Source organism: Seriola lalandi, unplaced genomic scaffold (genome assembly GCF_002814215.2).
Source record: "Seriola lalandi dorsalis isolate HSWRI2012SDOR001 ecotype SW California unplaced genomic scaffold, Sedor1 jcf7180002054395, whole genome shotgun sequence".
In the NCBI taxonomy this organism is placed as follows: domain Eukaryota; kingdom Metazoa; phylum Chordata; class Actinopteri; order Carangiformes; family Carangidae; genus Seriola; species Seriola lalandi.
This window is the reverse complement of record NW_019524948.1, coordinates 74,915-136,344: the sequence shown is the minus strand read 5'-3', so window position 1 is coordinate 136,344 and position 61,430 is coordinate 74,915. Positions and strand designations below refer to the sequence as shown.

General features: G+C 40.2%; 1 protein-coding gene across 1 annotated transcript; it reads right to left on the bottom strand.

Annotated features, from left to right (window-relative positions):
* Positions 1 to 826: 826 nt before the first annotated feature.
* Positions 827 to 53,974, bottom strand: bmp6 (bone morphogenetic protein 6). The gene is made up of 7 exons (XM_023409523.2): positions 53,027 to 53,974; positions 19,431 to 19,623; positions 14,663 to 14,811; positions 14,179 to 14,376; positions 3,370 to 3,446; positions 2,218 to 2,328; positions 827 to 1,524 (listed from the first exon to the last, which is right to left on the bottom strand). Exons 1-7 carry the CDS (start codon positions 53,433 to 53,435, stop codon positions 1,375 to 1,377), a joined length of 1,287 nt encoding a protein of 428 aa, XP_023265291.2. The 5' UTR covers positions 53,436 to 53,974; the 3' UTR covers positions 827 to 1,374.
* Positions 53,975 to 61,430: the final 7,456 nt, after the last annotated feature.

Here is a 61,430-nt window from a genome sequence, read left to right as displayed (position 1 = left end):
TATATATATATATATATATATATAAAGCTCACAGTAACATGTCAATTGGCAGGAACGTTGCCACTGGACAGAAATCTCAACATAACTTTACCCTCTGGATTGAAAAAGTAAAGGGCTAATTTCAGTAAGCTGGCACAGAAACTGTTCTAACACCTGTTTTTTACTTGCTAAATGTTTTTCCACAATCTCTTGAGCTGTCCGGGGTGGAAGTGTTTGTTAACTTTGTGCAACATGGAAATGGCCATGCGGTGTGTCAGAGGGATAAGGCTGTATTCTTCATTTCTTTGGAGAAAAACATCAATTTAGCCAGATTATGCATCATGTTGAACCAGTCTTGTGAAAAGTAGCTCAGCGTGAGCCTGGCAAATATTGACATGGAGGGAATATTTGGAGAGGTGTGCTGCTAAAATTGCATGTGGTCACTTTGGTTCAGTCCATATTATATTTTAGGAACGCAAATATAGCTTGAGAAGAAAATACATCAGGAAATCTGAAACTTCTGACTCTGATGCATAATTCAGTATTAGATTGTTTGGGTTAACATTTGCACCTAAAAGGAAACTGGGTTTGTATTTTCCTATTTACTCAAGCCATTTATACAGGTTTTGTCATCTGACCAGGTGAAGGCACTGGCTACTTCTGGTTTTCAGTGCTGTGATATCATAGCCAACTACCTGGGGTCATGCATTGTAGAGAAGATGTTCATTAGGAATTATGTGAGCCTCTTCTGAGAACTGATCCACTGTGTTTTATATATATACATATATGTGTGTGTGTGTGTGTGTGTGTGTGTGTGTAGGATTAGGGAAAGAAAGCAGCGCTTGGATTGGTTCAACAACAGTTCAGTTTTGGCCTTGCCCTCTTGGTGAGGGAGAAGGTGCAGTAGCCTCTTAGGCATTCATACACAGAATTCCATAAACACATGTACAGACTTAAACACTCCCTCCCCTCCCCTCCCCTCCCCTCCCCTCCCCAACACACACACACACACACACATAGTCACTCATTCACTTGCAGACCCATGAAAGAAAAACTCCACTTTAATGCCAGTAGAGAAGGTGATAGACAATTTGGTGACTCAACATTGCAGTAGGGTGAAGTTGCCTCTAGATGATACCCATATGGTTTCATTTTTGCAATGGTCCCCACTTAGGGTGATGCCTTTATGGCAGATGGTTATCAGATTGATATTTTTAGATGTCTAAGATTATTGGAATAGAACATGTAAATAATCTTTCAGGGTGGACATTCTTTGCAGGCTGAGAACTGCAAACTGGTGTCTACTTGAGGTCAACCTCACCCAGGAGTCACTGCTCCACTTGCAGCCCTTTGCCAACCCATTTATCAGTCAAGCATTACTAGTACTTGATGTTGTCAGTGGCAGCCACAGGCCCGCACCACCATGTTCTTGTACTTCTTAAGTATGACGTTGGAGTTGTCATCGAAGTAGAGCACTGAGATGGCGTGGAGTTTGGTGGGGGCGCAGCATGGTTTCGGTACATTCTCAGGGTTCATCAGGTGCACCTGAAAAACACAAGAAATACTTAAAACCACTTAAGGCATCAGTCTGCATTTATCATATAGCACTGATTCCCAGTAAACCACACAGTCCACATTCACAATGAACTAAATATGCATTATTGCATAAACACAGTAGTCTATTTGTGGACTGGCTATAAAATATTAGAGCACTAGAGTGGAAAGTAGTAATTAAAAAGATAAGAGGTACACTATAAGGTGTCTGCAGCAATTCAGTATCTCACCTTCATTGAGCTGAGGAATTCATAGGAGACAGATTTTTAAAAAAGAATGGTCAAAGTCCAAGCAGCAGAATCTTGACTTTTACTCCAAAGAATTGGTCATGCTCCAAAACCACTGCATTCCTTATAATGCAACAAGCCCAATTTAAGATAACTCTAATGACATCATCAGGATCATTTTCTCAGTCTTTACACAATCCATACAGAGCAATAAAAGACATACAACTTTTTTTTCAAAGTGAAGTAGTACTCTTCATGCTAAGCAGCTGAAAACAGTATATATTCATTGATCTTGAATCCCTTAAAAAGTCCAGACAGACTCTAACACACAACCAAACAAAATAAACGTACTAACAAAGGATACTGGCAGCGAGGTGAGACTTAAACCCACAATAACTTCTCCTGTACTGTGTAAAGAATGTAGTTAGCATGGTAAATTCTTGTAGGTTGGTCTTACCAGTGTCTGTACAATGGCATGGTTGGTGGCATTCATGTGGGCATTAAGGGGAAAGGAACACTCTCCATCACAGTAGTTGGCTGCGTAGCCTTCAGGAGCAATTATCCAGTCCTTAGAGAAACACAGTTAACATAAAAAGCACAGTCACAGTTTATCAAATCGATCAAATCAAGTAAATAAGACACCCTAATACATCAATATCTAGTCTATTAGAGAGGTCTATTCTTTGTTTTGAAATAATAGAATGGTGTCTGGTTTTATAATTCCACCATATTTGAATGCTTATCTTTGTAAACAACTGGATGAGTGGTGTATATTAATGCCAATTCATTTTGTAATATAGCCATTGTAGATAGTTATACCTTGAAAATTGGAAGCAGCAGTGTCCTACAGGAGTCCACTTGACTCCTGTAGAATATGTTTCAAATTCTCTGCATGTTTTAAATCTTTCTGACTTGTTTTCAACTAGTGTACCTTCCTGTCCGTCAATAATGTGTCTCCGTCTTTCTCTTCTTACTTATCTGCCTGCTCCCTTCCCATGTGCCCATGAGTGTTTTTTGAGAGAGAGAGAGAGTGAGAATGAGAGAGATAGTTTGTATGCTGTCTCTGTCTAGATGTCAGTGCTGTGTTAACATTTCACTGTTTGTTTTCTCTTGTTCTCTTCTATTTCTTCCTCTGTTTCACACAAATACACACAAGACTTATGTCTGCTGCCTCAAAGCTACTTTAAGTGACTTTCTCTTCTTTTTCCACCCTTGCTTGTTAGTACCACTTCCACATCAAACAGTGGTGTTTATAATGTGTGTATAAATGATGTAGTGGCACTGTCATCAAACTGAAAAAACAGACTAAAAGTAACATTCCAATAGATGTGGGTGTGCAAACTTTGTACATAGTAGACATGTATGTATAGAAAATAACTTGATGATATAAGAAATACACAGTCATCACTGTCATATGCAGATTTACATCCAGTGTCATGTATCTATGGATCATCAACATACCAAATTCCATTAGACAAACTCAAATGTTTTTCTTAGGTTGTAATGTTGTTTGAGTAAACATGATTAGGATATCACAGTGTGAGGATCACTGGTTCAACACGTGTATTAGGACTAGTTTTGCTCTATGGAGTAAGGAAATGTTTGATACCTGCCAGCCCAGCTCTCGGAAGCTGACATAGAGCTCATGTCTTCTGCATGCTGTTTTCTGATCACTGTTGTTGTAATCTGCAAAAGAAAAACTGAAATCATTAGGAAATTCTATCTCTAAGATGCGCACAGACCTCTTGTCAACCAGCATGGCTCAATGTAGCCCTCAATGTATGAATGTGTATCTCTACATGACTGAAGGGACATCAATTAAAACACACACAAATGATGTTTAAAAAATTCCCAATTAAATCCTGTGGTAGTAACGCATTGCACTCAGAATTTTATTTATATATCCCTGTTTCACAAATTAAAAAATACACTTAATACTTTTATTAAATTCCTTCAAAGTTCCAGTTCCAGTTGGTTGTTTGTTGGTACTGAACTAAGTGCAAAGTTAATTATAAAACTGGTAATCAAACATTTTGGTACAAAAACCTAATGGAGATTGCCTATTTTTTGTTGCTTTATCTGTCATTTGTCATTAGGATTATAACATGAGTTTTTAATTCCATGTTTAGCCTAGTAGAGTTATCGCTCAAGTTATTTAGGCTACAAAAACTTTATACATTGCAAGAAAAAAATTGAATTACCGAATTGCAGTTGTGTGCCTCCACCACTCTGACAGATTTCAAGTTACATCCCTGTTTATCCAGAATCATTTAAAATATAAACCATTGGTGTGAAATTTTGTCATAATTTCTATGTGAATTCTTGAGTTATGGCTAAAAAACGTGTTTTGTGAGGTCACTGTGACTTTGGCCTTTGACCAAAATATAATCGGTTTGTCTTTGAGTCCAATTGAATGCTTGTGCCAAATTTGAAAGGATTCCCTTGAGGAGTTTGCGAGATATTGTGTTCACAAGGACAAAATCATGTTTAGTGAGGTCACTGTGACCTTGGCCTTTGAACTTTAACGACCAAAATTGAACCAGTTCGTTCTTGAGTCCAAGTGAATAATTGTGTGAAATTTGAAGAAATTCCAATCAATCTGTGACCAACCAACCCACCCAACGAATCAGAATACGGCTACAAACAAACTAACCAATCACAATAAAGCTAGAAATCAACAAATTAGAATACAGCTACAAACCAATTAATAACAATCAGAATACAGCTAGAAATCAACAAATTAGAATACAGCTACAAACCAATTAATAACAATCAGAATACAGCTACAAACATACTAACCAATGGGAATAAAGCTACTAAAAGAACTAAGCAATGAGAATATGGCTACAAATTGACCAATCAGAATACAGCAACAAACCAACCAATCAGAATAGAGCTACAAACCAACCAATCAGAATAGAACTACAAATCGACCCTTCAGAATACTGCTATAAATCAACCAATCAGAATACGGTTACAAATGAACCAATCAGAATACAGCTACAAATCGACCAATTACAGTACGGCTACAAAACAGTCAATCAGAATATAGCTACAAACCAACCACTCACAATCCAGCTACAAATCAACCAACCAGAATAAATACAATAAATGAATAGAAATAGAAAGAAACTGTTTGCATTCAATACATAAACAAACAAATAAACAAAAGAACACGCAGGCTTATGTCCATGCAAGCAAATCGAATATTGTATTTTTTCCAGAAGAGTGTGTGTGTGAGTGTGTGACTGTTAGACAGACTAACTCACCAACAGCAGCCTGGTTTGTCAGTTGGAGCTGGTCACACACACACACACACACACACACACACACACACACACAGACACACATACACAAACACACACACACACACACACACACAAACACACAAAAATGCCCTGATATTTATTTGTTTAAGGGCCAAAGCCACTTACCCATTCATTAAAATGGGAGAGTTGTAATTAAAGTTCACCAGCACTAGTTGCATTAAGATTTCAAAACAAATTTAATTTTGAACAGAAACACCAATCGCATTGTTTTAGCTGGATTCATCTGAAATATAAAAAGAGGTATAGACAGCAAAAGCATATTGGTCTTGTCACGTGGAGTCATCTCAGCTTGAAATAAATGAGAAGCGAGGGAGAAAGAAATGGCTCATGGCACTGACACTGCCTGAGTTTGGGTGTCAGTTTCTACCACCTGTGCTAAAAATATGCAGGTGTTCTACAATAATAAGGCACTTTAGGTTTAAGAGCACCTACCTTCTAAACATGTTCTAAAATAATACAAGAAATGTCTACACTTACATGTTATATAGCACTCATACAGATTACTGTACAACATGGTATAATGCCAGGTGTTGTCTCCTAATTGAATGAATCAGATACAGATAAAATGTGATCAATTTTTTTCCTAAACAAGAGCATGTGTTTCTTTTTACTGCAGCAACATCTAAACATGTAAAGATGTGTTAATATGATAAGATGGATTAATTCCGATAGTCAGTGACCATTTATTAAACTTGAACTGATGTTTATAGAGAGAGAAAATGACACATTACAGTACTGCAGAATGATAGGGCTTTCATAAGTTAATCTATAGAGTTTTATGAGTCTGTACTGGAATATGAACTGTTGGGGTTTTAATAACTTTGGGTTAAGCATCAGCGTGCCGGCAAACATTGTTTCCATATGTAACATAACGTGTCCCTTACTATACACACATTCTCACAGACACCCCCTACTTGCTCATCTAGGTCTTGCTACAGGCAGGGTTATTAAGTCTGATCGTCTCATTTGAATTCTTTCTCCAGATTCCAGTCTGTACAAGCACCTTTTTTGGTATGAACAAGAGTGATTGGGACAGAATCATTCCTATAAAAAATCTCTTTAAATAATTTGCTTGTTGTAATCAAGTAGTCTGCTTACAGTGTTCATTTTGGGTCTTCTCCTACAAAACAAACATATAGTAAAAGATTTTTTAACTGTAGTAGTCTACTACTGCAAGTTGTCATATGCTTAGGCTGTCTTCTAAATTATTTGTACAAGGTGTTTGGACTGACATAGCCTGTAACATCCGGTAATTACCTGTTCTCCCAACTCAAGTTCACTGTGTGTGTGTCTGTATGTGTCTATGTGCTTGCTGTGCACACTTACACCATGTGATATCTTGGGATTTAAACAGTGTGTAATTATTGTCCCCGCTCTCTCACAGCAGCAGGTGTGCAAGGTGAGTGAGGTATAGTGCTTTCACCCTGACCATTCAGGCTAGTCACAAGGTATAGCACAAGGTATAGCATTTGGCAACATATTCCCCTTCTCACAGACAGACATCTATACACAACTCATTTTCCTTGACCTCTTGGCCTTCAAAGCCATCAGCATTTACAATTTGTGGGACTCTAAGAGCAACAAAGCTGATATTTACTATGGGCTTTCACTGAGTGTAAAGGCCCACATTTGTGTTGCCCATGAACCACATCTACCCTTCCTGCCTGTAAAAATGTAGTGCCACACAGTTACCAGTAAACTCCAGCTCCGTTGAGGCCTCCATTAATTTCTTTTTGCTTTCCTTGACAGAGAGTGAGGGTGGGAGGGAACTTTAAATACCGAGACTACATATAAGGGTTCTAAATGTATAGTACTATTATGCTAATTAGTTTTTGTTTTCAATATATTTTTTGTCGATTGATGTTTTTTATTCTAAGTCATTGTTTCGTCTGACTATGTACACAAAGGAAACTCTCCTAGCTTTAAAGTTGACCAAATATGGAGTTAAACATCCCATACCGGCTGAGCTGAAGAAGCCATACCGTGGATGCAGAGCCCAGGCCATGGAGACCTGGTTAAACAACAACACTCCCTACCGTTGTGTGGATTTACCTGGCTTCACTGCAGTACGAGGGGACAGAGATGCCGGAGCAAGAGGAAAGAATAAAGGTGGAGGACTGGTTCTGCTTGTGAACAATAGATGGTGCAACCCTGTTCACATCACAGTGAAGGAGAAGATCTGCTGGGGGATTTTAACCATGTCACTCTCACCTCTCATGTGATTGGCTTCACTCAGTATGTTGATTGTCCCATAAGGGAAAATAAGACACTAGATCTGTTGTATGCAAATGTCAAGGAGGCCTACACTGCTTCAGCTCTACCACCACTTGGAAAATCGGATAATCTGTATTTTCTTGAGCCTTCCTACAAGCCCTGTGTACTGAAGAGGGCTGCAACCACCCGCTCATTCGGGAACTGGACCCCGGAGACCAGAGAGTGTCTAAAAGACTGTTTTGAGAGCACAGATCGGAATGTCCTGTTGGAGTCACAGGAAAATGATAAAAGCAAGGACTCTGACCTTGATAGAATGGTTGAATGTACCAATGAGTACATTAACTTCTGTATGGACACTGTAATACCAGCAACAACTGTACACTGCTTTCCAAACAACAAACCCTGGATCACCAGTAACATCAAGACCCTCCTCAACCAGAAAAAGGAGGCCTTCAGGGATGGAGACAGGGAGAAGCTCAGGTCTGTGCAACATGAGCTGAAGAGGAGATTAAAGCAGGCGAAGGAGGACTACAAAAAGAAAGTAAGGAAGCTGCAACACCAGAGAGGTGTTGAAGGGGATGAGGACCATCACTGGCTATAAGGACAAGAACAGCCAGGCAACATCAGGTAATGTGGACAAGGCCAATGTGTTCAACCTGTTCTACAACAGGTTTGACACAGCCTCACCTGTTCTCTCTCCCACTGCTTCAGGTGCAGCTTCTCCTATGGCATCTCCTCCACAACCTGACACTACAGCTGCAACTCCCTCCACACTGGAGTCAAGTCTCCTGTCCTTTACAGTGGAGGCGGCGAGGCTACGTCCATGAAAGGCAACAGGCCTGGATGGTGTGTATCCGAGGCTGTTAAAGGACTGTGCAGCCCAGCTAACTGAGCCTCTCCAGAGGATCTTTGACTTAAGCCTTCAAATAGGGAGGGTTCCGGTCCTGTGGAAAACATCATGTCTTGTTTCTGGTACCTAAAGTAGGATGACCGGCTGAGATAAATGACTACAGACCGCTGGACCTCACATCACACATCATGAGGACCCTGGAGCGGCTGCTTCTCCACCTTCTGAGGCCACAGGTTTAACGTGCACTAGACCCCTACAGTTTGCCCACAAAGAACATATTGGATTGGATGATGCCGTCCTTTACATGCTCCACCGGGCCCATTCTTACTTGGATCAACCAGGTAGTTACATGAGGATTATATTCTTTGATTTCTCAAGTGCATTTAACACCATCCAACCCCCCATTCTTAAAGACAAGCTGGAAGGGATGGGGGTGGATCCTTGCTTCATGTCCTGGATTGTGGATTAACTGACAAGACAACCACAGTACGTCAGGCTGGGTAAGTGTTTCTCAGGGACAGTGATGAGCAGCACTGGGGCTCCACGGGGGACTGTTCTGGCTCCGTTCCCGTTCACCATGTATACAGCGGACCCAACTCTTAGTCCTGCCACATCCAGAAATACTCGGATGACACAGATATTGTAGCGCGTATCAGGAACGGGCAGGAATCTGACAAAAGCCTTCAGTGAATTGAGCGACAACTGCCTCCTTCTGTTCAGTATAACGCTACAGCTAGGGGGGAGCTAGCTTACAAAAGCATAAAGACAGGCAACAGGATGATATAACTAGCCCTGCTCTATTCCAAACTCACCTAGCACCTCTAATGCTCACTAACGTATATCTAATTTGTTTTTGAAAACAACACATTATGGTTTTAAGATAAGCTAACCAGCTGGTAGCTGTAGCTTCATTCTTAAATAGACATGAGAGTGGTATCAATCTTCTTAACTCACTCTTAGCAAGGTTACTAGCAAGCATCTTTCCTAAAATAACAATTCCTTTAAACATTAGCAACCAAACCATGACCTTGAGTTTCACCCATTTCTTCCACTACTGTCAAGACCAGATATTTGAATAGTAAATGGAAAGAAAGCAGGTCAATGAGTTCATTTACGACATGGTAATGTGAATGGAGCCAGTGGCACTGAGCAGTGAGTTCTACTTGGCCATAAGGGGATATTACCTAACAATGTTTAACCTCAAAGTGTTTCTCTGTGTGTAGACATCCATTCGACCATCCATCCATCCATTATCTTTACCCCTTATCCTTATAGGGTCGTGGGGGGGCTGGAGCCAATCCCAGCTGACATTGGGCAAGGGCAGGGTACACCCCTGGACAGGTCGCCAGTCTATCACAGGGCTGACATATAGAGAAACACAACCACTCAAACCCACATTCACACTTATGGGCACTTTAGACTCGCCAATTAACCTAATTCACATGTTTTTGGACTGTGGGAGGAAGCTGGAGTACCCGGAGAGAACCCATGCAGGCACAGGAAGAACATGCAAACTCAAACCTTCTCACTGTGAGGCGACAGTGCTAACCATCACATCACTGTACCACCCCCTAGGGGTTTCACAGAATAGTCGACTAGTCGACTATTCGAATATTAAAACCACTAGTCAACACTGTGCAATGCTGTAGACTAATCGTTCATCTGTGATTTTAGCACGGTGCAGTAATAAAGCAGTGGCATCTACAGCAGATATGCAGCTGGGGGCGCTGTGGGTATTTGCTGTTGTAGTTGTAGTTGTTGACAAGTCACACGTGATACTGTTGGGCGCTAAAGCAGCAGAAATGCAGCGAAAACAAGTGGCAAAGAGAAACATGACTGTACGCCCTGATGCTCGACAGTCAACAGTGTGGAAATATTTTACCAAAGCAGATAAACCCGTCAGCTGCAATATATGTAAGGCTACTCTAAAGTACCACCAAAGTGCCAGCGCTATGCATAACCATTTGAAGCTACACCCGCTCATGGTTACCGCTAACAGCAGCAACAACGAGGAGATGCGCCAACAGAGTGAACAAAGCAAGCAGACGACAATCAGAGAATTTTCCAAGCGTCCGATCACCGACCACAGAAAAAGGGAAATAACAGGTCTGTTGGTAAATTTCATTGTGCTGCGCTGCAAGAGAGCAGTCGGTCATGCAGTCAAACGGTATCTCCAGGTCAGACAAGCTGCTGGGGATTTAGTCCAATCAGATCACGGCTCATTTTTAAACAGCCTCTCAGAGCCAATCCAGGGCTCTGGTATTTCACCTACCCCCAGGTTGGTCCCGCCTACACCCTTTACTGGTTGTATGAGACGTTTTTGACGATAATTGATCATTGTTATTGGGTGAAAAAAATATGATAGATCTCCCGCGATTACTTTTTGGGAGTAGTCAATGACTACTAAAATACAGCACTCGTGAATGCCCTACCACCCCCATTCGACCATGTAATACTAAAATGCTGCACTAAAACCAATTCACATTGAATTTATTGAGGTGGGACATTGGCTGCCAGTTAAGAGCCTGCCTATAACAGCAGGTGAAACACTACCCATTACTGCACTGTAGCTCTCTAACTATACTAAACTGCATGAGTCTTGGCCTGGTATTAACTCTTCACTACACTACTTGTCATTAAACACCTTAAACACTTTCACGAGCCTCTCTGTTTGGGGGAAGTTTATAAATTATATCTACAATGTCATTGTGAAAATACAAGAATCAAATGGTTGTCAGTCATTACAGCCTGGGTGTTCCATGTAGGAAATGTGTATCTGTGTGTGTGATATTTGACATTAAGAAGTAATTTCAATCCCTGCAGGCCACAATCTCTCAAACCAGTCCATTGTAAGTCTATGGTTTGCTCTGATAATTTCTCAAATCTCCGAACCAAATTTTTAGAGCAAAGAAAGAAGAAAAGATTGCAGTAGAAATGACATGAACTCGCTTAGAGGTTTTGGTGGTGACAGAAAACTTGGGTTCCATGTGCCCAATGTTTAGAAAAGCAATTAGCTTCTTCTGGGTCGTCAACCCAGATGAATACATGAACATCACAGTTATCTCTGACGTTTCCCCTCCCACCATCCACTACTTCTGAAGTTTATCTTTCTTCCTGTCTTTCATCACAGCGGTTATTAAACCCTGCGAGTGAGCTCCACTATGTCTAATTACTTCAGCAGTAAACAAAAGGAGGTTGGGTGGGGTTACGAGTGAGGAGAATGAGGAGGAGAAGAGAGACAGATGAAAAAACACAGCTGGCCGAGTGCTGTGTTATTATTATTCTTTAAGCGATACTGTTAGCGTGGTCAGTCTTTGAGCTGTGCAGCTAATGACTGGCTAGGCCTAATTACAGGCTGCCTGTGCTGTGCTGTGCTGGGATGTGGTATTCCTTCCCTGGACGGTTGTTAACTTCCCCCACAGTCAAAGCCCAACCGGACTCCAATTACCTCCCAAGCCTTCTTCGCCCACAAAACCCTAAATTACCTTCAAAGGTGTTGTACTGCTCTTTTGGCAAGGTATGAAGCTGCATTTTGACAAAAAATAGCTTTGATTATGTCCTAGAGTGTGAAGATGAGGACAAAATGGCACCAAAGTGATAAAAAAAAGATGCAGTAAATGTAGTAGTGTAATGCAGTGGAATGTGGATGGTAGGAAGGTAACACGTTGCTGCCTTCCAGGCCTTAGATCTCATGTTTTTTCTGAGAAAGAATCAGGGTGAATTATCAGTGAAATACTCTTCAGATTATTTTAATTGTTGTGGCCTGAAGTGATATACTGTAGCTCCATGCTAAACAGAAACTGGGGGATTTTGTCACAGTTTGTTTCACCCCATGAATGCTCCACAAGACAGATGCTCTCCCCATCCATCCTGTCCACCTCCCTGTCTCTGGAGTAAGTGATGCAGTATTGATACCATATGCCCTCCTGATTCCTCATGGATCCTCCTATCCCATCCAATCCCAGCAGTCCACTGCTGGCTGTGGACACTCGGCTGTCGCAAGGGGGGGGCCTCCCCACTTCCTGTGTAGGATCTAAATATTTACACTCTCCAGCGTCCCGAGTAGCGAGGTGGAAAGGTCTTCATGTTTTGGGTTATATAAAGGCCAGTCCTCCAGGACACATATTTAACAGATTGCCCTCATTAAAACAGATTTTTTAATTGCGATTCACAGTTTTCTCATCTTTCTGAAACACACTGGGACACAAAAGCTGACTACAGTCAACCTACCTTGTGAATTTGCTCGTAAAAGCAGTTGAATAGCAGACTCTAATGTAGCGTTAAACTATTTTCTAAGCTATTAATTATGAATTTATTTACATTTGGCATAAATATTGCCTCATATACTGGAAGAGAGCTGAGATGACCGTTACAGGAATGCTAACCCACATTCTGAGCACATTGTATGCACTGTGCACGTTAGCCCTCTGATTCACAAGTGTACCCCAGTATCACTTAATCTTAAAAACAAAACATCTTCATTTAACTTAACGTAACAAATGATATGTCTTTGTTCTCTGTTATGTCAGCCAAAGATTTTATCTAACACAATTACTGAGAAAAATCCCTGCAGGAATTCAATTTACAATCTCTTGTGTTAACAAGACCACAGTGTAATCTACTGAGACAGACATTGAAAATGTTCTGAACAATCAGAAAATAGAGTCAACAAATCTCAGCAAAGGATTTTCAGAGAGTAGCAATAAAGACAAAACCAACTCATCCTACAAATATGTCTGTGTGCCATACAGATGGTAGAGTCATTATACACAGTAGCAGAAGAAGCAAAGTAAATAATTTCCCAGGTAGCCAGCCAAGCTGGGCCATTTGTGGCTGTGTGTCAGTGTACTAAGATGTGCTTAGGTATCAGAGGACAAAAAGAGAGACACCTATGACCCAGATTTCGCTAGGTTTTTGGGGGTGTAGACTTTAGCCTCTTTGGTCTCACCAACAGCTTCAGTTAGCAGCAATGTGGCTAATGTTGAGCGAGTCTCGTCCTACTTGAAATGACTCTAGCACTTCATTTTTCACAAGTCTGACATAAGTCCAGAAAACAAGTGTGCCGAACTAAAGCTGCTCTTGGGCCAAACAATTTTGGCTGCCTGAGGGTTAACAGATCACAACACACACAACCTTATGGGATGTTTAAAAACAGCAATACTATGAAGACTATAGTATGATTTAAACTTGAAACTGAACTCACTCACTGACCTATCTTTCTATTTGTGGAATCAAGTTAACCAAGATTTTAGGCACACATTTCTGAAATAAACCCATGGTAGACTTATACAAGTATTTTCTGAGCAAATCAGTTTAAGTTAATATAAGTTATAAGCTATAGTATTTGTTATGATCCTACAAACTGGTATCTGTATCTCTTCAATACCAGCACAGGAAGTAGTTTTTGTAGAGACATGGAAAGCTCACCTTTTTATAAACTACAACAGTAATTTTTCATTAAACCTAACTTAGTGTTTTATTTGCCTTACCTTAGCCACACTTTATTTGCCACAGGCACAAGCACACGCACAAGCCTTTCCCTGACCTCAACCATACAGCCGTTGCCAAACAAAGATAATATAGAAAGCAAGAATTTTTTAAATGAACACCACCAATCTGACTCATATATTCAAGCTTTCTAGTCTTTCTTTACAGTCTTTTTAGCTTTAATTTGAAGCCAACCCCAATTAAACTCTCAATCTCTTCCATAAGTAAAACATTTTATATGTTGTCATGAAAAAAACTATGTTCCTTGCTCAAGATACAGGTTTTGGGATACACAACACTACACTTAATCATTTTGGACAAACAACAGTAAAAACTTATTTTGGACATCATCCCTGTGCTAAGATTTGTGTCTGATGGGGGTCGATTAGAGAGATCCAGCTGAAACCAGGTCCAATTCATAGTCTCAAAGATGACCACTTCAACCAGGCTTCAAACAAATGCTACCCATCCACTCAGTTTTGTGTCTGATTGTGTTCATGGTTGCACTGTGTGATCAGGGTGGTTAAAGTTGACTGACCTGCTACGCCCAGCCCCATGGAGCCGTCCTGTGGTTGTGTGGATCGGTTGCGATTCTGCTGGCGACGTTTGCCACCAGTGGAGCGGGCAGTGCGGATGTATACTTCACTGATTCTGAAGAATGCGACCATAAAAGGTTGCTTCTCCAGTGCACCGTCATGTCCTACTAGGCCTGCCTCCTTGACACTGATGCTCTGTCCTGTTTGAGAGGGTACAGCACCTTAAAACTACACAAAAATGTATATATATATATATATATGTGTATATATATATATATACTGTATATAAAAGTGTATAGCCATTAGCAGCAATACAGAGGTTCTAACCCTTTTGTCCTCAAAAGAAGGAAGCACCTCAATGATAAACCAAAATAAACCCAAGAGCAGCAATGAGCACACCAATTTTGGTAAAATTCTGTCGGACAGATTTTCAGATACACTTTCTTGGCATTTGTGGCGCCATACATATGTTATTATTTCCATTACCGCTGCTGGTCTCCATGCTGACTTGCAGACCCAAGTTGTGCACCGGACTCATCAACCACAGGTTGCTAGTGGCGGTGATGTCAAACTCCAGCCAGCCCTCCTCAGCTGCCCACAGTCTGCGAGACTCCAACAGGAACAGGTCTGCCTCTCTGGGAGAACATGGTATACAAAATAAAATTGCTTGGATTAAAAATAATAAATGAAATGTGTTTTTAGTGATTCAAATTTTTCTCAGAAGAACTAATCTGACTGATGAAATAATATCATTATAAATATCAAACTGAGTAGGACTTGTTAGCCAAAGAAATTTTGTGGACTAGATCTTGTAATGTAAGACAGAAATTTAATTAAAAATATGCAAATATATCAAGCCTAGCACCATAGGGCTAACTGGAAAAGATGCACTCTAACCACTCCAAGCTAACTAATTTATCTAGTTAGCTGAGGCAACCCAGAGAGCAAAGTAATATGTCAATGCCAAATTTTAGCATTTTAGATTAGAACATTTTCAAAAGATACATGGAGACAGAGTCAATGAAACAGAGAGAGAGGTATGTTAAATAAATTACAATAATTTGTGTAAATGAAATAAGGTTGTAAACAGGAAGGAAAAGACCCACATAACACAGCACATAACATGGCAGAAGATGCAGTATAACCACAAAGTTGCCTACTTTATGTGGATAGGTTAAGTGACCTTTAATTCCAACAAAGCCATTACAGTAGTCAAAACACAGCCTCATGTCAGTCAGACCCTCCTCCATAGCCTACATCAAAGCCAATCAACCAGGTGTTCAGAGAATGCCCCTGCAGCAGCAGCAGCAGCAGCCTGTCTTCATTGGTCACTAATTAGAGTGTTTCTGATGGCTTCCATATGAGCCTCAACACCATGTATTTACACACACACACACACACACACACTCACACACACACACACACACACACACACAGCTCAGCTGACAAAGGATGGAAGGGGTCCACAGGAGAGCTGCCAGGGCGAAGGCTACGGAGAGCTTCTTATTGACTGACTTAAATGAACTGGATTAACAAGGTCTTTTTGCAATAATAAATCTCCTGTCTAAGTCTTGTGGTTACTGTGTGTGGTAGCAACTTTTTAAGTATTGAAAAGGCATATTTGTAAGATTGTTACACTGATATGTACAGTAAGTCAGACATCTGGACAGACAGGCTCCAGAAGTTTGCCATACAAGAAAGAGATTCTAAGTTTTTACTTACATCAGGCTTAACACATTTTGTATTTTCTCACATTTCTTGGCTGCATAGGGTGTCAGGCTTATTAAGTGCTCTACCATTTCGACTTAGAGTCAACAAAGAGCAAGGTTTTCACTGGGAGGAGGGGCATGAGTAAATTAACAGGCTCCCCACTGAGTGGGCAATTACCAAAGAGACAGACGTGCAAAATGCTGAAAATGGGAAAAACAACAACAAAGACTTTATAGTATTTCCTCGTATAAACTGCCAAACCTCAGTGGAAGTGTTACTTTCACCTGTCAGGTTTACCTGCCGGGTTCAACCATATAAATCGGGGTATGTTAAGTTTGAGTTCTATGATACATCTTCTGGTGCAACCTGGACACATCGTCAGTGATGATCCTGGGGTCATGGGGTGAATGGGTCTTATCATCAGAAACCCTCACCTGGGTGACCCAGCCAGGGGTGATCAAGCTTGGCTTGTGTCCAGGTAGCGCACTACGCCATGCATTGTCCCTCTTAATCCAGAGCCAACGGAAAGCCCTTTCAGCAGCTTCCAAGCTGTTCTTGATGGCTCTACGTTTTTGAAGTCTGCAGACCCCCAAGAGTCCCAGGATCCAGTGTAGGGATTGCCCTGTGAAGCCCCTGCAGCCCACTTCGACTTGCTAACAGCGGGCCTTGCACCCATTCCTCTGACACTGAGCTACCAGAGATGCATATCTGGATCTCCTCTTCTCCTGTGCCTCCTCCATCCAATCTCCCAGGGGTAAGAAAACTCTAGCAACACCACCTGCTTGGTTGCTTCAGACATCAAAACCATGTCTGGCCGGAGTGCAGTGGCTTGGATGGTGTCCAGGAATTTCAATTGTTTCCCAAGATCATAGGAGCTGCCAGTCTCTTGCTGTTGAGAGCAGCCCACCCTGGGTCTTTGGTTGGGGCCAAGGTTTCTCCCCAGCACGCACAAAAACGATGGAGCACTTTGCTGGGAGTTGCCACTTGCTGGAGCTTATGCCAGTGCAGCTGGTGTTCGCTACTGCCATCAGAGAGCTTGGCCATGGCACCAACAATTCCTCCCCTCTCCCAAGGCTTTAGGGCAGCAGCTCAGTATGTGCTCTAATGATCCCCTCTCCTGGCAGAGTTTGCAAGTGGGTGAGTCCACCAGGCCCCAAGTGAACAGGTTCAAGGGGCTTGGGAGGACGTTGTACACTGACTGGACCAAGAATTAAATTGGTGTGGTCCGCCTTCTGCCCAAGTGATTTTTTGGCCAGTTGTATGCTCCCACTTGGTCCAGGCCCCCTGCTTGCCCATGCCCACCATTCTGCTGAGGCGAACTTCCTCCACCTCTGCACATACCCCCTCCTGGATTAGCTTTCGCCTCTCCTTTCCTCTGGCTTTACCGTAGCAAGGTGTAGAATTTCTCCCAATCCTGACCTGCCCAGTTGCCACCGTGCCCACCAGGGTGTTGTGCCCCAGCCCTGCCTTAGCTGGACTGCCTCCTGGGCGCGCCACCTACTTCCTGGTCTGACCTCAACACCTGCTGAAGAGACCTTAGTCACAGCTGACTCTCGATAGAGCAGGACTTCTCTGGCTCTGGATACCATGAACTCCTCTGCCAGACTGCTGAAAGGAAGCTGCAGCTTGGTGTTGTGCTCGTAAAGGATGATGCTGCTAAGGCTCCGCGACAGGCCCAGCCACCTGAGTAGTCTTGTCTTGGCTTGTAGGCTGTCTTCCTCTCAAATCTCTCCACGGTGGTGATTGGAACTTCGTAGATCAGCAGTGGCCAGAGGAGTCAGGGCAGGATGCCATGTGGATATATCCAGGCCTTGAATTTTCTGGGAAGCCCTGACCTATCCATGGTGGAAAGCCATTTATCGCGGTCCTCACTGCTAGCCTAGCGTGCTGCTGTGTCCTTCAGGTCGCTAGTGAAAACAAAAGCAAAAGCTCTTGACTGGCTTTTCTGTCACCGATTGAATTTTGGTGCCTCCCAGAGAGAAGAGGAAATGAAGCGAGTAAGTAGCTCTTGATAGACACTTAGACAGATGGAATAATATACTTTGCTAACATCTGAGGTTCTCCAAGAGTGGATCAGCTTTAGCCTCGGACAGCAGTCTGAGAACATTTGGTTGTAGAGACCCCACCTAAAGGTGTTTTTGTTTCTTGATGCACAAAATAATATTATTAATCCAGTGCAATAGCTCTATATATATCAACAGCTTTACAGTAGAGAGTTGCATTGGTGTATATCCATTGATAAACAAAATGTACTGGACTATATAAGCTGTTAGCTGAAAATGTACTGTATGTCAGAAATTCTCTTCATATTAGTGTTGCTCACTGGTCAAGCTTGATAAAACACAAAAGATTTTGAAGCTGTGCTATTTCTGTAAGATGTGGTTTTGCTTGATTTTATATTATAAACATGGCAAGAGCAGTGTCAGAGTCTGTGTAACACACAGGGAGAATGATAGAGAGATAGAGAGTAACACAGGATGATGCAATTTTAAAAAAAAAAATCATAATCCTAACCTTTTTGTTTGCAGAAAAAGCCAACTGAGCATTATATAGCATATTTTTTGTTGCCTCGTAGATTCCCAGTACAACCACAGTGTAACCCCTCAGCAAATCTACTGGACCCACTCAAAGTTGAATTAATGCATGCATGTTGTATGGCCCAGCATTGTTAAAAGCCACAAAAATTCTCAAGATTTCACTGTTTCCAGTGATACCAAATGTGTCTGGCTGAAATACAGGGAAAATGTGTATGTACAAAGTGATAAACATGAAAACCAAAGCTGCATACATTTGGGATGATAAAATTTTTATTGTATGTATCTGTACTGTACTGCATGGGAACCAGCCAACATTTTGTTTAAAAGGATAAAAACTGAAAAAGTTTTCTTAAACTATTATCTAGCACATACACTGATTTGGCGAATCGAGTATGAAACATTTAAATCAGTTTACGTTTACAATTACGTGAAAAATGACTAGGAGATGAGGAAAAATTTATATAAACTTAGCATTTCTTTTCTTTTTCCCTACTTTCCCTGCAAAATGTATTTGAAAATGTGTACTTTATGTTATTTGAAAGTATCCGGTTATGTGTTACTGAAAGATTTCTTTCTATATTTTATAGTGGAGTCTTGAGGGATGTAGGACTGTACAATATTTGACATGACAGATAATATAAACTAACTGCATAAAAGAATCTGGAAAATTTCCATTCCACTTGATGATAAAAATCATGGTATATTAGGTTTGATGATTTAACTCAATGCAAGTAATGTAAGTATTGATTAGCTTCAATTAAGTAGTGGAACGAGCAGGTACAGTACATTATATATATATATATATATATATATATATATATATACATAACAAATGTAACCAAAAATAATAATTAAGTAAAAAGATTTATGGGGAAATCAGGATTTAGCAGAGGTCAATGAGGGAAGTGAGAGTCCTACCCTGCATTTCTCAGTTGTTTAAAAGCTTATCACTGTGTGTGTGTGTGTGTGTGTGTGTGTGTGTGTGTGTGTGTGTGTGTGTGTGTTACCTGTCAGAGTGCTCCTTGACCACTTGGTAGACTTTGAGTAGGAAAGTTTCATTGTGGAAGGTGTGGCTCACACACTCCTTGTAGAGACGAAACTCAGCTGCAGTGACGGCCTCGCCCTTGGGGATCTGTGAGAGGTTGAACTTAAACTCCTTGTGGTGACGCTGCTGTGGAAAGAGCTTGCTGTCGTACTCCACTGTGGCATGGAAACACACACAAACAAATAGTGTCACAACATTATCCACAAAAAGAAAGAGACAGGGAAAGATAATACAGAGAGACAAGTGAAAAAATTGTTATTTACTGCCTTCATCAAGTGGAATGCTTTAAATTAATTAAATTTAACTTACCTTTTTTGAGCTTTATAATACTTTTTTGTCTCACATTCATAATGTATTTTCTAATGAAACCACACATTTATGACCAGGGTTTCAGTGTAAATATACAGTAGTGATTGATGAGTAGATGACCTTTTCACAGAAACTGCATTGAGGTCAACCATAGAAGCTTCTAAAGGGTAATTTGACATGGGGTTGTGTGAGGTACTCATGAATAGTCGGTACATTACCCACAGTAGATTCTGTTCAGTGCGCTCCCAGTTAGGAAAGCCGACTGGCAGCACCCAGTAGAGTGGCAGAGCTATGTAACAGGAGGCTGTCCATGAACCATCTTGGAGTCTTTCTCCTTCCTACCTGCAGGCCTGAAGCCCCCATAGCCACATGTGTTTGTTTAGAAAGTTGCAGGTGAATTAACCAATCACATTTTGATTTATCGTGAGTGAGACCAAACATCATTACCGTAGGCCTTTCTGAAGACTGAAGGCCAGAGGTACAGTGGCAAGACAAAGTAAGTAAACCCTTTGGAATTACCTCCATTTATGTATAAATTTGTCCTTAAATATGGTCAGATCATCCATGTTACAATTATGAACAAGCACAATCTATTTTAAATAATAACATACAAATCATAATTTTTGTGCATATGCTGATGTTAACTGATTGTGAGGCCTCACAAAAAAAGAGATAGACTTATGATCAAGAATTGTTGAAAGAGTTTAGATCTTCATCAGTCATTAGTCAGACCATCTGTCTATAAATGGAGATAGTTCTTTGGCTGCTCTCCCTAGAAGTGGAGGTCCAGCTAAGATGACTCCAAAAGCTCAACACAAATGATTAGTAATGTTAACAAAGAAGTTCATAGTAAGAGCTAAAGACTTAAAGGAATCGTTGGAGCTGGTTCACATCCCTGTTCTTGAATCTACCACACACACATCATGGTGCAGGTTCGATGGCGCATGGTGTCCTGCCATGGACACCGCAGAGGAAGCCGTAGCTCTCCAAAAAAAACATTGTTGCACCCCAAAAGTTTGTCAAAGAGCACGTTTACACTCCACAGTGCTACTGGGAAAAAGTTTTATGGACTGATAAAACTAAGGCTGAATTGTTTGGGAATGTGTGTGGTGTAAAGGGTACTGCATACTACATCCCAACATCATCATCCAAAACGTGGAGTAGGGTGGAGGGAGCATCATGAATTGGGGCTGATTTGCTTCCTCTGGGCATGGACAGATCCACATCATCGAGGGGAAAATGAATTCTCAAGTTTATCCAGGGGAGGAATATGAAACCAATATTTTTACTTTATTTTAACAGATATTACAGCCCAAACCTGAGGTAACAAGAATTTAATTTTGTACCTGAGCCAGGCTTGTTAAAACCTTCTGGTAATTTTATGATGTGGGGACCAACCCAAAACGGAAAATTTCCGAGGTGCATAAATGCTGAACCTAATTAACAAACTGAGCTCAGAAGGCAGGGAGGGAGGAAATGACATTCTGGCTTCAATACACTTTTAAGTGAAGGATCTCAGTTCTCAGACAGTTCTGTCTCTCCGTTCTTCAAACACTTTCCAATGAAGCAAAGGAAACCTATAGAGAATGAGACATCAGCATCACTGGTGACTTCTATCAGATGTGACAGTGACTGTTTCATCATCTTTCTCCACAAGCTGCCCACACACACACAAGCATAGACAGATGTCTCAGTAACTGTGTGTGATATCGGGTCTGGTCTTGTGTTGAAGGGTAGATCAGCCATCAGCTGTGAGACCTTATATTGGTTAGTGCCTTTCCAAATCATGTCCACTGAATTGAATTTACCACACTGCAATTAAATAATAGAAACATGTCAAAGATGATCAACACTTGAGGCAGACACATGAGCTACATTTCAATACCAAAGGATCTGAATATTTAAGTCAATTAGTCTGTTTTTCCTTTTTAATAAATTTGCAAAAATTCTGTTTTCCCTTTTTTATTATGGGGTATTGAGTGTAGATTGGTGATTTCTTTTTGATTTTTGCATATGGCTGCAACATAACAAAATGTGAAAAAAAAATTGAAGGGGTCTTAACACTTTCTGACTGCAGTGTATGTTGAATATACAAATTATCCCCCCTTTGCTTTATAGATAAATGTCAATTAAGCTTAAATTACAAGTTTGTTGCATATTCGTAGTAGTGCTTTAAAAAATGTGAAACTACTGTACATATAGTGTATGGGGTAGCATACACACGTAACACTGTTCATGTTCAATTCAATTAATTGTATAGTGTTAATATTTATTGACTGCCAACAAAAGTTTACAACACATTTTCTGCCAGGTGTACTGATATTTAGCGAAGTAGGAGATATTTCTCGAAATTCCCAAAAGCTCTGACTCAACCAAGGCTGACATTGAAAGTTTTTCTTCCTCACTAGGCTGCTCATTAGGCTACTGTCTGTATAATATTATATAAATGCATCCAGTGCATTCTCTGACTTCTTTACAGCCATTTTTAAAACTTTGTGTCGTCTTGGACTGTCACTCACACATACATGATCTGGGAGTTGTCCAGTATACCCACAGTCTTCCAGTAACCAGCTCGTATGAAGCAGCAAGTTTGTTAACAGCTTGGCCCTAGAATTCAACTGGAAAAGTCTTATACTTTGCATTGCCTGAAAAATCTTGCAAAACTTAATAAAGTGGAATGAAAAAGATTCTGGCTAAAGGGAAAAACTAGAGTCTGGCTAAAGGGAAAAACTAGACAGAAACACATAAAACGTGAAAAATAATAATTTCATTAAGTTAACAAAGCATAACGCAAGTGTCTTTGCGACCTGCATAACATCCAATAAACTAATCACAGTGCCTTCTCCAATTCCCTTTAAAAGCTAATTGGGCTTACACCTTGGCGTATTGCTATTATAACACTGCAGTGCTTCAGTCAGTTGATTATATATTATGACTCAACAGTGAGTGCAGTCCTGGCACAGGCACGCAGAACTGCGCCGAACCATTCACTTAATAATCAGTTTGTTCAAGTTCAAATCAATCATTTTTTTCTAATATCAGAGAAGGGAGTCATTTTGAGCAATGAAGACAAACAATTAAAACTATGAAATATGAAGACAGCTATTCATATTCATATACGTATCATATCTAAGGATTTGGATTTTAATGATTCAGGGAGGAATTCATTCAAAGTGATTCTACAGGTGGGAAATAAGTGATTGTGATGTGGTGCAAACAGTGCGCAATGGAAACTGTGGGAAAAGGGTGTGTGTTATATGTGTGTGAATACTGCAGGTTTAATTTATTGCTCTGTTTTATTACCACAATCCCACATCGTTTTTCACCATTTCATGAGGAAATACACAAAAACATGATAAAACAGAATGGCTCTCAGTAGAGCACATAATCCCTGCCAAGGCCAAACAGTCCTACACATCTGACACATTTTAACTTCATCAAAATTGTACATTGTATCTCCTGCGATTTGGATATTACTACCATCATCTCATCAATTCCAGTAGCTGCTGCAGTATTTAAGACCGGTTCATCTCTCCAGTCTTCTACAGATCACTCATGATACAGCCAAATTCCTTGGTTTTTGGCCATGCTCCATGAACCCTGTCTTTACCCGTGCCTCAGGTTTATTCCAGCTGCCTGCTACATCCAGCTTTGTTCTGCTTGTCTTGCAAGTTTGAATTGCTGTCTGCCTGATCTCCTCAGCCATCTCCTGTCTGCCTCACCTGTCCTGTCTCATCATCTCCATACTCCACCACTCCAACCACCCAGTCCTTGCCATTCTTTCCTGCTAGGGCTATCTCCAGTCTGCCAGGCCTGCCCATTTTTGGGGTCCAAAATTGAACTGACAAACAGATACGGGTAAAATCAGAACCTCCGTGGTGGAGGTAATCACAAAGTCAATTTTCATTTAAACAGTCCACTATTTACACTTTCATTCTCAATCCCTTGAACACATACACAAACACACAGAGGCAGCCAAAGTTAACCAGAAAACCTGACAATAGTGGGGAAATTCTCTGATGAGCTACTATGAGTGAAGCAGACAGATACAAGACTCAGAAAGAGAAAGAAAAGGAAGGCAGTGACTAAGGAGAGGGGAGTAAATGTTTGTCCTTGTGAAAGAATAAATTCTGTTGCTTTGGACTCTGACCATCTCCAGTGACTTCTTTTTGTAATCTTTTTTGACTCCAGTAAAAGTGCATTTTTTGTTGAAAGTTAAGTGTTGGTAAAGAGGTCTAGACTTAGACTCTGGCCCGGACCTGGACTTTTTCCTCCAACAGTATGCAATATTTGCCAGGATTTTGCTCTTTGTTTTCACCTGTTTCCTGTGTAGACACTCTGTTAGAGTGTTCTGGTTGCTGAATCTTGAAAATGAAATGCCCCATAGTTTGCTGGTCAGAGAAACGTGAACATACCACAGTTGTGGCTGTTGCTTGCCATCGACCGTGGTTGTCTTGTCCATAGTTCGATGTTTCAATTTTGCGGTTATTGCAAGAGCGTTAGAGAACAGTAGTGAAAGATTAAGAATAAAGCGTAAGAAATGAAAAAAATTGATTGAGCAATGATTCTGTGATATAAAGTTTTAAATTCGATAAATTTGATAGAACGGGAAAACACGAAAAAAGCATAATCTGTATGTCAATTTAATTTTTTTATGTCAATTAAAATGACACCAGAGAAGAAGATAACAGGGGGAGAAGAGGATGAGATGACAAAACCCGATGAAGAAAGAAAAAGTCAGTTGTCACAGAAGATAGAGAGACCACATTTCTGGGATGCAATGAGAGGAGGAGAGATGGAGGCAGTTAGTGACAGAAATAAAGTGACATGGACGATTTGCGTTTGGATCTGTGATAGCAAGCCACCTACGCACCCATGATCCTGCTCAAAACCCACTGCTACAATTATTATAATAAGTATCTTTATTAGGGGTATCCCCCTATTGTAATTGTTGTTTTTGTTTTTGTCGTTATTATGGGTCCCAGTAGCAAACATGGTCCCAGCAGCAAATGCTGAACAACACAGCACAGGAAGTAACAACATAAATATGGATTTCATATTACATCCTTCAAAACTTGGAATTAATCATAATACAAGTGACATGCCAACAGCTCGTCTGTTTGTTAGAGAGAATGTTCCTTTGTCTTTGTTTGCTATTAATTTAATAGTTTGATGGTGGGAAGAGTAACAAAGTGGATTTTGCATCCATAACTCTGCATTTCTTTACAGTGAACTTCTTTAATGGCTTGTGATTGATGCCAGACCAGGTATGTCTGCTACAATAGATTGGGGTGATCAGCCCCTGATTCCAGACATCAGAAAAGCAGCCAGCATTCAGCACCAAGTTGAACAGTTTAAGAATTGCAGTTTACAGCTCAGGGGTGCTGTTCTTCAGCATTTCATTTTTCATACAATCTGTGCCACAAGCTTTTAATGATTTAAGAGCTTTTGGTTTGTCTGTTAACTCTTTTTGTGTAATTGGGTAATCTTATAGATTTTGGTCATTCTTGATGGCTGATTTTAGGTTGTCTAACTTTGTTTTAAATTCAATTCGATTTAGGTTCAGGTCTTCAGGTGGGACACTTTTAAAGAGGTCATAGTTTTCCCAAATGTCTCCATCTTGTATTGCTAATTTTTTTGGCTTTGTAGGTTCTAAACTGTTCAACATGTCCCAGAACTGACCTTGGTCTACTGCATCTTTGATTTCCTGCAGTGTTGCATTTATGTGGTGGAGTTTCTTTTGTCTAATGGTCTGTTGTACTGTTTTAGAGTTTCAAAGTATTCATGTTGTAGAGTTGGGTCATGTTGGTGTCTGTGTTTTAGATTTGACAGCTGTCTTAAATGTTTTCTCATTTCTTTACACTCACTATCAAATTTTTTTGCAGAGGTTTTTTGTTTATTGTTTCAATGGTGCTGTTTCTTTCTTTAATGCATGTTTTTGGAAGATATGGTTCATGGTCTTTTGCTGCTAAATACACCTTCATAGTTATTTTGATAGTATGAATTGTTGGACGTGTTGAATTTATGTTTTGTTTCATTTGAATTCAAAATTTGTATGAATTGTTCAGCACTGTTTGGAGCCCATCTGTTTGACTGGTGTAGATCATACAGTTTACTGGGCTGTTTTCTGACACAATCTCTAGTCTGTTTCCTCAAGTAAGTATTTATCTGGCTGTGATCTGAGATGGGGCTCTGTGCTCTGACAGCGAAAACACTGAATGAGAAAGGGTCCATGTCTGAGATGGCATAGTCAACTACAGACAGATTTTTGCCAGTGTTTGAGGGAGCTGCCAGGGTGTGGAGGTCATTCATGCCTGGTTTGGCAGCAGGGGAGAGGGAAGGTATTAGGGCAGTGTGTCGTTGCGTGGAGATACATGATAGCTTTTCTCTTGGAGGTGCTCCCTCATCTCGTGCAACTCTCTGCTGAAGCTCAACTCTCGCTCATCTCCTCCAGCTCACATACAGCATGTGTCAGCTATCTAAGTCTCCTCTGGGTCTCCTTTAGCTCTGTGGTGGTGTCCTGGTTGATCCTACTCAGCTCTGCTATGGCCTCCTGGCTGTCTTTGCTTTAGCTGTTGGAGCTCATGTCTTAGCTGATGGGAGGTATCAGACTCAGCTAGCTTGGCCAAAATGAGCTCTTTGAACTCACTGAGGGAGGAGGGGATAGGTTCTCTCTCAGTTTTTGGAGGAGTTTGGGGGGTGTTGGATGAGTGGGGCCAGACTAACTGGTTGTTAGTTTCTACTGGAGAGGCCTTGCGGTGGTTGGACTTGTATGTGGTCTGTGGTTAGTGGTCAGTGGTTTAGCTCACACTCAGTGGTTTAGCTTAGCCTTGGATGGTATCCGACCATCCAACCAATCCCTCAGAAAGACAGCTCATAAACGGCTGCTTTCTTGCAACACAACCACAGAGCAAAATAACCAAAAACCAAAACAACAACCTCCCCTTGCAAAAATATTTTTTTGCCCTTCATCAACACCCAGAGTACTCTAAGTAAATGTGTCATCAGATAATATCTGTCAGTTTCAAAGAGGTTAAAATGGTGGTTATTGAGGGCTTTTAGCCGCCGAGCTAGATGAGTAATTAACTTTTCCATTGTGGTGTTGAATTTTGTCATGTGCAGGGAACCACCAGAATATGTTTGAGGCCACAATATTCTAGAATTAGGATTCCAAATCAAAACTTCATGTTCTTTGAATGTATCTGATTGATAAGATTTTTTTCAGCATTACTGTTGCAGACTCTTTTATTGCTTTCATTGGCCCAATGCAGATTACAGAGAACAGGGCACCTGTAACCCAGATAACAGTCTTAAGGGAGCTCGTATTAGATCTGCCAGTAAGCTTTCGGTAAGTACCAGTTTGATGACAGAGGGAGAGATCTCTCAGACTGTCAAGGAATAATTTATCGACTCAAAGTTTAGGGGAAAATATAAATCACTGTAGTACTTTTTGTTAGCAGTTAATTTGTCAATAGCATATACTGTAGCATGTTTTATATATGTACTGCAGTTTACAGTACAAATCTGCAAATGTAGCTCCAGTGAAAAAAGGGGAAATAAACAGTAATAAAACAGTATTTTACTGTAAAAGTAGAAAATAACTTTAAATATATAACTTTTTATATATTAACTTTTAAATATTAAAAAAAAAAAAGAAAGCAAACTATAAATGTCAGCAACAGCAAGGTACTGTTAATTTTACAGTAAAATAATGGCAACCCTGCTTCTATTTGTTTAGTGTTTTTTTAACGGCAAAATATTTAACAGTGCACACATGAATTTTAATATTGTTCAATTGCACAACCAGGTAAAACGGGGGTGCCTATTTAAAAGCTGATATCAAAAAGACTGATATCACTGAGAGTGTTTATGCAATTCCAGTCCATAATCTGTCTGGTTTTTCTCTCAGACTTGATGGTTTCTGAGGATAGGTCAGATATATCAGTGTCTTCCATTCATCTTTATTCCACCCGAAGTAACATCCAATTAAGTTGGGCCTGACAGATTGACTTTCTTTGGAAATTTTAGCAGCTAACTGAATCACAACTCTTCACTGATTTCCACTATTTCATTAAGAAAGAAAAACATCTGGAATTATTCATGCTGTAAACAATAGTCTTTCCTAAAATGCACAGGCCAGATTTTATGTTTCAAACCCTTTCGCACTGATGTAGTGTGGAAAGTTTACATACGGGTACAGCAGTTGAAGGTTACAGTACTCATACATACACACTGCAGTGGTGTGAGCTGCCTGTGGTGTTGTCACCATGCTTGGCTACCACCAGAAGCTGTTTCTGCCTTCTACTGAGTGTTCGGGCTCTTTGTAGTCAGGCAGCTGGCAGGGAAACTCCTGGGGTCGAGGTATGGACGAATGGGCTTGTAGTACGCTGGGATATATCATTAGCACTGAGCAAGGGTGAAAGTGTGTGCCTTTGGAGACTCATCCTGTGCTCTGATCTTCTCCCCTGACCAAGCATCAAAGCCGACACACTGAGCGTCACAGGACCAGCCAAGGGCCAAGCAACACTGTATGTCTGATGAATGTAGGCACACAAACACACTGTCAGCTCCCATTAGCAAACAGAAAGAAGCCTACAGCTCCACTCCAGGCGATCAGCAGGAATCAATAAAGTGATTTCAGGACTTTACTGATTGCTGTTAGGTGTTCCTGACATACAACAAGATCAGCCAAGAAATTTGCAAAGATAGCAATATTTCAAGTAAAAGTAACAAAATGTCTGTTTGCTACAAAGACTGTTTTAACCTACAGATGCCTCATGAAAGCTTTTAAATTTACTGTTCATAACAGAAGGTCCACATGAAGTGATGTTTTATGTTTCCAGCAGGTTTGTTTGGGTAAAAATTAGAAGATCCTGGTAGTCAGCATGAGCAGTAACTAAGAAAGAGCACCACATAATAGCAATAAAAACATCATCGCTTGTAATCTCTAGCAGATACAGCACTGAAAAATTAGACATAAGACATCTTTCCTGTGACCTCAATGCAACTTCAGTCTGATTAGTTGAGTAGAGGTGTTCTGGGGCCTTTCTGTGTGTAATTTGCATGTTCTCCCCATGTCTGTGTGGGTTTTCCCCAGGTACTCCGGCTTCCTCCCTCAGTCTAATTGGCGACTCTAAAGAAAAGTGATAGACTGGCGACCCACCCTAGCCCAATGTCAGCTGGTATTGGCTCCAACCCCTCCCAGACAATACAGATGCACAGCTCAAAACTTTTACTTCACAAATCAGGATTGGGAAACTAATACAGGACTTCCTGGGATCCTATAATTCAAGCTGTATTTTCTACTGTTGCGAACACACACACACACACACACACACGCGCGCACACACACACACACACACACACACACACACACACACACACACACACACACACACACACACACACACACATACACAGAAACACACATTCATCAATGGCCTGGATATCCAGGCTGCTCTTCTTCAATTACCTCCCACAGGTTACAATACATAATGACCTCACTGGACAGACATCCCCAGGAACAAAAGCCCCATTGAACCATACAGTATAATCACATTTTTCTACATCCTCCAGAACAATTTGGGTTTTTCAAAATACTTATCCAAAACCATGACACATAATGTCAGGCATACTGTCCCAGATACACAAGCACACACAAACTAATACACATCCAAAGAGGTAGAGTATTTCATTTTTGTTACCACCTCCTACAGCTCTTTCACCACCGAGCTGCATTCCAGACAAGATGATAAAATGAAGTCTGGATACACTTCTATCTTTTGTCATTTTGAGATGTTCAGCTAGTGTGCAATGTGTGTGTGTGTCTAACCCTGAGGACAGGCAGATAATGTGCTGTAATTGTGCCTTTGCTAACAGATAGATAACCAAGGTATGGCTGCTGTATTGTGTAGTATCAGTATTTTCCATCGATGGAGTGACAGCTGAGTGGGAGCAGTCATCAGTTCTCTGTTGAGTCTCCAGTTGGCCTCCAGGTAAGCAAGATTTGTCATACCTGTGTGTCAAGAGGAGATTTTATTCTGTGGACCAGTTAGTCTGACTCCCCGGCTTTAGGCTGCAGGTATAAGCCTGCCATTGGCGGCTTGTCTCAATAATTTTCCTTCCCTTTTGCATCCAGCCTGTTACTGTTTTCAAAATCCCTTTTGTTATAGGGAAGCAATAACAACCTCCAAGCTAGCAGCCTACACGCTGATAATTGCTAATTTTGGTGAAGAGCTGGATCATGCAGTCACACAGTTGACACAAGTCTTTTACTCCCCACCTCCCCATGTACAAATGTTCCACCAAAATGTTCCACTATTTTGCGTGGGCACTGTAGCTGCATCATGGGCTTAACGCCACAAGACAATGGTGATTCATTAAAAGAAATACAAGCAAGCCAGAGCATTTTATCCCTATAGCACAATAATAATAGGTGCAGCCAGACCTATCTGATCATATAAAAACTCTTTAAAATAATGAATTCTCTGGTAAGGATGGGTTTCTTTACCTATGCTCTATCATCAGGTAGCCCCCCAAAAACTTGATCAGAAGCCATCATCTTGGTCTTACATAAGGAAGGAAAAGATTTAAATTCATGTGAAGGACCTGTTAGCTTACTTTGTCATAACTGACATGTTGACATAGAGAATGGAGAGATGTATAACCAAATTAATCAAACAGGTTTTATTTCTGGTAGAACATGTGGAATAAAAACAAACAATAAATATTATATGATGCACTAAAAAATGATATCCAGCCAACCATGAAGCTCAGTTTACAAACACAAAAGGCATTAGAAGGGGTAAAATGGAATTTCCTGTACCATACATTAGTGGCTTTTGGGTTTCACTCAACTTTCATAGAACAGACTATAAAAACCCTAAATCACAGATCAATGTTAATGGTTGTTGCTCAGATTTTTTCTACCACAAAAGAGGAGTCAAGACAAGTCAAATTATGGGAATAAGGGGGGATCAAATATCGGGATATTTGACCAGTGAAGCTCAATCAGTAGCTATCTTTTCAGCAGAACTAAAGGGGAAGGTTTATTTTCAATGGACTAATAAAGGGTTTAGATACTTGTGCATTATTATTACTTCTATCATGCCACAGTTATTTGAAGCAAATTATGGAAAACAGAGATAAAGGAGGATTTGGATAGATGACCTCTGACTCTGATGGGAAAATGGAAACAGTAAGAATGAACATATTACCAATATTACTGATTTTGTTCCAGTCAGTATTTATTCTGAATCCTAGGTCTACTTTTAAAATATTAGACAAAATCATATCAAAATCTAATGGCAAAATAAGACGGACAGAATTATATATGACCTTCCCTTGCCCAAAAGAGAAGGGAGGGTTGAATTTAACCAATTAAAAAAATTACTACCAGGCAGCACAACTTAGAGCTATAATTATGTGGCTAACTAAAGAGAAGGATGTGGTATGGGTGGGAATGGAGTAAACATCATGTCAAAATGTATCATTGGAATCACTCCCATTCTTGACTGAAACGGCATAGAAGAAACTGAAGATGGCTAATAACTGGATTAGGGGAATGATGAAAAAACAGTGGTATGAAAGAAATGAAAAAAAAGGACAAAAAATGGGTTAAGTGTTCAACGGATAAATCATGACAAATCATAAAATTTGGCATTTGTTTTGTGCTTTGATTATTAAAATGTCAAATTTCATCTTATCTCATCAACTTCAGCTTGGATTTTTCTGATTTACAACTTGCAGTTGCATGTTCAACCTTTACACCCATGTCTATAATCAATGTTTAGATGGAATTTGTGTGTGTTGGAACAATTACAGATCTAAAAGGACATTACTGGCCAGTTGTCATTTCACCTAAAGCCTGAGTAAAAACAAGAACACCAATAAGATGTCAACAATAGACAATGCAATATATTTTTCACATTTAGAAGGGCATTACATAAAATAATGACAGAATAATAATTTCCACTTCGTGAGAGGTTAATAAAAATGTAATTCTAGAGTTCAATATTGCGGGATTTTGACCATGTCACTCTCACCTCTCACCTGACTGGCCTCGCTCAGTATGTTTAATGTCCCACAAGGGAAAATAAGACACTTGATCTGTTGAATTCAAACGTCAAGAGGCTTACACTGCATCAGATCTACCACCACTTGGCAGATCAGATTATAATCTGGTTTTTCTTCAGCCTTCCTACAAACCCTGTGTACTGAGGTAGGCTGCAACCACCTGCTCATTCTGGAACTGGACTTTGGAGGCCAGTGAGTCTCTGAAGGACTGCATTGAGTGCACAGATTGGAATGTACTGTTGGAGTCAGCTAGGCAACATCAGGTGATGTGGACAAGGACAATGAGTTCAACCTGTTCTACAACAGGTTTGACACAGCCTCACCTGTTCTCTCTCCCACCGCTTCAGCTGCAGCTTCTCCTATGGCAACTCCTTCACAACCTGACATTGCAGCTGCAACTCCCTCCACAATAGGGTCAAGTCTCCTGTCCTTTATAGCGGAGGAGGTGAGGGCGGAGCTCAAGAGGTTGCATCCTGGAAAAGCAACAGGTCCGGATAGTGTGTGTCCGAGCCTGTTAAAGGGTTGTGCAGCCAAGCTGGCTGAGCCCCTCCAGAGGATCTTCAACAACATTCTTTCAGGCCAGAAAAGCAGTTATAGCTGCAACCAACATCTCATCTCACTGCACTGCAGAACAGAGCTGCCATCAGGCCGTATATCACCTCAGCCAAAGGAAGTTGGATTTTGTCACTTCCTGCTTTATTTTTTAGTTGATTTCCTTGTGTGTCAATGTTTTTACTTCCTGTTGTTATCTCCTGTAATTGTCCTCGGTTTTACTCAGCCCCAGAACTCCCAGGCTGTGCCTCAGCCTCGATCCTTCCAGCCAGCGCCCCCATCGAACGTCAGGTCCCTTTGCACGCTAGCTGACCCGCTGGCTGACCCTTTCAAGGGAACTCATCTGGCTATTTTTTCGGGGTTCCGTGGTGGCCACAGAAGGCGAGGACATCATGGTTCCCGTCCCCACAGGGAAACTCAGCCTCAGCCCCAGCCCCAGGTTCCTGGCTTCCAGCCCAAGCCCCAGTCCCAGGTCTCCAGTTTCCAGCCCAAGCCCCAGTCCCAGGTCCGCAGCTTCGAGCCCAAGCCCCGACTACCCCACTATACAGAACCTCTGGTCTCCTGTGACCAGGATCCAACCACCCTGGCTGACGCATCAGCTGTTCCAGGTCGGGGGTCCCAGTCGACTCCTCCATTGTTCCTGAGTTAGTGGTTCTGGACAACATCTCACCTGCTCCCCATGTCCTGTCGGCAGTCCGGCCGAATCCTGATTCTGGTTCCAAGTCAGTGGACTGGCCGACTCCTGATTCCCTGTCGGTGGGCTGGCCGACTCCTGATTCCCAGCTGACTCCTGATTCTGGTTCCCAGTCAGTGATCCGGCTGACTACAGTTCCTGATTCCCCGTCGGTGGCCTGGCCGAATCCTGTTCATCCTGTCATGTTGGCGGTCCAGCTGACTCCTGATTCTGGCTTCCAGTCAGTGGTCTGGCTCGACCTCCGGAGAGACCCCGTCTTCACCACCGTCCTCCTGCTCGCCCCCCAGAGGGGCTCAGCCTGCGACGTTGGCCTCCTGCTTGCCACGCCCTTGCATCCCTCCTCCGGACCCCCTCCTCCCGCCCGACTTTGTTTTTGGGTTGTCTGGAATCCGACCCTTAAGGGGGAGGGGGGGTACTTTCATGGGTTGCCATGGCAGACACTTTCTGTTTGAGTTTGCTTGGATTTTGTCACATTTTGTAGTTGGTTTCCTTGTGTGTCAATGTTTTTACTTCCTGTCTTGGTCCTGTTTCTCTGTGTGATGATTGTCTGCCCCACTCTAATGTGTTTAACCTGTGTTCAATCACCCTTGCCTCCCTTGCATCTTATAGTCTCTGTGCTCCCCTTTGTCTGTGTCGGTTCGTCTGTTCATGTCTGGTTTGTCATGTCGCCTGTTGTTATCTCCTGTAATTGTCCTAGGTTTTTACCTGCTGCTGTGGTCCCGTGTTTCCCCATGCTTCAGCATCTGTTCAGTTTGTTCCTTATTTGTAAGTTGGCACCTTTTTATTATTAAAACATTTTTGCACTTCATTCCCCTGTTTTGGCTGCATTTAGGTCCAGCCTTACCCGCACCATGACAGAACTGGACTGTCTGTCTATCTATCTATCTATCTATCTATCTATCTATCTATCTATCTATCTATCTATCTATCAAAATGATCTTATTTCAGTATGGGGAGCCCAATTATTCACAAAACATGGTTCTTTAAATCTACAATAACCTTTAACTTTCGGTTAGCTTCTTATTCTTTTACAAATTCAGGCTTTGTACCTGTTACCATCCTACCACCAGCGGGTGGGCTCCTCAAGCTTTGCTTTAACTTTGTTGATGGTTTTCTTGAAGCATGTCTGGTATGAATTTTAACAAAAGCAGCATGCACAGCATTGTAATCATACAAAAACACATTGATAGTTTTTCCTGAAGACTCTTTCTATGTTGGCTTTAATCAACAACATAAATAATAGAAATGTTTAAATGTTGCTGTCCTTGAACATTTACAATGAAGGATCTATCTACATGTCCACCAGCACACGCAGTAAAGAGGTACGCTACAGTGATCCGTTAGTGCCTGCTTTTGTGCAGCAGGTGTGCATGTGAGTGTGTGTATACGTGTGTGTCTGGAATCGGCCAGTCTGGTCCCACATTTACAGGAGGAAGCCAGTGTCAGGGCCAGGAGATGGATCTCTCCTGAGGGATCCAATAAATAAGGAAAAAATATCTTTCAAAAAGGAAACGCAGCTGTTTCCAAAGGAGAAGTCAAAATATCGGTGGTTTTGCATTCCACAGCCGCAACGTAGAAGGCCAGCTCATTCTGCGATGCTTTGTGGGACTCTATCTTACCTCACTATTACTCCTTACCTCCTACCTTCTACCTCCTCCTTTTGTGCATCTCCACACACCTTTTCTGTCAGCCTTTTTTTCCCCTTCACTCTTTTTGTCATGTAGACAGTTGAGCTTCAAATGCATACCACAGACTTTCTGAAGGGGATTCCCTTCAGAAAATCTCTGGTGACCACAATGTATTTCAGTGGCTTAGAGTGAGAGCATATGATCCAGTTGATCCCAGCTTCAATAACTCCCCTGGGCTGACATACATGTTAGACCAACTGCTTACACACAGTATAGCTCCAACAAAAGTGGCAGAAACCAGATAGCTGGATATTCAAAAAGGAGGTGATCCTTGAGGCAACTCAAAAGAAAAATAATCACTGTATCTAATAATACACCTGTCCATGGTGTCAACACAATACTGGTGGGATCAAAGTGTAGAGAAATTTCACTTTCTTCATGTTATTTGAGTTTTCAGTAAAAGTCCTCAAGTCCAGTCCTCTTTTTCTCTCTCAACCCAACCAGTCAAAGCAGATGGCTGCTGACCAAACCGGTTCTGTTAAAGGTTTCAATCTGTTAAAAGGGAGATTTTCCTTGCCACTTTCAAGTGGATGCTCACTGGAATCCAGTCTGAGCTCTGCCTCATGAGCTGGACACCATAAATGCTGGATCTTCGGTTGTCCATTAATTTATAAGCTATCATAAATTAAGAAAATATTATTATTAAAAATATTAATATCAAATAACTTTAAAATGAATTAAAGTCCTCGGGGGCACCAGCCTAAACTAATAGGCAAAATAGCCAATATTTTTTCAGTCTCAAATTATAACTATTAATCTGGAATTCTGATTAATAATTACCTAAATGACTATAACCAAATTACCAGATATATAAGTTAAATTGAAGGATTGGAATTCTACTAAGTAGAGGTTGACAATGTTCACGCTTGTGCAACATTAAACACACCAGTGGTTATACTTAAAGACATTCATTTACAATGGACAGAGTAAAAACACAATGTCTAATCTAGTATATACAGGTGTGTGTGTGTGTGTGTGTGTGTGTGTGTGTGTGTGTATGGGGGTGTGTCTGTGGGGACAAAGACAAAGGCAAGATGGAAGATTCAAAGTAGTCACTGTGACCACATGATCTGAACAAAGAAAACTATACAAGATGGCAGAAAACAAAGAAACTACTCAAAATGGCGGCTGAGACCACCTAGTGTGTGGGGGAACTCAGATGTACTACAGGTATGTGTGTGAACATACAAGTACCCGATTAACTGTATGACTGACCGCAACCTAAGCAAACATTTCAACAACAAGACATTAATCAACATGTACATTAACAAAGTCAAGACTTCTGCTGCTTAAGTATGCTGTGCTATTTCTATGCCACATCAAGAAATACTCAAATGACACAACTATTTTTGGTGCGTATCAGGAACAGGCAGGAAGAGGAGTCCAGGGATCTGATCATGGCCTTCAGTGAATGGAGCGACAAGAACTGCCTCCTTCTGAACACCTCCAAGACCAAGGAGATGGTCATGGACTTTCGGAGGTCTAGGCCCACCCTTCAGCCAATCAACATTCGAGGGAAGGACATTGAGGTGGTGCACACTTATAAATACCTAGGTGTGCACCTGGACAGTAAACTGGACTGGTCCCTGAACACGGATGCCATCTACCGGAAGGGGCAGAGCTGGCTCTTATTCCTCAGGAGGCTCAGGTCCTTTGATGTCTGCGGTGAAATGCTGCACATGTTTTATCAGTCAGTGGTGGCCAGTCTACTTTTTATGCTGCAGTCTGCTGGGGCAGCAGCATGTCTGACATGAACACAAAGAGACTTGACAAGCTGGTAAAAAAGGCTGGGTCTGTGCTTGGCAGGAGTCTGGACTCACTCAGGACTGTTGTGGAGAGACACATGCAATGTAGGATGGAGGCCATCTTGGAAAATACCAACCACCCTCTCCACAACATTCTGGCAGGACAGAGAAGCAGCTACAGGTGCAGCAAACTACTCATCTCACTGCGCTGCAGAACAGAGAGGTTCAGGAGATCCTTTGTTCGTACCACCATCAGGCTATACAATACCTCAGCCAAAGGAAGTGGACTAATCTAATTATTATTGTTTATTTATTATCAGCTGTTATTATTATTATTATTATTATTATTATTGTTGTTGTTATTATTATTATTATTATTATTATTATTATTATTATTATTATTATTATTATCAAAAATGGACACATGAATTTCCCCTAGGGGATAAAAAAAGCTATCTATCCATCCATCCATCCATCCATCCATCCATCCATCCATCCATCCATCTATCCATCTATCTATCCATCTATCTATCCATCTATCTATCTATCTATCTATCTATCTATCTATCTATCTATCTATCTATCTATCTATCCATCCATCCATCCATCCATCCATCCATCCATCCATCCATCCATCCATCCATCCAGCCTTTCAAAATGATCTTATTTCAGTATGGGGAGCCCAATTGTTCACAAAACATGGTTCTCTAAATCTACAATAACCCTTAACTTTCAGTTAGCTTATTATTCTTTTACAAATAAGAAGCATTGTAATTTTAACAAAAGCAACATGCACAACATTGTAATCATACAAGAACACATTGATGAAAGTTTTTCCTAAAGACTCTTTCTATGTTGGCTTTAATCAACAACATAAATAATAGAAATGTTTAAATGTTGCTGTCCTTGAACATTTACATTGACGGATCTAAAGATAGATATTAGAGTTTGTGCTTTTCTAATGTGTCCGTTGTACTTAACAACTTTAAAAACACTAATATTAATTCACCAAAGTGACCTGTTAGATTCATCATGAGGCATATGGTAGATTTGGAAAAACATACTCAGTGTACAATTTAATCACAGTATTTATTAAAAACCTTTTCAATGACAATAACTAAGTAATGAATAAAACTAATGTACATTAGCTGTACTATACTAAAATTTGCTTCAAAATCTCAGCAGTCAATTTTCAGTTCACACTAACGAGTGTGCAAGGCGAATACATACGTCTATGAGGTAACAGCAGCACACATCTATTAAGAGTCTCGTTTTGCTCCAGGTTGCATTTCTGGTTTGTCAGTTCTAGCTGTTTCCTACTGAACACCGTTTTGATGTTAAATTGGTAAATACTTTCAACCTGTGAAGGTGGTGACTGTGCTAGAGCTGATCCATCAATGTATTCCAATTTAATATTTATGAATTCTGTTATGACTATCAGACAACTATCAACTAACTATCAGCAACAGCAGAAATGGAGTTAAGGGCAAGAAACTGAACCTGTGAATACTGAGGACAGAGAATAATAAACATAACAAATGTCCTCTCATCAGAGGAAGATGAACTGAAAGTGGTTTTCTGGCAGCATAATCATCATCACAACTCATTTCAGAACTAAGGATGTCCATGCAGTTTCCTTTGTCCTTACATAAGGTCCTCCTTCTGTTGGCACCAGTCATTCAGTTTTCAGTGTGGATACCTTTGAATGACAGTAAAAGACAAACACTTGAGTTAAGACATGGTATATCACAGTTAATCACACACATATACCAGCTGTCAGGATAGGTGCATGAATGTCTGCTTCAGTTGAGGACTGCTGAATTTACAGTATTAAATGACAAATCCCTACAAGATAATCTTCTTCTACACATTGTGTATTGCACTCAATATAATACGATACCAGTGAGACGAGGAGACAGAAAATACGTTAATGAGATAAACCTGAATGTTTTGCTGCATGAAGGAAAATTCTATCAGCGACTGATTTTTTCTAATAACATGATACTGAGTTCATTGTTATATTGTTATATTTATACTTGTCCTGCAAATGTTTGCATGTTTGGAACCAGGTACAGTTAGTATAACAAACACTAAGTTATCAGCTAGCTAGCTAGGTTAGCAAACAGAATCCATAATTCACTAATTAACTATGTATGTAAATTAACTATAGTATGAATTTGGATGTTAACTGTCTCCCTGTTCTCTGTGACCATTCTCTGGTCAAAACACGTAGGAAAAAAACACACTAGTTTTTAGGGAGGATCATATACATTTAAACTCTAGGTCGTTCAGAAAATAAACATTTACTTACCAAAAAAAAAAACTGGATATCAGCATCCTTCCAGTCTGTTAGTCCCAAAGAACGGGCCATAATTACAGTGAACCGAAAATTCATTAAAACTAAATAACTAACAGCAAAACTGACAGAGCAAAATTCATCCAACACTGACAAATATTGAGAACGTAACAGAAATTTAACACAACTGATTCTAAACGACACGCATTTGATCCAAGCTCTCCCCCGCTGACTGACCTCGCAGCCTGCCTCGTCAGCTTATCAATCATTGCAGATCAGGCACGTCAATCAAACAGGCACGCCCCCAAAAATACCTATTTTTAAGGCCTAATATCTAATTAATTAGGGAATTATTTTCAGATGGACGACCAGAACGCTGAACAAAAGATGTGAATTTAGCCATTGACACCGTAATGAGTTGTGGAAAAAATGCATTGACTGAGTATTTCATTAGATAAGTTGGTGTTTTTTGAATGGGTGTCTATTGGAGCCAGAGTTTTTTGGGGCCAGCCCTATGTGGCCCTCAGTGGTATTGCACTTAGTCAATTCCGCATTGGCTTCACTTCACTTCTCAGCCTACCTCCATTTCTATATACAGTCTATGGTTAAACTATGGTTAAACTTTGGTACAATTCACACTGCATGTCAGGACAAAAAACAAGACAATTTAAAGGTAAATCTACAACACAATCAAGTGTACATAAAATCAAGAGACTGAATACACTCTAAGACCACTGTTTTTGGTTTATTTTTCTACCTCACTACTTGTTCTACTCTTTCTGTTCTACTGGCCCGTATAGTGACAAAGAGATGTAAAATCACTTATAAACATTTTTTAATTGTAATTATATTGTATTTGTATGTATGCATGTAACATAGTAGAAAACATAATGACATTTGAATAGATTTACACACTAATTTTCTGCTTTAATCCGCTGTGTTGTCAAGTCAATTTTTATTTGTATAGCGGCAACTCACGACAGAAGTTATCTCAAGGCAGTTTTCAAATAGAGCAGGTCTAGACCTTCTCTTTATAATATTTTTGACAGAGACCCAACAATTCCCACCAAGAGCAAGCACTAGGCGACAGTTGCAAGGAAAAATTTCCTTGAGGCAGAAACTTTGAGCTATCTATGGTTAAACCCAGTACATATAGTATGGTCCAGGTTGTCCTGCCATTCGTTTTTTCCTTCAAGCACATGAGCTCCTAGGCTGTGTGGCTTTCTCTCTCCCTTCTCTTACTCTATCTCCTTCCTGCCCCCTACACCCACCCCTACCCTCCCACCCCCACCCCCCCCCTCGTCTCTTTCTCTCCTCCTGTTACTCTCTGCAGGTCCTCCGCCTACAGAGCTGTATAGTCTGGATCTGCAACTGCAAACCACCTACTACCCTATCATCCTGTTTACCACTTGCTACTAAATTTACTCTTTACTATAATTAATGATTACAGCATTAAAGTTACCATTACATTATTATTGCTGTTAATGTTATTAATATTACTACTACTGCATGCTGGTCTTTTCCTCTGCACTCTCTCTTGCTCTGTCTCTCTCTTTCTGTCCTGCTTGCATGCTCTCTCTCTCTCTCTCTCTCTCTCTCTCTCTCTCTCTCCCCCAACCCAACAGGTCGAGGCAGATGGCCGCCCACCCTGAGTCCGTTTCTGCTCAAGGTTTCTGCCTCAAGGAAATTTTTTCTTTGCCACAGTGCTTGCTCTTGGTGGGAATTGTTGGGTCTCTGTAAATAATATTATAAAGAGAAGGTCTAGGCCTGATGTATTTGAAAATTGCCTTGAGATAACTTCTGTTGTAAGTAATAAAATAAAAATTGACGTGAAATCTATTCAAATGTCATTATGTTTTCTACTATGTTATATACATTACAAGTACAATACAATTACAATAAAAAAAACTGTTTATAAGAGATTTTACATCTCTTTGTCACTATACAGGTCAGTAGAACAGAAAGAGTAGAACACGAACCAAACCGAACCAAAAACAGTGGTTTGAGAGTGTATTCCGTCTCTTTCATTTTCTGTACACTTGATTGTGTTGTAGATTTACCTGTAAATGGTCTTATTTTTTGTCCTGACATGCAGTGTGAATACCTTATATACACAGGTGTATGCCTTTCTAATCTATATCCAATCAATTCAATTTGCCACAGGTGGACTCCAGTCAAGTTCTAGACACATCTCAAAGATAATTAAAGCGAAGAGGATGCACCGGGCCACAACCTGTAGTGCCACAGCATGGTCAGAAGAATGTACATGAAACAACTGCAAAAGTGCAAAAACATATGCTTTCACTTATTGTTACTATGTATTATTGAATGTAGATTAATGGATAAAAATTGCGATCTACAGCACAAGAAACTGTGCAAAAAATGAAAGGGCCTGAATACTTCATGAATCCACTGTAACTGAGAGTTTAACAATATGACAAATTGTTTTTGTGCCAGTTTTATGCCTTAAACTGCACAATTCATGAAGGAAGGAAACCTCCCCCTTAGCGCATAGTACATAATTAGCTATTAGCTCCAGCACTCTGATCAGAGCCTTTCAATTTTATATGGTGCTAAGTAATAGAAGGTTGTGGATAGTTTTGCACATAAGAAAAGCCTGTTTTAAAGCATGTGTTTATTGCAGTTAGATGGATTCTGCAACTATTTATCAGGCTCTATGATTAGTACTTTGCCTGAGGTGCATTTTAAGTTTAAATGTGGAGCTACAAAAATAAGACAAACCTGACAAACTTGTAATAAACTGGAATTACCTTTTAATAAAATATCTCAATGATTGTCCCAAGTCATCCACACTTGAACAACACGGACAGTTTCAGCTTCCATACTAGTTCATTTTGATTATGTTCAGGATGATATTAAAGGTTGGATATAATATATATTAATGATAGTTTGGAGCTAGCTGGTTAGCGTGCCAACTTCAATAGAAGAAAAGAAGTGATAGAAACAAGAGTTAACACTGGCGTTGCTTTGCACCATTGGAGACAGCTCTTAGTGAGTAAAGGAATGAAGTTTGATTCTGAATTCCCAATGTTTCTTCTAGACTGGTAAGTAAACAGCTATTAATGCTAATGTTGGCTAGCAAAACTTACAAATAGCTCCTTTAGGTTTTTTCATGGAGTGGAGATTGCTTTCTGGAAAAAATATCTCTTATGTAGTCTACATTGAAAAATGTAATTTTAGGTCTGCACATTTATGGAACAGCACTGACTAAGTACCACCACTTTCCTCCTTTTGTTGATCTAATAAAGTATGCGTGCCATTTTATGGGGTTTTGAACAGTTGTTTGGATTATACATGCACACAGATATTTTGAGCAAAAGTGGCCCTCAAATGATCAGATATTGCCATTAGGTTATAGTTGTGCTTTGCTTGCCCTTATGGCTAATCAGATTCTACCGACCATGATTGGTCGGTAGAAACTGTAGACAGCATGCCTTTAGTTACCTTCAGACTGCCTACCACAATAACTTTGTTCTACTGAGGTCAGCATGCTTCGGTCCACCATCTCACCACTTTCAAATAGCAACTGCCTTAAAGACAGTGCGTAATATAATTTCTTGTATTGTAAATGCAACAATGGCTGAAGCTCTGAGCAAGTGACCATCACCACTACCTGCTACCAACAAGATACCATGTTTAGCAGCAGAGAAAACTTTCAACTGGATTAGGCTTCATATCAGGATTGCTTGTAGAGTTATAGTTTTTCCACCACTTTCATACAGGGTTGGGATGGAGGTTTCTAAACTGGGTTGGAAAAATAAGCTCCTGATTACTGAAATGTAATTGTATGGTTCTTCTGGACCACTGTCTAGCCTTTAGTTATTTTTCTATTTGGAGATGATATAGCAGATAAAAGAGAGAAGTTATTAAACAGAAAGACCGATTCTGCACTAAATAACCTGAATGACGAAATTGTGTATTGTTCTGTTGATTAGATGAAGAGTTACATTCCTCTCAGAGTGTATACAATACGAGCTGGGCTTAGACAGCAGCTAATCTATGTATAACAAAGACAATGTAGATGTACACAAAAGAAAGATGGGAGGCTTCCTGTTGGAAAAGGATTCATACTGGACTTTTAAACACTCAGATAAGGTATCCAGGAGACTAGCTGCTTGGAGGTGTGGAAAGTGACTGTACAGGAGGAAGTACTGGGCGGAGTTTCCCCTGCACATCCTTAGTGATAAGATCCTTTTATGCAGAAAGCCTCATGGCACTGGAATCGAATACATTTTTGCTTTGGGTGTTCTCATTGGCAGTCGAACCCCTGACCCTTGGACATATTAGTGTAATGTTGTACCTACTGAGATATGAATACCAACATCTTTTTTCATCTTATTTCTATCTCATCTGACTGTTCTTTATCTTTTTCTCTATTTACAGGTTTATTATGTCTCAATGCTCTCTCCTCCTTGTATTTTTATTCTATCACTCTATTTTTCTTCTCTGACAAAGTCTCTGGTTAGAGGCCTCAGCTCTTTCTCTCTGTCCTCCGCAACTTTTTGCAAAAAACAATGTACTGAATTAGAAAAGCGGAACAGAAAATCATACAAATCTGTATTGAATTCTGTAATTGAATAACAATATCAATTCTTTAACTGAAACCCTTCCCCTACCCTTAACCGTCCTAACCCTAGCCCAAATACTTGTTGTAAACTTGCTCAAAGCAAAAAAGGTATTTTTTCAAAAAAGAAAATATGCAATAAACAGTGATGAAACTGCAGTTGTGAGCTAAATCATTGCATATTTCTGTGAAATGACATACATATTAGTTTCTGATAAAAACACAGCATGAACACATCTTGCTTCACTTCCTCCTCCTCCTATTCTTTTTCTCATCTCTCTCTTCCTTCCTCCGTCCCACCATCCCTCCAATCTCCAACTGTTTTCCTGTCAGTATCATGTTTGGAAAGTCAGCCTAGGGGTTGTAAATTTGTCAGCGACTGCATGGCTGAAAGGGAGGCTACTTACTCAGAAGGATCAGGAGCATTGGCACTTACATGGGGCCTTTTTCTCACTATGGACATGTGGTTGTTTCAGACCACCACAGAGGGTTCCAGCTTTCTTTGTGACACCAGTGATGCAAGCCAAGTCACATGTCTGTATTTGTGTACTTGTAAAGACTTTAAGTGAGTGACTACATAGATTCCCCAACCCCTTGGCCCTAGCCTTAAAGGAAAACTCCACCCTAACACATTTACCATTGTTAAATAAACATTAATTGTTGGTCTACCTTACATTTCTGGGTCCCTGACATGCTGCATATGATATATTTTCTTTTGACAGAAAATACACTCACTCTCTTTTTCTCACCATAATCCAAACATCAGACTCAATGCAGCAGGTTTAGAAATATGGTCACAATCTCCATTTCCTGAGTTACACTATTGGCCACAATTGTTTTTACAGATCATTATGATGTCAAAGTGAAGTCACCTCATCATTTCATCCATAGACATTTGTGTTAAATTGTGTCATAATGAGAATATTAATTTGTGAGTTATGGCAAAAAACTTGTTTTTTGAGGTCACTGTGACTTATATCCTTTGACCACCAAATCTAATCAGTTCATTCTTGAGTCCAAATGAATATTTGAGCCAAATTTGAAGAAATTTACTCAAGGCGTTACTGAGGTATCGCCTTCATGAGAATGGGATGGACACACAGGGTTGTCTGTGTGCGAAAACATAATGCCTCTGGCCTTGCTGTCGCCGACGCGGAGGCATAACAAGTCAGATACGTTTAAGTGGGTTGATCAGAAAAAGTTGAGTTTAAGTTTAACACACGATAATCTTGGAAGGCACGCCTCATCACGGATACATATGTAACACCATCGACAGGTTTTATTTTCCTCTTAACCAATCTATTACATATCTAAAATGTGCACCCGCTTCTTCATGCAATTCTGTAATGAGTCAATCATCAATAAACTCTCAGTTAATGTTCAAAGGTCAGAATGGGAAAGAAATTGATATCAATGACTTTGACTGTGGCATGATTGTTGGTGAGAGTCAACAGTCAACAGTCTCTAGAGTTTACTCAGAATTTTATGAAAAAACAAAAACATCCAGTGGGCAGCAGTTCGGCAGACAGAATCTCTTGGTTTATGAGAGAGGTTAGAGGAGATTGGTCAGCCTCTTTCGAGCTGACAGAAAGGCTACGGTAACTCAGATAAGCACTTCCCACAGTGCTGAGCAGAACAGTATCTCAAGCTAGAGATGTCATGATAAATTTGGTCACCAATGAAATTCCACAATTCTCAATACCAAATTCAATACCAACACTGTAAAAAATAGAAAACAACAGAGGCTGCTGCACACATAGTGTGCTACACATACACACGTGTGCATGCACACAGACACACAACACATGCACACACCTCCATGTAAGTCAGTGTGCAAGTAGTAACTTAAATAGAATAACAATGTGACAGTCCAATGATGTGAAAATACTCAACTCTGAACAGTAATGACTAGCCTACTAATGTTGTGGGCACCAAGCTCAGATTATAAGCATGCTTTTACAGTTATTATACAGTACTTTATTTATCCCCTAGGGGAAAGAAGAAAGCTGAGTTGTTGTATAGCCTGATGGCAGTGGGAACAAAGGATCTCCACTTCAGCGCAGTAAGATGAGACGTTTGCTGCAGCTGTAGCTGCTTGTCTGTCCTGCCAGAATGTTGTGGAGAGGATGGTTGGTACTGTACTCATCAATCCTAGAAGAATTCACATCTCCAATACCTACGACATCTACGGTACTCTTGGTACTAACTGTACTGTACAAAACGTGTACCATCAGAATTTTGGCATCAACTTGGTGCTTAAGTTGTGGTTCTTGTGACATCCCCTATCTCAGACGACCTAACACATCAAACAACAGAAGACCGCATCAGGTTGCACTCCTGTCAGCCAAGAATAGACATCTGAGGCTGCAGTGGGCAGTGGCCTACCAACACTGGACTGATAAAGACTGAAAAAATGTATTCCAGTCTGATGAATCTCGATTTATGCCGAAGCAGGCAGTCGGTAGGGTCAGAATTTGGCATCAACAGCATGAACTCATGACCCTCAAGCATCCTTTGGGTATGCCTTTTTTCTTTCCTCTCTTCCCTCCTCTTTTTATGCTTTACTAGCACTACAGATAAATCCCAGCATTCGTGTCTGTGGTATTAGAGAAGAATGTGACATCAGGAATGTTTACTGTGACATTTACGCCACTCTTGTTGGCCGCGGTCATCTCCATTACCAGATGGGGCTTCTCCAGCAGAGCAAATGACTGGGTCATTACATAATTAATAGAGTTCAATGGGCACACAAGAACATGTCGAGTCTGAGTTCAGCAGTTCATAGGTTCACAACCTTTTTTAGCACTGGGGCAGACCATAAATTCCAAACACATACCTTCCAGTGTTTACAAAGCGGTTGGCCTCCTGTACTGTGTAGCCTAACATTAAATTTATGATCATGAAAAGGTCTAAGGAGGCTGTAATATTAAACTGCACTTTCTGTTACCACTGTAACCAGGGGTGACAACAAATGAACCAGGACATTAATCATAAAGCTTACAACGTTAAGGCGTTAACTGTATAATAAAAAATGACAAGCTGTTAAGATTTGACATAAGACAGAAGATGAGACATGATTTCCAGTTCTTTCACATCAACATAACAGCAACATGTTGATTCAGTGTGCACTAATGCAACCTATGGCATCCACGTGTTCATACTTCCTCAGTGTATGTGCACCTTTGTTCCCTTCTTGCAGTCACCCCAAACTTCCCCACCACCCTGACAAAAAAACACAGAAAACAGGCTAAATCCATGAATCAAAATAGAGACAAACTTGTTTGCATCTCTGCCCTCTGTTTGAACCTCTTTGATTGCCTCTTTTACACAAACTAAATATACAAACACAGCCTCACACTGGCACATAAGCACTAATTCCAGGTTAATGTCTGCTAAAAATCCCCTGTGTGACCTCCTTCCACTGCCCATCACCTCCTAAACCTGTCACACTCCTCCATCCTACACCAATATCATTCTGAAGTGAAATGTCCAATGAAGACAGGAGGAAGACAGAGAAAAAAAACACAGCAAGTATAATCTCTTTACTCAATCTCAGCTGGAAATGTAGAGATATCATCAGTGGATGGGCTGGGGGGAAGAGGAGTGATATATGAGTGCATAGTAGGGTGTTGAGAGCCGGGTTAATAAGAGAGATTACATCAAGTGTAAATGGAATGATTTCTTATAAATAATTATCTGCCGACATCAAGGTTGACCAACTGTGTGTGTACTATCGGTTTATCAAACTGAGCCAGTAATCCTGATGGAGCATCTGATTAGGACCCACTGCTCTCATTTATTTACTCTTTTTTATTGGCCGATATTGGCCTATCACAGATATAATGGTATCGGCTCCTATATTCTCCAATATACACTGATATGAATACTTTTATTAAGAAGTAATAATGCAGTTGATCAAGTGTCCAAAATGCACAGGTCAAGTCGAGTTATACAGACCGCATTTTAGGTATATTTGATCCTTTGTTTTCATTTGAGTTAAATATATGTGTGTGTGTGTGTATATATATATACATATATATATATATATATATATATATATATACATATATATATATTCTTATATTCTTCAGTTTTTTTATTTATAGTTATTTATTTTTATAGTTATTTTATTTAATTCCCAGTGAAGTTTACTGTTTCAGTGCACTGATGTCATTTTGGACGATAAAGTTTATGGTTAAACTATAAAATATCCTGCTTTCATTACATATCTTTTTCACAAGTGTCAAGTGTTTTTATATATTTATATATATATATATCGGCTGATATATCATATCAGATTTTTTTGACTCCCTTATATTGGTATCAGCCCCAAAAGTCCAATATCAGTTGGTCTCTAATGTGTACATCTCAAAACAAAGTCTGTTGTGTCAACAGACTTTGACAGACTTACTAAAGAAAATACAGTTAGGACACATGCATATATTCATAGACACTGTAAGGTCTGTAGCAAGAACTCAGATGGACAATTGAGTTGTCCTGAAACACCTCGTCTTTTATGACACACATAAAGCAGGACTGGAAAAGACATAATCTGGTTAACCAGATATGTTTTCTCCATCAACCCTGTTTGTTTCTTGAGGCAGCTGTATGTTTTGCCAGAGTGCTTGACAACTAATACAATCCAAACATGAGAAAAGGGAAGCACTTTAAAACACTGTAACTTAATAGGCAGAATTATTTGTATATCTTGGGCCATTCTTGAACATAGCGGCAGTGAAATATCTGATTCTGTAAACAGATGAAAACACAGAGGTTTGCAGTTTGTAAATGTAATTTTTCTCACCATTACGGGAGGGTTTCAACTGCCAAGCCTTTGTCTCAAAAAAGATCCTTGAGTCCACCCCAGCATATCTTGAATTCCTCGTTTAACTTCTAGCTAATGTTGTTTATGGTATACTCGATGCTGACGTGAAGCGGCAACTGGTCCTCTTTTCTGCTCTCTTCTGGTCTCTGAGGTTTTTCAGGAAACATTTCAGGACGGTTTTGTGAAATTCTTCCAAAGCTCCCTTCTACATGAAACAACTGACTCTTTGATTGAGTCAATTTATTACTTGATCATACAGGGACTTTGGGACAGCTTCAGGTGTATAACAACAACGGTGGAACGGTTCACACAATCCACAGTTCGGCTTGTATCATGGTTTTGGGGGTCACAGTTTTCGGTTCGCTATACGTTGTTGTTTTTTTCTATTTTTTAACACCATACCATACATCAGCATGAGATATATAGCCTATTTAGCCACCATTTACAGTTTTTTAAAAAATCAGTTATTCTCAAGGACATGTCATGTACCCATGCAAAAACGGAAAGAATGAGGCAGTTTGATATAAGACACATCATTGTGACAGTCTTAGGTTAAAGCTAGGTGAGATTTTGGTACAGCAAAAGGGGGCGGGTCTGCAAAATGGGGCTTTTCATCTCCCACTCCAAAGTAATGTAATGGGCAGTCACAATTAGTAAACTTTCAGTGGCCCTGGAGGTCCATCCATCAGTAGTAAGAGCTACATAGGCTGTGTCGCACAACTCTTTGACAACTCCTTGTCGTTTCTCTTCATAATGTTGGGGAATTACCATGTAGCTTAAGTGTGTGCAGGAGGGGATATTATACCGCGGCTTGAGTACTTTAATCATATGCTGAAATCCTGCATCCTCCACCACAGCATAAGGCTGCATATCTATTGCCATGAAACCTCCAAATACTTTCGTTATGGCTTTTGCCCTGCCTGATCAGAGGCTGTTTAAAAGCTGCGGGCAGTACAAGTTGTTCTTTCCTACCTGACTCTCTCCTCCTTGTGCTGTCAATTGACACACTGGGGTGATGTCTCCGTAGATGAGCCAACATATTGGACGTGTTGCCGCTAGCATGAGCAACATGTGTTGCACAGTGCTTGCACACAGTTTTATCAACCACTTTCTGACCATTGTCATCATCATAGGTAGCACTAAATCCAAAATGCTGCTCCCACACAGGAGACTGAAACAATGCTACTGGCGCATCCTCTAACTCTGGGCCTCCTTTTTCTTTTCCGCCTGCCATTTCCACAACTGACCTGGCTGTTGAACTCGACACTTAAACCCTTCACTTCCATGCCAAATGAAAAGAATCTTCAATGGGTTACTGATACAAAGCTTTTTTGTGCATGCCTTGAACCAAACAATACACACATGCCCCGAACCGAGACAAGCGAACCAAATGGGCCACATTTTATTCATGAACCGTTCCATCCCTAATTACAACCTACTGCTGGTTCGGAGTAGCACCAAACCTGATTTTAGCAGTAGCCAGAGAAAACAAAGACGAAAGCAATCAGATGTTTGATTTAGCTAACAGAGACACATACATGTGGCTAAGTATAAACCTAAATTCATTTTTTAATACTCATCTGGACTTTATCCAACAATGTCTAAATAGGCCTTTGAAGAAAAATCAGTCTGCTGATTAGATTGTGGGCCAGTTCAAGATCACCTTTTAATCATGACAGGGTATTTCAAATGTTAGGAAAAGTAAAACAAGAATGAATGACTGTATTTTTCTGGATTATTTGGGACCTTCCCTCTGGTAAAATCCCAACAAAAAAAACGAAGAGGATGGAAGAGCAAACAACCAACTAGCACTGTGGATGCGTGCTGAGACGAGCCAGGTTAGAGAGGCCTCCATACCTGTCTGTTTGCCTGGCATGGGAGAGCTAAAGTGAAACAAACTCATCACAATTAAATGCAGATGACACAAAAACAACATTTGGAGTTACTGTTCTGTGAACCATGAAACCAAGGCCATTTCTGTGCATCCTTGACTCACCATAACAACAAGCTAACAGCTCAACCACAAAACCAAACCTGATAGGAATATCAAGATCCCCCCTGCTGTCTATTAAAGCTCTTGCAGTGGCTTTGGATAATTGTTCAGCAATATAATCAGTGAGTATTGACATCTTGTATTTGTCCTCCACTGGGATGCACCCTGCAAGTATTGGTCAGTGTCCCCCCACTTACTATATTATATACTATACTATATTTACCATATAGTATATCTTGATTATATACTATACTATATTGAAAGATTTGCAGAGAAGAGTTCTCTTCAACCTTGAAAAAAAGATCTATTTGTACTTAAAACATCACACATAAAGACTCCTCATGGAGGACCCCAGAATTTCCTGTACATAAACTACTACCATTTTCTTTTTATATGGCCATTTAATGTAGGATTATCATAATTTTCTCGCATTCACTTCATGTTCAAAATCAGTGTCTGTTTGAGCCACAAAGAAAACTAAATCTGTTGAAATCCACATTCAAGAAGTATAAACTAGCCCTAAACTCTAGTTAACAGTGACTGCCACTGTGCATTAGGACATGTCTGAAGCTGCAGCATGTCACACAGAATGAGTCATACTTGTCACTTCACTAGACCTCTATGGAAAGCAAGACATCCACAAATATGTTTCTGGTCCTACCTTTTTTTTTTTTTAGTGGATGACAAGTGGTGAAGGCTAAGGAGAACAGATGACTGAACAAGAGGTCTATATGAATCATGCAGAGGAGGGGTGAAGAGGCACATGGCTTGCAGAGAGAACACTTGTGACTGGATGTAACGCAGGGGCTCTTAAATCTATCCATGTCCCAAGAGAATAGCCCCAGAAAATGAGCTCTCTATCTGTACTACTGCCACAGCTGGCTGTTAAAGACATCAGTTGAAAGCCAAAGCTTAAATCACTGTCATCATTTTATTTGCTACGTGTTAGTGAAATCTACATGTATTGAGAATTTCCTAATGAAAACAGGTGAAGCCAGTTTTAAATCAGATCACCTGTGTAAGAGTAAGTCTTCTCTGATTTGATTTAGCAAACACAGATAATACAGGGAAAGTGCCTTTCCACAAAGTCTCCTTTGGCTCTGTCTGTTAACCAAACCCATATTTTTCAAATTGTTTCAGACAAATTGTTTGTCTTCTATGTCTTTCTTCCTTTCATTTATCTTGATTCTAATTTGTAGTTTCACTCTGGCCACACGATATCTAGATTTTTAGGCTGTTTTTTTAAATAAAAAGGACCACCCAGAAGAGTTTCAGGCAACTCTAAGTCATTCCTCACAAACTGCTCCAATCGAGAAAGAGACACATTAAAAACTAATCGGATGGCGATGACACACAGTAGAAGCGCAAGGCCTTATTTGCAAAGCAGATGGAAAGCCTTGGCCTGTCCAACATTAATTACAATCACATTCGAGGAGGAAGCCGTCTCTCCTCCAGGACAGTTAGGACTCTGTGTACAGCTGGAAGAGATGGCAACCTAATCCCCTGGTCACTGCAGAAATCTGAGGGAATCGTCAAAAGATGCACAGGACGTGATTAATCAAAGTGGAGAGCCAGATGTGCAAAAGCACAGGAGTATAAACCCAAACTGACACAGCACAGGAATACTAAAACCACAGACACAAACACTACGCCGTCACCATCACACTCACCTCGAAAAGCTAACAGAAGGGGTTCGACATCTGAGACCAAAACTGCAACCGCCTTCTGTTTGAATATCTGGTTTTCATCAACACATCTTGCAACACAAAAACTCAGAGAACCATTAAGTAGAGAAGCATTTTTGAACTTGGGCGCTCCAGCCTATTATAATCTTCTATATATAATATATATTCTCTATATCTAATTATAATCTAAGGGTACTAAGTGACTACTAAATGGTTTACAAAGGTGAGGAGTAAAGAACTTCCTGTTTCAACAGCAGCTTAGAGTCAGAAAAGTGACAAATTCCCACTGTTCTCGTGTCCTTATCATGAAAATGCCCTTAGTTCCCAAGAAGACTGACAATCAATCTGGATTCATGCCTTCTTGTCCACCAGTCTCTGACTCTCTGTTTATCTTCAGGCACTCTGTTTAGAGTGTCCCAGTAAACACTAGAGCTGCTAATGGAAGTTAGGGCTTTTGGCTTTTATGTTCCAAACTAGTTGAAGTGTCGCTCTTTATCGTCACTGGAGCTAATTAAAGACAAATCTGCTTAGGTAACACAAACAAGAATAAGTCCTTTATATAGAAAATACCAGTGGTAGTGGTTGATGGTTTGCTGAGACTATGGATCTCCATTTTCCCGCAAAGTTAAAAATAATGGAGTACACCTCACAGTAAAACTGACTACAGAATCTCAGTGCTATAAATGAGGAGCAAAGGAGGGCCAATCAGCCCGGAGACGGGACACATAGATACTAACAACAAATAACAATATAAACCTCATGAGTTTTTCTAACCCACAGACAAGATGAGGGAGTAATTTTTGCCTGTTTGGCTCATACAATGAACTAGTTCACGATCCAACTCTAGTGCTTGATGTTAAATCTGTCGTGCTAATGCCCTGTGATCTCAAATGTGTGGCGAACAATGGTCCAGTGTGACAGATGATTTTCATTTTAAGATAAGGACAAGGCCTTTATGCGTAATTGTTTTGTTTTTTTAAATAACTTCCCCACAAAACTGACACTATTTTGTCAAACGAGATTTCTTCATGTCAGCCAAAGTTTAGGTGGGTTTCTTCTTACAATAAATTCACAAATAACCCTTATCATGACATAATTTCAGGTAACTTACCTAAATTAACGAAGCTCATCACCATATCTGCATCATTTAGAAAGGCAGTCTCTTGATATGTGGCCAGAGGAGAGCTCTGGGTTGTCAGCGTGGACTGATATCCGTCCAGCATGCCTTGCACTTGGCTTTTCTCATCGCTTGATATGGTGTTGTATAAGTCCAACATGAAAAGTGGAGCAGAGTTGAACTTTCCGTGTGACAGATGCGGTCTAGGTCTGTGCGGTAGCCCGAGAATGGACAGGATCTCCCTCTGCATCTCCCTCTTTGCGTGCGTCCGCAGTCGCCGCTGGATGAAACCTGGGTGCACTTCGTTGTTTCCATCCAGCGAATAATTACTCCCCGCGATCGAGAACATGCAGTAGTAAGCGCTCCACCACAATACGACCAAGGCAAGACAGCAGCTGGTCATGTTGTTGTCCCGCCTGTGCTCTCCGGAGTCCCAAGTGTGTCTGCCTTGGAGCTTCAGTCGCCTGTCCAAATGCAAAATGAGCGTAACGGTCACCGAAGTCTGTCCGAGCTCGCTGTTATCTGTCAGCCACAGATCAGAAGCGAAAAAAAAGTGGCATATCAAGCCATTTGAAATACTTCCTAAAGCAAAATTCGCTGAAAACTGTCGGTGCTGCTTTCATTTTTGATTTCCGTAGCGCGCTGTGGTGCTTCAGGATAAAGTGCACCATGCGAAACTTTATTGAGCACTCGGTAAAGTTTGTCAGAAGCCACCGTTTGATACGAAGTTCACAAGGAAAAGAACAACTCCTCTAAAATAAGCCATTTTACAGATGCATTTGCTCTCCAAAATATATCATTTTCCAAATTTGAGCTGACAAAAAAACGCCTTTTAATAGTTTCGCCGCTCTCAATGACTGTCACCTAGGCTGTGTACGAGAGTCTAACAGGAATCAGCAGGTTGGAGCCCATATGCTTGCTTGCCCGCGTACGTTTATGTATGTGTGTGTGTGTGTGTGTGTGTGTGTGTGTGTGTGTGTGTGTGTGTGTGTGTGTGTGTGTGTGAGTGTGCTCAGAAACCGCCCACTCCATGCGCATTTAGCCAGAGGTGGAGCTCTCTAGGCTACAAGGACAACTCTAACGTCATATTTCCATATTTTGTTAGCTGCATAATAACAGTCCGCCTATTCTTATAAATAAGTCAAGTTAAATCTTTGCATTCCCTGATTATTGCACATGATACTTATTACATTATAGTTAATGTGATATGGCTTAATCCATGCCTACTTTTTTGCTGAACTTCTACATGTTATAAGTAGCCTATTGTTGGGATATACCTATAACTTCACATTGCCCAGCTGTGTTTTAGATTTCTGCAGTGCATAGTTTGTTTATAAAAGGATTACAATTTCTGTTAAATACTATTTGAATAGTTGTACGTTACCTAACTTTATAAACACTGAAAAACATAATTTACTCCTCAAATCTAAAAACGGGCGCACTTACATGAACTTGTCAAATCTGCTGTAATGCCGGGTTAACATCTTTCGACATCCAGAATTAAGGTGTGTCTACTCCGTTGAAGCAAAGTAATGTCCTGTTGAGGAACGACCCCTGACGATGAGGTGGGAAACAGCAAGCACTGACACGGACCAAACAAAGGGGTGGTGCTCTGATCTCATTATGAAACTTGCCACATCTGATTAGTTGTTTAATTAAACAATCAATGGGCTGAAAAATCGCTACATGGGGTTGCACCTCCGTTATTAGCAGTTATAAATGCCAACAAATGGCATGAGTAAAATAATGAGTGTGGTCAAGTGTGTGGGGGTGACTGCCTAATGAATGCATTGCCTGGACATGTGGTAGGGTTGATCAATGGTGGTTTAATTACAGAAAAGAAGCAATGGTAAAGTAAAAATAAATAAATAATAAAAATAAAAAATAATTACAACACAAAAAGTAATATAATTACTTGAATCTATGTAGCTGAACGAAAAGAAAACTACAACAAAACGTAGTTCACTACTCCCCAACATTGTATTCTGAACTTATGACAATATCTGGTACTAGCAGAGCACAACATAATATGACCTAGATATATTATTCAAATTTCTTATTTCCCTCTGTCCATCCTTCTCCTTCCATCATTGATTTCATCCTAACCTGTGTTATGTCTTCATGTGTCCTTAAAACTGTGATGGTCCAGGTGATAAGGCCCAAAGATGTCCATATCTCCCTGTGTCTGTGCTATCTTTTCTGTATGTGAAGGTGAGAACCAGCAACAAAGCTACACATACCATCACGAAATACACCCCCCCCCACACACACACACACACACACACACACACACACACACGGTTTCCTGACTCAAGACTTCACACTCATACACCTTCAACTAAATGGCAGATTATTTCTATTTCTCTTCACATAAATTACAACCATTAGGTCCATGTTTTTGTATGTTATTGCCAGTTCACTTAATGTTATGCATACCTTTGATCAACAAGCTACGCAGAATTGTTTAATTACTGAAAACATTTTTTAAATACTTGTACATGTTTTGCTTCACAATGAGCAACAGTATGTGTGTATTATCCCTGGACGCAGAGCAGATTATGTTTGTGTATGCTGGTTGAATTGGAAGCAGAGGGAGGGGGACAAAACATTAAACAGAGCTTATGTATCCTGTCATCAAATTGTCTAAACAGGACACCTCCTCGACCTAATGAGGTCTTTCTCTGTCTGTATCTATCTCTTACTCACTCACACACACACACACACACACACACACACACACACACACACACACACACACACACACACACACACATTTTTCTTAGAGCACTTTAAAAGGTCACAGAGGGGGGTTCCAGTGATGACTCATACTGAGAGAATCAAGGCCAAAAAAGCTCACTGCCTAGCTATCTCTAAAATTATGATTTAAGAGATGTATTTGTTGTCAGAAAATGAAATGTTGACTGATGGAACTGAAAAACAAAGGTCCAAGAGAAATGCTCGCTGGCAAGCTAACAACGAGGCTGCTACATTATTATTCTGCATACTTATTATGTGCCTACAATGCAATAGCATTGAAGGCATATATTATTATTCTGCATAGTTATTAGTGTGAATGCTGAGACCAACTTTGGAGCTTTACTGTTTTCATACTTCAATGTATAAAAATGGTTGAACATTAAACAGGTCACAAGACTTGACACTCCTTTGGGTTAAATTGGTATTTTGACAACTCTTACAGTTTTCACAAAATCCCAGTTTACGTTTTGTGTCATTTTTAGACCGTTTCAGACTTTTGTGTATTGCACAGAATGTTCAGTGCTAGAGTGGATGACATCATCGCTAGAGTGGGAGAAGCTCTAGAACTCCTCTGAAAGAATTCTGTTTAAGTCGTCCTTGCGGCCACATATTTCAATCTTCACACATCATGGCTTCTCGACAGCTGAGAAATTTGTCCTGTTTCATACAATGTGTCGACCTAAGCACAGTGACTTACAGAATTTGAACATGAGCCTCAAAGTGATGGGAGTACTATCCCCCTCTCCAATCGACGACGATACAAATTCAGGAGCTGATTTCCAAAGAAATGCATAAGTGACATTTTTCTGTAACTCACTCCTGTGTCCACATTTTTGGCTCTAGAAACACCAAAGCCAGATATGCAGTGCACAAAGAGCTTTTGCTGGCCATGGTCCACTCATGGTTCTGATAGGAGTGACTGTTTTTTCAAAAACAGCAGTCGTTTGAGGGGCTCGCTGAGCCAAAATCACACCCAGATCTGAGTCAGCTCTGTGTCTTTCAGCTAGATACAGGTGTTTGAACCAGCTCGTTAAGAGACTCTTTGATCTATGTGATGTTTACAAACACAGCCATACAGACACACATACACATGCACACACTCACGCACGCACGCACATACTGTAAGCTGTTTACAAATTAGTGCTCATAGGGAGAGATTACAGTTCAGACTGGACAGTACAACAGTAAATACAGCAGTATTGAATTTACTTTGAGCTTTGAGCTACAGTAACTGTTCAACCATCACCACACACACACACACACACACACACACCCACCACCCCATTTTTATAACTGAAGATAGGCTAAATAACAGAAACACCTTTGTATAATGTAATATACACTACATCCTCCACAGGGATCAATTGAATCAACAACTGCCTAAAACTATTTTAATAATAAATTGCCAACTGAGTATATTAGTAATTACCAGGTGTTTGCTCAGGCTCCAAAATGCCTAACTACAATTAATTGGTTTGTTTTCATTGCTGTTCTCACCTGGCCTTGCTCAAAAACCATTACTGTGAGGTCATATTGGCTTGTCCTGACAACTTCAATGCACATTGACACACACAAACACCATCTTACTTTTTTGATATTCACCTTCAAAATAAGAGTCTCAACTAGGTAAAAAGAACACACATACACACACACACACACACACATACATATATATATATATATATATATATATATATATAGAAACCAAACACCATCTTCACGATTTGGATTAACCTTCAAAATAAAAGTCTCAACATGGTAAGAGAGAATTATTGGCTCTGTTGTACAAAACCTTATGCAATTTATACTGCCAAACACAGAAGCACTGATACTTTCAAAATAAGAGTCTTAAAAAGGTAAGAGGTAAGGTAGGTCATAAAAGTTTGATCTTAGAAGCTATCGTCTACACTGAAAAAAATGAACTCGAGCAGCTGTAAATGTAGCATAATTAAACCTGTGATATTAACATTAGAATATAAAGTTTGCATCTTTACATGAATATATCTTGTTTTTAAGTTCAAAAGCTTTGTTCAAAACAGGAGACATTGTGATTTTTTTCCTTAACAAGATGTATTTACCTAATCCCGGGCAATCTTCTTACATACAGCCCCACAACAAACAATGATCTTGTTTTATTTACGCCGTTGCAATTTGATTGTGAAGTGGGAGGTGCTGCAAGTTCCAGAATATTCCTCTTGCAGGAACACACTTAGGCGACGTACAAGCAGAAGACATTACACGTGAAGCGGGGAGAAAAGAGGAGCAAAGAGGAGTGCAGGGAGCGTGGGACTGAACTTGAAGGTAAGAAATACATTAGCAAAGTAGTTGGTAAGATACTGGCCTTTTGTTTTCGTTTTGAGGGAAAAAAATAAGACGAGGATTTTCGAATGAAGATGACGGTAGCAATGGCTTTATGTTAGGGGCACATGTAACTTGAAAATAACGTTAGTGAGTGGCTATTAAAAAGTTGCTTCCAATTTGAAGCTAATATTAACAAGTTATTATAAACTAACGGCTTTGTTTTAAATTGCAGATTTGGTTGGCATGGGTCTATAAACTCAGTGCTAAAGCTAAATTGAATTTAAGCTAACTTTGGTGCGTTGCTAAATAGCTATCCCGCCAGGTGTAATCCCGGAGGGCATCATACATTTGGTTGTGTGTGTCCGCAGCTAATCTTGCATACTACTGACCTCATCGGCCCAATATTTTTGTGCATGTGTAGGTCTCTATTCTCAAAGTCCTCCTGTGGTTGCGGTGTATCACAAATTTTGATAAAACTATATCTTTGACTTTTGTTTTTTAGCAGTTTTTGCTATTTAACAATATAATAGCATTACACATAACTAAAAAAATTTCTGGCAATCAGCTAGCCCAAAAAGAAGGTTCAACAAGTCTGTTACAGGCCATATTTTGGACTTTGTCATGGCTCAAAAACGGTCACCTATAGAAAAATTTGGTCTCATTGTTAACTGGAGCCACAATAAGTGAGAAATTACTCCAATGCAGTACATCTAGCCCGACCATTGCAACTTAAGTGTAACTTTCAACAGAGATGAGAAGGAAAGAGATGGTTATCTCCTTAGATACTTATATCATCAGCTCCAGAAAAAGGATGTGTGCAATTTAGAATGCTGAGAAAAAAAAAAAAAAACATCCTCAGGATGCACTCTGATGAGGTATATCATTTGTATATGGTGACGAGTTGGTTACATCACATCTACAAGCTTAGATGTGAAAGACATACCTGGCCATATACTCTATGTATGTATTTAGTTTACATATTTTATTGTATGTCAGACTTATGGGATATATATGGCAAAATATGTAAACTACACACATAGTGGAGCCTATATGTTCATGTATGTCACGCATTTACATTCTTGTAGATATTGGATACGGATAGAGTTAAGCACAAAAAGCACACCGAAGTGCACAACTTAAAACTTCATTGATAGACTGTGCAATGGCATGTTTTTTTTTTAAATACAAAAGACATCAAAGTAGATGCATGTGTAACGAAGTAAGCCAACCAGGGCTCATTTCAGCTGTGTCTGAATTGTTATGCATTAAAATTTCACACATGCGGTTTAAAGTTTTAGAACACAGAAAAGTGAAGTAACTGATTTACATTTATGTACTTTTCTACATCTTCCCGATTTTGTGGCATCCTCCATGCATGTTTAAACCCACTATTACTTGCCATTACTTGCCAATGCCCATCAGTTCATCAATGATAAAACAAAACCTAATTATTTTAGAAAGAAAGTTAGTAAAGTTAGTAGTTAGTAGAAGTTAGTAAAAGTTTTCTGGTGAAGTTAAGTTAAAAATGTATGTTAATATATAATAATTATAATAGCTTTTTTAAATATAGGCTAATTATCTGCACTGTTTTGTTTGCACTGGTCAATTTGTATCTGGGAAATTGTATCTTTAACAGATTAATCTAAATCTGAGGTCAAACTTGATTAAAGTGTATACACTCTAGGTTAATTATAGAAAGGAATGTGGGCAAATGTTCTGTTACTTAAAAGAATAATTATCTGCTACTGCTGCGGTTTTGGTTTCTTGCATTGGTCAGTTGCTAACTATCACATTGTGTTTTTTGTCCAGGTGATTCTCTCTAGTCAAGTACAGTACTGGATTAAGGTATGTACAAGCACTACAACACTATTGCTTATAATGGGTCACTTAGCTCATCGGCCAGAAAAAAAGTTGATATTATTTGTGTTACATTTGTCCCATGTTTTTTTTTTTGGCATTTTACTGAACAGATTGACGTGATAGCCCCGTCAAAAAGTGTTGGCATATACCAGGCTGAATAGCGAGGACTCTGCCCTAAGAAAATTGTTTTTTTTAATTATCTGTGTAAGCAAACAGCACTATCCTTAGCTGATGAAGGCTGTGAAATAAAAGCTATACTTATCCGATTACCTTATTAAAAGTAGCCAAAATGAAGCTTAGTTTATTCTTTCAGTTCTACAGTACTCTCCTAAACAGTCATATGCTCTTGAACATTTGTATGCCTCAGAACAATGTGCCTCAGCAATATCCTCTGTAATATTTGACTGATCTATATACTTATGTGTAATATGTGCCTTAACGTCACTCTAAGAAGGTGCTGTGTTGTGGAGATCTGTGTGATGCTAATGTTCTATACACATATTTTTATGCGTCTCATTCTCTAAAGACACAATTGATGATTTTTTATCTTAACATGAACTCCATGATGTAGTTCTTGTATCTCAGTACAGCAACAAAAACGAATGTTTCCTTCAGTTGTGGGCATTCCAGGTTTTGGAGCAGTAGGGTTAATTGGCATCTAAACAGGGAAGAAATTCACTATAATCTTGCCTTAATCAGTAGTGTGGGTTGGTTAAAGTGCTAGTTTGGGTTGTTTAATGTGGGGTGGTGTGAGGTAGTCCTGCATAGCCAGTGAATTACCTGCAGTAGATTCAGATCAGTTAGGAGAGGCACCAAGGAACATGCACAGCAGCTCATCACTCAGCTGTTGTGCTGGTGCTCTTTGCTCCATCTCTAAACTAGCATTGCACTGATCTGAATCTACTGCAGATTACACACTGACTATGGATGCATATCTCACCCCACCTCAAATGATTGATCAGCTAAATTAACAAGTTTTGTAACTTCTTTATTTTTGAGGATGGATGGACAAGCGGACAGAGAGGGGAATGGCACTTAACTGAAGCCAAGCTCCTGACCCTAACCTGGCACCACATAGGTGACAAATCTCCCAGCTGAGTCCCATCCTAATATCCCCCAGAGAGACCACAGAATTTGCTTGTCCTTTAGGGACCGGACATACTTGGATCTAGCATCTGGCTTTTATGGGATGGATTTGCAAGATCTGTAACTTTGTTGCCCCAGAAACAAATGAACTTTTGAGGCACTACAAGTTAAGGCACAACCACAGCGAATTTGTTCCTTGTTTACATCCTGATTGTCCCTGCTCCTTCAAAACCTGGAGTGCACTAAAGTCACATTTGTCAAGGAAACATTCAGCTAACAAATCAGCATGAGAAGTTATTTGTTTCACTTGTGAACTTTGCCGTGCTCGTTTGTCAACTGAGAAGGATTACTTCCAACATCTTGGAGTTCATCTCAAGAAAAATGAAACTGTGAA

What these genes read in the sequence shown, in the direction of transcription:
- bmp6 (XM_023409523.2), bottom strand. Translation starts at nt 53,435, where the DNA reads ATGACCAGCTGCTGTCTTGCCTTGGTCGTATTGTGGTGGAGCGCTTAC. An exon ending in GATGAGCTTCGTTAATTTAG is followed by an intron (nt 19,624 to 53,026) that starts GTAAGTTACCTG and finishes TCCATGCCACAG; the next exon opens with TGGAGTACGACAGCAAGCTC. An exon ending in ATGCCATTGTACAGACACTG is followed by an intron (nt 1,525 to 2,217) that starts GTAAGACCAACC and finishes TGTGTTTTTCAG; the next exon opens with GTGCACCTGATGAACCCTGA.